This window comes from Sarcophilus harrisii, chromosome 2 (assembly GCF_902635505.1).
Source record: "Sarcophilus harrisii chromosome 2, mSarHar1.11, whole genome shotgun sequence".
NCBI lineage: Eukaryota > Metazoa > Chordata > Mammalia > Dasyuromorphia > Dasyuridae > Sarcophilus > Sarcophilus harrisii.
This window is the reverse complement of record NC_045427.1, coordinates 597,073,311-597,124,894: the sequence shown is the minus strand read 5'-3', so window position 1 is coordinate 597,124,894 and position 51,584 is coordinate 597,073,311. Positions and strand designations below refer to the sequence as shown.

Here is a 51,584-nt window from a genome sequence, read left to right as displayed (position 1 = left end):
TCCTTTTGCAAGAAACTTGCTCTAAAATGGTGTTGGTGTTTATTACTTGAGGGACACTGGTTTCAGTACAGCATAAGTTGTTTAGTTATCATTAAAGCAGATAACATATGAGCCTGTGGACAAATTGTTCTCTCTAAGGCTAAGTCTATTTCTAGGAGAAATATTTTAGAAGCTGTCAGACTTCCTGAGGGCTCTACTAATTAATTTTCTACAATATTACCAAGTCTGCTACTTTGACACAAATAAATTTCAGAACACAGATGGCAAATCTTTAAACTTCAATGATTTGTGTATTGGCCAAGAGGTGGTAGGGCAATTTTTTCAATTGTTTCCTTTAATTATTTTTTAAAAAGTTGTCATTTACTTTGGTGGTTTATCATTTTGACCAATGCAACCTGACATTTATATGCTGATAAATGTTGAACCACCAGCTCTTTTAAAAATGTATAAATGACACACTTACTACTCTAATATACATTGTTAATATTTTCTCCATCACTTTCTTAAATCTAGACAAAAAAGGTCTCAGTGCCCAAGTGCTATCCTTAGGTTGTTCCTACACTGAACCAACATGTTCACAGCTGTCAAAGATCCCATCTTTCTTATCTTTTTTATTACCCCATCTTTCTTCGGTCCATCTGAAGTCACCTAAGTTATGTCTCATTTCTTTAGGACTCTGCTAGGTTATTAAGTAAATGGTTAATAGCTTGATGTATTACCAAATCTGTTAAATCTATAAACTAATAGCATATATCTCACAGGACTGTTGTGAGAATCAAATGAGGAAACATAAAGCAATTTGCAAATCTAAGAGCACTCTGTAAAGAACAGATCATCATTATCATTAATTATTTATGCTAGAATTCTAGATGGCATCTACTCCTTTCAACCATAAATTTAAATCTTTGTTTCCCCCAGGTTCTAATAAGTGAACCCATTTTCTTATTTTCCTAAGACTTCATGCTGCTTCTTGTAGTGTCTTTGCCAAGCATTATCTCTCTCTTGCCTCTGTGTCTTTTATATCTATATTTAAGATCTATCTTTCTCTTGTTAACATTTATGTTCTATATCTATTTGTCTAGCATCTATCTATGATTTATGATCTGACTGTCTGTCTCTTACATCTATGTTCTAGATCTAACATCTATCTATGTTCTGTCAGTTTGTCTGTTTCTTACATCTATGTTCTAGATCTAACATCTATCTATGATCTACCTATTGCTAACATCTATGTTCTATATTTTTCTGTGTAATATCTGTCTATGATCTATCTATGATCCATCTGTCTGCCTCATATCAATGTTCTAAATCTAACATCTATTATCTATCTGTCTGTCTGTCTCTTACATATATGTTCTAGATCTAAAATCTATCTATGATCCACCTATTGCTAACATCTATGTTCTATATCTGTATTACATCTATCTACGATCTATCTTTCTGTCTGTCTATTTCTAGTATCTGTATTCTAGATCTATCTATCCATCCATCCTTCTTTTGAGCTACCTTGTTCAGGCATCTAACTATGTTATTCTAAGGTCCTGTAATCCTTTTTGCCGATGGTATTCATTCTTTCTAGGAAGGCTTTAATCCAGGAAGACCTTTCTTGAGACATATCAAATGTCTCGTGGATTGCTACAGCACTCTGTATAAGAAAGGTTCTCGATTCATATTATTTATAGAGAAAGTGTAATTTGGAACCTAATCAACAAGCAGCCATCACATCTGATTCCCCTCCTTGGTATCTGAGAGTCTTATCAGTTTTCTCTCAACAGTGGAAAGGAAAATCCTCTTTCTTCCCATCGTGGATTTTTGAAGGTGTTTGCCAAATGCTAGATTTTTCTGAAAGAGAAAGTTGATATCTTCACAAGACAGAGCAGGTAAATATTTTGCACTAAGAAGATATTTGCAATAATTATGGTAAATGCATTCTTTTCATTTTGTAACAAAGCCACCAGCTGACTCAGTTAATCAGGATGGCTATGGATGGTCAGAACTGGAGGTAAAATCATGTTTGCCTGGCCCAATACCAATAAACTGTTCAGTCAGTTAGTGACAGGCCACAAAGATATGCTGAAGCAGATGGATGTGCCCTCTTCTTCTTCCTTTCTCTTCCATTGATTTAAGAAAAGAAGCCCTGGAAGCAGTCAGAGGATAGAGTGTCTACTGTTGCTGGAAACTCTGGAGCAACCACAAACTGCTTAATTTTCAGGCTGCCTTTAATGTCTCTCCTCACCCAGGTCATTAGCATCAGGAGTAGCTTCTGCCTATGACCCTGTTTTCTAGTGGGATAGTGACCCCCAAGTGCTCCAGTGTTGGTTAGAACTCTCTGGCTATAGAACAGCCATGGATCCAGGTTTGTGATACCCCAAGAGAAGATTCTTTTTGCTTTGAAGGATGGGAAGAAACTTTACTAGAGAGAGAATGAGAAGAAATACTTTTACTTTGTGTCTCTAAAGTTGACCCCTTCCTTACTCCATCCATCCATGATGCTTTGGAGGATTATGTGGCATTGGATGCCATGGGCACTGATGCTGTGGATAAGGGGATCATTCCCCTTTTTGTACCCATGTAACCCATAGCTAGTTAATTCCGTATGCTTCGTTAGTTAGGGTGGTGAGAAGAACACCAACCTAGATATCAGGAGACTCGATTTTGGCCCTGACTTTACTGCTGTCTTGTCATGCAACTTTAGACAAGTTGCTTAATTATATTGTGTCTCAAATCTCTCCTTTTAACAAATCAGGGTGATACCTACCATACATAGTGCAGGTAGAAGTTCACTATGTGTAGAGATCATTTCATTCTTTGTGCTTGAATTCTTAGCACCTAAGATTTAGATACAAGGTATATACTATGCATTAGGTACTGTGCTAAGTACTTTTTACAAATGTTATTTGATCCTCACAACAATCCTATGAGGTAGGTGCTATTATTATCCCCATTTTACAGATGAGAAAACTGAGTGACTTTCTCAGAGTCATGCAATATGGAAGCTAGAAATTTAATTTTCTAGACTGAAGATCCACTATTCTCTTCACTGAACCACCAGAAGCCTCTCTTACTGATCACTTAATAAATTGTTGTTGATTGGTTGATTGATAGGTCCCTTTGCATTCTCATCCCCACAGCCAGTACCCAATTGCTTTTGCTTAAAAATTACAGGGAGATTAAGAATTTGTCCTTCAGATATGCTATGTAAAGTAGAATCAAACTGGGCTATTTTTCAGAGGGGACACCAACAAACAGATGCCAGACCAATGGTCTGGTTTATGGCCTTTTTTTGTGCCCCACCCCATCTGGGCTCCAAGCTTCAGTCACTATGCACTATACTGATCCACTATAGACTTCTCTGAAACATACTTTGACTATCTACATCAAATCCCCTAATGAAACTACCCTGCCCACATTTCACACAGGAAACCTCCTTCTACATTCCCAGGCTAAAGTAACCTCAAAGGGCTCACAAAGTTGGAGGCAGCTGACATCCGGCATAGCCTTTGAACAAAGCTATTTCCCCCTTTGCCCTGGCATCCCCAGACTCAAACACTCCAGTTGAATCTCCATGCGTTTATTAAACAGATCTTCCTTCAGTGCAGTTCTACCCATGTTACCATAAACTTCAATGACTCCTTATCACTTCCAGCAACCAAAATAAAATCCCATGTTGCATTTTTCAGTCTTACATAATTTGGCCCCTTCTTATCTTTCCAGTCTTCTTATATCTCCCTCCTCAATGTAGTGAGATTCCTCTCCTTGCTGATCCACAAATTGGACTCTCCATTTCCTGGCTTCTGGTTATTTTCACTGGCTGTCTTCCATGCCTGAAACTCTTGCCCTCCTCAAATTGGCGTCCTACTTCCTTTGGCATCCTTTGATTCTCAACGACAGCTCCACCTTCTGCAAGAAGCCTTTCCCAGTCTTTAATCTTTCTTTGTGCTTTCCCTCTGAAATTACTTCCAAATTATCCTGTTTATATCTTGTTTATACAGAATTTTTTGTACCTCTGCCACTGAATTGTGAGCTCCTCAAGAACATGGACTGGGTTTTTTTTAACCTTTATTTGTATCCCTAATACTTAACACTAACCTAGAACATAGTAGGTGCTTAATAATTGCTCATTGCTCTTCTAATCTCAGTTCCATTCAATTTCATTCTGTTCTGGTTTCTTTTGATTTCATTGCATGAAGGACATTTTATTGGATGTAGGACACAAAACCAAAGTTAAAGATGTCTCTTAACTCAAGAAACTTTATTTTGGGGGGGAGGGATAGGCAAAATATATACAAATAAATAAATGCCAAATCATTTCAGATCAGAAGGGCTTCTATTCAGAAGAGGAGATCCAACCTTGAAGGAAGCTAGGGATTTTAAGAGACAGAGGGGAAGGTGGGTGTACATTTCAGCCGGGAGGACAGTCTGGACAAAGGTTCAGAGGGAGAAGTGGCTTATTATTGCATTGGGGTCAGGCTCTCCTCTTTCCAGACTGAACTATTCAAACTCAGCTTCTTGATCAGGTGGGGATTGTCCTGGTGAAATCATTTGCTGAAGCAAGCACAGGTGATGATGAGCTGAAAGCCAGATATACAAAACCTCCCATTGTTTGAATTCTATAAGTTAATAATATTATATGGCCCATGAAAGATGTTATATTTATAAGTATAAATATTTTTGGCAGAAAAAAGTTCTCTAGTCCTGCTCTAGATAGATAGGTATTGCCTCATCCTTGGGGGAAGAAAGGCAGAACTTAGGATCTGACTTAGAGAAATATGATGAGAAGTATATGACCTGGTTTTATTGGAAGTAGCAAGAGTGACTTCAACCAAAATTCTTGATTTTTCCTGATCTCCTATCCCAGAATCCCTACTGCTACTCAAGGTAGAAATGGGTGCAGTGTGATAAGAAATGTGGACTTAACATAATACCTGTGTATTGATTGATTCCTTCCCATAATCTTATCCGTAGCTCTTTCTGATGCTAACTGATGTGAACGCCCAATTTGTTAGGTGGTCAATAAATATTTATTTAAAGTACCTATATGCTCCAGGAACCGTATGTGCAGGTACACATAAAGGCAAAAATCAGTTCCCACAATCTAAGGGGTAAATTATCTAGTATGTACTTTATTTATAGGTGTTAAAGGACTGCTGAAACTCACTTGTAAAATTAATAGAAGAAAGTAACAAAGACCAATTTTATAGCACTATAAAGTTTGGGAAATACTTTGGAAATACAATCCGATTTGATCCCTCACAACTGTCCTGTTATTACCTCTATCTATCAGATGGGGACTGAAAGTGATGTATGCCAGCTGTGTGATTCTGGATAAATGTCTTAATTTTCAGTGTTAGAGGCAATATCAATCTGTATTGGGAGAGGGAGTTTCCTCTTCCAGGATTTTCTTATACTAATGAAATCACCAATCTAGTCTTTATCCCTATGTGTACTAAATCCCTAACCCTTTCCCTATAATTATGCCTATCTCTGTCTCTATCTAAAACCCTATTTCAAGTAATCAGGAAACTGAGGCAGAGAAAGATTACCCAGGATTACACAGCTAGTAAGGATTCAATTCTTATCTTCCTGACTCCAATTCCAATATGGTTCCATTAGGTCACAATGATTCTCAATAATTACATTAGTAATTCTCATTTATATAGTATTTAATTATTGACCAAGAGGTTTCTTTACCATAGTCCTATGAAGTAGGTAACTCAAATGCTTCCCCTCAGGAAATATAAGGGAAGGAACTGTTTTATTCTTGTCCTTTTTATCTCCAGGGCTTATCATACAGTATGCTTAATAAACATCTGTTGAATTTAAATGTAATATAATTAACCCCATTTTACAGGTAAGAAAATTCAGGTTTCAGAGAAATTAAGTAATCTAGCTTGTAAGAAGATGCAGAGAACTTGGATGACAGAATGGATTCTTGGTGAAGTATAGGTTAGACAAGACAACTCCTTCTCACTTGGTGATTTGTGATTCTCTTGAAGCCATTCTTCCTTCCATTTTACTAGACTCCCCTGAAGAAATATAGCAATGGCGTTCTATAAATCTGTTTATAGATGTGTTTCCCATCGTCATTGCCATTGTGGGATTTCCCCTTTTTCCTTCTTCCACTTTCCTGTGACCTTCAATAAACTTCCTGACCTCACTTTAGAGAAAGGGTTATTAATTTGGTGTTCATGAACTCTAACCTCTCCCCACTTTTATAACTATTTCTATATAATTGCATATAATTGATAACTATATTTATTATAGTTATTAATAACTATTTCTATATAATTGATTTCCTTTACAGTCTTGTGTGTTTTATACATTTTTAATGATAATAATTTCTAGCGTATGTGCAGCACTTTAAATTTTAAAAGTGCTTTTAAAATATCATCTCATTTGATCCTCATATTATTTCATTTGATCTTTGGGAAGTAAGTACTATTATTATCTCCATTTTATAGATGAGAAAACTGAGGTATATGGAGATTATGATTTTCTTGGGCTCACTGGTATATGTTTCAAGACAAATTTGAACTTAGTTCTTTCTGATTCCAGGTCGAGTACTCTATCCCCTGTGCCATTTAAAAATTTTATTCAGATTAGCAGTCCATAAATTTCCCAGATTGTTAAAGGAATCCATGATAAAAATCTCTAAAACATGAGTGGACTACCAAATTTTAGACCCTTTCCCCCACCTTCCACCCCATTTTCAGATTTTTTAGCACATATCCATACTCCTAGATTCCCATTTCTCCTAGTATTAATTGAAAAGAAGGTGTGTTGATACAGATATTCATGGGAGGAAGGTAATGGTAAAAGTATTTATTAAAGGCCTAATACATGCTAGATACTGTGCCAACAGACTTAAAAATTTCTCATTTAACCTTCAAAACAATTCTGTGAATTAAGTGATAATTTCTTCATTTTTACAGACAAGGAAACTGAGGCAGACAGAGATGAAGTGATTTGTCCTGGGTTACAGAACTACTAAGTAATTGAGGCCGAATTTTTAGCTGAGATCTTTCTAACTTGAGATCCAGTGTTCTATCCATTGTGCTACCAAGCTGCCAGTATTCATTGGCTGAAATCTGTATAAATGACCCAGAATAGTACTTGGCCAGAACTAACCAGTTATTCCACAGCTAGTATTTGTGGTTGTAGCATTTGTAGCTCAAATGTATTTTTTTAAATGGAAAAGAATGTGCATGAAGGCTGAAATATTCCTATCATCAAATTCTTGTCCATTTGGCAGGACCCAAAGGCTGTGTAAGCAAACATTGGCTAGTTAGACAATTCTGGCTAAAATGATTGGGTCAGTTCTGTTAAAAAAAACAATAACTCATCATTCACAGCTAATAAAAATAAACAAATAATCTCTTTCCCATAAACTCTTCCCATAAAATCCTAAATTTAGGCTTATATTTTGACCACACAGAAAAATAATAATTTCATAGCATACATTTTCCTTAGCATCTAAACCAATTGTACACAATATAAACAGAAATCTCTAATACATTTGATCTTCATCCCTTTCCAATTCAGTCCGTGTACATATTAAGTTCAAAATCTTCTGTTTGGCATTTAACATCCTTATAATACTCTGGCTCCAGCTTCTCTTTGTAGGCTGATTACACATTATTCCTTTCTTATGCATGCTGAATGCCAGCCAAGCTAGCTTACATATGGTTCGTTACACATATATGACATTCCATTTCCCGCATCCAAGCCTTTCTCACAGGCTGCATCTCGTTCCTGGAGTGCTCTTCCTCCTCACCTACATCCATGAAATTCCTTTCAAGATTCAGTTCAAGTGACACCTTTTTAAAGAGACTTTTCCCAGTGATCTCTCCATTGCAAACTGCTTTGTACATATTTAAGTGGGATAAAGGGACTGGCACACATCTCTTTCCTTTCTTCCCTATGGGTCATTTCTACTCTGGCTCCATTAATATGATTCAGACCAGTTTAAGACCAAGGAGAGCCTAGCCTGTAATAAAGAGGCATTATTCCTCCCCCCTCCATTTTTTTCTTCACCCTTCTCATGTCATTAAACTTGATTGGAATCCTGGACCATATGCTTGTATCTTAAGTTCTAGTTCTTTTCTAGAATCTCCCCATAGATAGAATGGAAAAGTATTCAATGTAATAAGAATCAGACATGGGACAGATACTTATTTCCTATATTTATAGAATGCTAAAAGTCGAAAATGGATCATCACAATTATTGATAGAACAACTTAAAAGAGGCTGACGCTTAACCTCATCAAAATACAATGTAGTTTGTGAGACTGCCTAGTAAATATTCTTCACCCATTTTACCTCAGCTCTGCACTGTCCAAACAAGTCTGTGTGTTCTGGGAACAAATGAGTCAAGTTTGGGTCCATTCTCCTAGTATAGTTCTCTCTGTCTCTCTCTCTGTCTCTGTCTCTCTGTCTCTCTCTCTGTCTGTCTCTCTGTCTCTGTCTCTGTCTCTCTGTCTTTGTCTCTGTCTCTCTCTGTCTCTCTCTCTCTCTCTCTTTGTCTCTCTCTGTTTCTTTCTCTCTGTGTGTCTATCTATAACTAGGATAGTTTCTGGGAAGACCTTCCTGAGCCATGTGGCAACTCCATCTAAGTCTGCTAGATTTCTTGAATTTTCAAGATCATCTCCAAGCTTGGACACATCCATCTTGGAATAGATACTTGTTTATAAAGGCAACATGAAATAATGTGAAAGGGCACTGAATTTAGAGCGAAGATTTGGGTTCAAATGTAGTGAGAGATTTACTAGTTGTGTAAAAACCCAAGGCAGGTCACTCAATCTTTCTGTCTCAGTTTTTTCATTTGTAAAATGGAATTGGACTTGATGTCCAAAAATCAAGGGAAAAAAAGGATCCAGCCTCAGGTCTAGCTATGGAGAACATGGTTTTTATTCCAGAGTTCATAATATGTGTTCGGAGTATGATGACAAGATGCTCCACCCTATACCTTAAAGGTAGCATAGAGAAATTGTTCTGACTTAATATGCGACATGAAAGTAAGAGAGCTCTCAGTATCTGGACAATTCATTTTAAAATTAACATGAGGGGTAGCTAGATAGCATAAAGAATAGAGCACAGGCCCTTGAGTTCAAATTGTACCTCAGACAGTTAACACTTATTAGCTGTGTAATCCTGGACAAGTCCCTTAATCCCAATTGGCTTGCCAAAAAAAGATCCCATGATAATTCTTCTGACTTCCTAGAGAGTCAGGGTCATGTTAATTGTTCAAGTGTTTGCCTTGGACTGAGAAAGAACAGGATGCAAATTCTATCTCTGATATTTAATAATTCCACCTGCTCAACAGTCCACAAAGGGAAAGCCTCATCATCTTAAAATAACTTTCCTCTTCTTACTCAGGATCATGAGTTTGATGAGAAGCAAGAGACTCAGACTTAAATGTTCCCTGTTCAAACACTGTGTAACATGGGTTTCCCATATTTATTTATCTGTGAATAAGTTGTATCCCTCCAGTATACAGTATAAGTTGTCAAAGGACAAAAATACCATCTTTTTGTACCTTGTATTTCAAGCACCTTGTCTGTATAAAATCTAGAACATAGTATGGATTTAATAAAAGCTTTCTGACTGATTAATTACTAAGCCCCATTGCCTTTGTTTCTTCATAACCATACACACACACACACACACACACACACACACACACAATTGGAGCAATGTGTTACATTATTCTTCTGGTCTTTGGATCATGATATGTTTATACTTCCATGTTTCCATAAATTCTTCCTATTTGTCATTTTTATGAATCATAAACATTCTATTGCATAGATATCCCGTTATTTATTCAGCAAATCTAATTGAACCTGTCAATTGGTACCAATTTTTCCCATTTCTAATAAACTGGCTCTGAATCCTTTGGTCAAAGTAGATCTTTAGTCCTGTTTGCCCATATCTAATAATAAAGTCCAAGCATTGTTGTTCTGATTCCTTAATTATCAGAGGAATAAAAATCAAAGCAAACAAGATTTTTTTTGACAGGGGAGAGAAGGGTTGAAGTTGAACCTCTTGGTATAGAAACTCCAACAATACATCTGAGTAATTCATACTGTAGTTTAATTTTTGAGATCTCTCTAGGACCACCAAGAGCTTATGTACAATTTCAGGAGGAGGATTTGAACTCGTCTTCCTGTTTTAAAGCCAGCCCTCTAATCACTATTACTGGATGCCTTTTTACTTAATACTTTAAGCCAATAATCAATTACAACATGCATTGTTGGTAGGGTTGTGAGAAAGAGGCACATTCTTGGTGGAGCTTTAAAATGATGAAAACTTTGAAGAACATCCTAGTAAAAGGCAATGAATCACCACACTGCTCATATAAATGCTGATCCAACAATTGCAATTGAATGGGGATTTTTTTTTGTTTGTGTGTTTTTAATTAAGTGAATTCAAAAGAAACTTGATGTGATACTGCAAATCCTATTTTTAAAGTCAGAATCTGGATTATAATCTTAGCTTTGTTATTAACTTTATGTGTGACAGAGGCAAATTCTTTGGGTCTCAGTTTCCTCATCTGAAAAATGAAAGAATTGGATTAGGTGATTTTTAAAGTCTCTTCGAGAGCTCAAAATCATATAATCTTATGGTTAGTTTTGTTATGGTCCAGTCAATTGCAAAAGCCAAGGGCATGTGAATGTTTTACATTTTCATTTGACTTACTGTGAATATAGTGTTTTTATTGTTATTGCTTTGCTTTTTAATTCTTATAATATCATTATATTCATAGAACAAAAAGGGGCCATATGCACATATCCAATCCATTCTCTGGTCTTATAGTATCTGAGCTTACATAAGTGTAGGGCAAGATTATTCCTCGGGTCAGTTTAAAAAGTGGTCACTGTGTATTTGGCATATTTTGGATAAAAATGATTTTCATCAAGGCTGAGGGTAGAGATCAGCTGCTTCTGTTAAAAGGCATGACATGCTCCTCAATGATCTCCAAAACAATCAAATCAGTTTTTGTATTTCTGCCCAAAGCTCTGGCAAAGCTTCTCTTCCAGAATTCCTGATTAGATGGTTGATTCTTATGTCTTCTCACTCCCAAAGAAGTAGCGGGGTATAATGTTCTAGCTTTGGAGTCAGTCAAAAACATTTATTAAGCCTTATTATGTATCAAGCACTGTATTCAGTACTTTATATACAAAGAAAAGTAAAGGACAATTCTTGCTTTCAAGAAGAATTAGATTCAAATCTATGAATATATAGAAAGATTTCCTACAGAGAAAGTGAAGTTCATTGTGAGGAAATCATACATCATTTGTGTATTCTTAGATATAGATATAATGGAGATAATATAATAATAGGTATAATAAAATAATAATAGGTATAATGGAGAGAGAGCACTCTTTCTAAAATTAGAAGACTTGGGTTTAAATCCCATTTCTGATGCTACCTGTGTGACTTTGGGAAAATCACAACCCCCATGGGTTTCAATTTTCTTATCTGTAAAAATAGGGAGTTGGGCTATGTGAGATAACTACTGATATTTTTTCTAGCTCTAGATCTAAATTTGTAAAACCTAAAGGACATTGTTCTCTCTAAACTTAAAATGAAGGTCAAATGTATTTCTTTTTCTTAGATGAACCTTCAATAGCTCCCCATTATCTATCTGAAGAAATTGCAAGTGTTTTAGGCTGACATTTAATTCCTGCCACAATCTGAGCACAATCTGTCTTTTCAGCTTGGGGTCATATTTTTCCCTTTTATGAATTCCTTGCTTCCCCCTCTCCTTTTATTATATTCTCAACACTTAGGATAGAGCTTGGCACACAACAGAAACCCAATAAATGGTTGTTAAGTTGGTTTGACATCTAGCAAAATTGGATAATCTTTCTTCTCCTGATCTTGTCCTGCCCCCTTCCATTTCCCTATTTGGGCTTCTACAATCCCCTTTATTTCTGCAATGGATTTCCCCCTACTCCAGTGTTTAGACAATTGAAATGCCCCCTTTTTTATTCAAGGACCATCTCAGGTAAAATTTCATTCCTAATTGAAAATTCCCCCTTCCTTATCCAATCTCTCAACACTTTGTTTGAATCTATCTTACACGTGTTAATTTTTGTATTATAGAAATTTCAGTATATATCTCATTGCTGTTACTAGCTTGTAAGCTCCTTGAAATCGGGGTCTTGAATTCAATTTGGTCTTATTCATATTAGTTATTTCTAGCATAAAATCTATGTTGTTCTTGTTGTTGAGTTTCTTAGTTGTGTCCAACTCTTTTTGACCTCATTTGGCATTTTCTTGGCAGTTATTGGAGTGGTTGTCATTTCCTTTGCCAGGTCATTTTGTAGATGAGGAAATGGAGGCAATAAGAGTTAAATGACTTGCCCAGAGTTACACAACTATTAAGTGTCTGAAGCCAGATTTGAATTCATGAAAATGAGTTTTTCTGGTTACAGGTCCAGTTCTTTATTCACTGTGTCTCCCAGCTGCTACAGCATAAAACCTAGTGACTTGTTTATAATTGATTGTTAATAGGTATTTAAAAAAATAGTGAATGAAAGAATAATTGATTATATTATAGGGTTGCACATGCAAACTTGATTTATTCTATATACCTTGCCATAGGGGGAGAGGGAGGTAATCAATAGACATGAAACAGGATTTAGGGATGAATTGGAATTGGAATAAAATTGAAATACATTGTAGTATTGCATATTTGAAGTAATCTTGGGAAAAACTCTGTCCTATACAATGCAACTAGGGATTGTAGGAAAGCATATTGATGGTGGTGATATTTTCCCTTATCTAGAATGCTAAATATGAAATAACATCGCATCAATAGTAATTGTATAATAACAATAATGTAGTTATAATTGTAAAGTGACTACTTTTTGACATTAAAAGTCAATCAATCAACAAACATTTATCAAGCATCTATTTGGTGCACTGAAATCAAAATATAAAGAATGTAGGTTTAAACAACCTACATTTAATGAAATTTGATTTCCTCTATTTTGTTTCCAAATATCCCTTAATACCTTTTATTCTTATGATATTCCATCCCCTGCTGAGTCTCTCATCTAGTTGTGATTTCTGCCAATATAGTTCCCAAATGCTTGGAAGCCAAATAACTTTTAGAAATGCTGTGTCATCATTATATCATTTTCCATCCTTCAATAAAGAATGATCATGACTACTTTCCATCTAGGGGAGGGAGTGGGGGGAAGGAGGGGAAAAGTTGGAACAGAAGATTTTCCAAGGGTCAATGTTGAAAAACTACTCATGCATATGTCTTGTAAATAAAAAGCTATAATAATAATAATAAAAAGAATGACCATGTTGCTTTCTTTGTGCTGTGGAAGTAGCCATGGGTTTCTGGGAAATTATGGTATCATAAATTTTGGGCTGGGAGAGACCTTAGAGGCTCTGGTAGGAGGTACAGAAACTAATCTAAGCCCAGGTATTGGCATATCACAAATGATTTACTAGGTGTGAGCAAGGGCTATTAAAAACTCCATTTACTTGGGTTATAAGAACATAGTTGTCAAATACAGAGCAAGGATGCACATTCATAGTCTTGGTTTTAGTCATATTGATCTCCTTGTCCCCTTTTCCCTGTTGCTCAGAATAGTAGCTAGACAATATTTTATGCACACTCCTCATGAGCAAATAGTGTGGGGTTCAGAGAAAGGATTGGCAGGATCCAGTGGCCCAATATTTTGAAAGGAAAATCAGACCAAGAGGGAGAGGAAACTCTTGGTAACAATATTCTTGGCAGTTCGTAGGAGAAGGTGGAGTTGCCAACTTGTATATTGGTAAAGTTGACCTCCATTTTAGACAAAATGCCACAACACAGCATTAAGGGAATAGTTAGTGACATTTGGAAAGAGAAATAATGATCTCTAAAAGCCAGCATGCAATTATCAAGAGCAGACCAGGTCAGACTAATCACATATTTTCAGATGCAGTAGTCTGTATGTGCCATGAGGCACTTCTGTAAATGCCTTAAACTAAAGGCTCAACTTGTAATCCTGTTTCTAGCTTTTGGTGCCAGATTTTAGGGGAGGTGATAAAATTGGAATATCTCAAGAAGAGCAACCAGGAAAATGAGATTCTAAAGACTGTCAAATAAAAACTTTTTGAAGGAAAGGGCTTTATTTATTTATTTTTAGGTTAGATTTAAATCTAGGGGAACTTTTGGGGTCATCTGGTTCTGTCCTCAATTTACACCTGAGGTAACTGGGACCTATAAAGATTAAATGACTTATCCAGAACCATACAGAAAAAATAAATCCTAGATGTGAACCCAGGTCCTCTGGCTCCAACTCTATTAGTCTTGTTATCAAACTACATAACCTTAAAAAAATTAGCAAAGAAAACTGGAAAAGAGAAGTTGAGGAAAATCATTATCACAGATACTCTAGGGACAGAGGGATTAAACTGAATTTTGAAAAGTTCTTTTAAGTATAATTAGAATCATAGACTGAAAAAGAGGGGTTCATCTCTTAGAATACCTAGCTACATCCCTTCTGTACATTGATAAATGTTTGGATGATCTTAACCTACGGGAACTTTTACATTGCTTCCCAACAGGCCAGAAGATCTATTTTGTCTTCTGCAATTGGTGGGTGAACATTTCCTTGGCTTTGCTAAGGGCTTGGTCAGCTGGAACCTCCATGTGAGGGACCACTCCTACTCCCTCCCAGGAGGATTTGTCCCCAGAGACAACTGATCGGGTGGTAGGGATGGTGATGTAGAGGTCGGTGTCATCCACGTGGTAGGTCTGAGGGGGTTGGCAACCACCACTGGTTACCTCCCCAATGACCAAAGCCCTCCCGAGCCGCTGCATGATGTACACAAACTCCTCCGCGGCACCCGCCGTCATGCTGCTGGTGAGGATGACCACAGTCTTTTTGGAACCATATCGTTCACCTGCAAGAGATACAGTAGACAGAAAGTAAGGTTTGGGAAGGCTGAGATAGTTTCATTTCATCTTTGTATTGCTGGCAGCAAATATTACATAAGAGGTGCTTAATAAATGCTTCTTGATTGCTTAAAAGTCTCACAAGTGAACATCCACCTGGGAAGGATAGAGGTCTCAGGGGGCTTTCATTTTTGAATCTGTTGCTGAGATATTTTATGATGATAGAAGGAGCAGGAGAGATCAGAGTTCTAATCCTGACTTTATGACTAATTCATATCACTAACTCACTAAAACATAGATTTAGAGCTAGTAAGAATTGTAGAAGCCCTTGAGCTCATTTTGTAGATGAGTAAACTGAGACACAAAGAAATTAAATGACTTGGCCATTTGAATCACCCTGCTAGGAAGTGTCCAAAGAAGGATTTGAATCTGGGCAGTTCTCGATCCATCATTGTGAAGTCTACAACTGCTTACATTTGGGTTCCTCATCTGGAAACTCATACTAACAGGGTCTAAAATCTTGTTGTCTTTTATGATCACAAAGCCCTTTATATTCACTCTTTCATTCAGACTTCATAACAACTCTTTGAGGTGGGCTATTACTATTTCCATTTTATAGCTGAGAAAACTATGGCTCAGAGAAATAAAGAAACTTGCCCAAGTCTATATACTATGCTCATGGAGCCGGAACTGTCAGTCAGCCTCCTGAGCCTAGTTTGGTAATTCTATTATACCATTGCTAAATCATTAGATTTAGGACTGGGAGGGGTCTTTGAAGCCATCTGGTCCAATGCCGATATTGTACAGTGGAGACAACCAAAGGCAGAGAAGATGAAAGGATTCACTCAGGATATTGTAATTAATATAACATAATATAATATAATATATATGATATAATACGATATAATATAATTAGTATATTGTAAATGGCAGAACCAGGATTTGAACCCAGGTTCTCTCACACTAATTCCTTTATTCTCCTTCCCCCTTTGATTTTCTTATGTAATATTCTTGTTGTAGAGATCAAATAAAATAACTGATGTAAACATTATGTACAGTTCTCCATTTTAATGGAACTCTTACAGGGTGTGGTATCTCTTCCACTTATATACCCTTTTAAGATTAGTGGGAGAACTTAGTTCAACATCTATCTAATTGAATTCTCCATATTTGTTGTTATTCAGTAATGAAGTAATGGAAGTCTCCTGCAGGGTGAATTTTGATTTCCTCAGAACAGAGAATTGTATGACCCTAAAAAGCTGTGAGTTGGTGTTTTGAAAAAAGGTATAGATGCTATACTTATCAAATTTGCAGATGAAACAAGAGGCAGGTAGGTGGGTAGATCAGTAGATAGAGTGCAAGATCTGGAGTCAGGAAGACCCAGCTACAAATCCAGCTTCATAAGGAATTTGGGCAAGTTATATTTTAACCTCTATCTTAGTTTCCTCAACTGTAAAATGGGGATAATAATGGCACCTACCTTTCAGGGTTGTTGCGAGGATCAAATTAAATAACATTTGATTATGTAAATGTCATTTTTTATTATTTCTATACAATGCTGGGAGGTATAGCCAATCTACTATATAGTTGCATCGGGTTTCAAAGAATATTGATAGGCCAAAGTACTGGGGATAAATTTAATAAGGTAAAATTTAATAGGGACAAATGTAGATCTATACTTGGGTACCAAAAAATCCATTTCACCAATTTGAAATAAGGGAAGTGTAATTAATAGATATAATTAATAGATGTTCTGAAAAAGATCTGGGAGTTTCAGTAGACTGCTAGCTGAATTTGAACCAGTTATATGATGAGCTATCCAAAAATAAAAAACAAACAAAAAAACCCATGAAATCTTGGGCTGATTAAGGGAAGAATTATTTTTGAGAATATGGAAAAGGTTAAATGGTGTAGTTGGGTCTGAAGTCAGGGAGAACAGAGTTCAAATATGATCTCAAATATTAACTGACTATATGATCTTCGACAAATCAATCAATCCTGTTTATCTGTAAAATGAACTGGAGAGAGAAACAGAAAACCACTCCAGTATCTTTGTCAAGAAAACCCTAAATGAGATTATCAAGAGTTGGACAGAATTGAAAAACAAGTAAACCTGAAGTTCCGTTGAACTCTGATGTCATCCTACAGAGTATTGTGTTCAGATCTAAGTGCCCCAGTTTAAGAGGAGTGTGGATAAAATAGAGAGGTCCCAGAGGAGAGCAATCAGGATAGTGATGAGTCTTGTACCCATTCACATGAGGACTGGTCTTGAGAACTAGAAATGCTTAATTTAGAGAAGACAATCTAAGATGAGGTGAGTAACTAAAGAATGGCTTGAAGTATGTTAAAGATTGTTTGGTTGAAGGGATTATACCCAGTCTGTTGGATCTCCAGAAGTAGGGCAGAATGAGGAGCAATAAGTAGAAGACAAAAAGAGATAATTTTAGGTCTGATATCAGGAAGATCTTCCTCACAATGGCACTTATTGTTAATGAAGACATTTGTCTAAGAGTGGAAGGGGTCAATACAGAAGTGATAGCTTCTCCTCCCTGAAAACATCCCCTTTTTTCATTATTTCATAGAGGAGATTCCTAGTCCTTTGGACTGGGAGATCTCTGAGTTCTCACTCAACTCTCAAGCTCTCTGATTCTGGGCCAGCTCTTATATCTCCCCCAAAACCTGCCAGGACTCAAGAGATAGTCTTGGAAGCGAGGTTAGAGGTCATCTTGTCCAACCCCTCATTTACAGATGGAGAATCTGAGACCTGGAAAGTTTAAGAAAATTGCTTGAAGTCACATGGGTGGGAAGTGCCCCATCTAGGATTTGAACTTAGATCTTCTCACTTTGGAGACAGAACTTTTATATATATATATATATATATATATATATATATATATATATATATATATATGTATAATTCGAAGTAGCTTTAACTTTTTGGATTGTTGGATTTGCCTGGGTTAGGAGAAAAAGGGGGTATTTTCCCTCATGCTGATTTCCTGAGATTTGCCCATAGTGCAACATCATTATAAGGCTATCAGTGTTATAAATTCCCAAATCTCAGGCACATCTGTGTTCAAACAGAAGGACAAAGGAAAAATAAGATCTAACAGCAATAGGATTTTTTAGTTATCTCTATTAAGCGTATCTAAATCATGGCTCCTCTCCACTGAACTGTAGAATCATAAGCACATTTTCTGCACGTTCTAACATACTAACACATGTCCTCATAGATAAAATACTGAACCGAGGGTTCAAAGGCTTTCTTTCTAGCCTTGTGGTTTCTTACTACTTGGATTTCCTTATATGGTTTGTTAGCCTCTTCAAATCACAGAATATCAAGATTGGAAGGGACCTAGGAGGTTATTTTGTTCAAACATTTTGTCTAAATGTTAATTCTATTACGTCCCTGAAAAGCAGTCATGGAATTTTGCTTTCTTTTATTTTTAAATCTTTTTTTCTGAATTTCTTACCTTACCTTCCACCCAATGAAGTCCCTTGTAAAAAATATTTAAAAAGAGAAAAAATGGTTTATAAGACCCAGGCATCAACAGTATTTGATAGTTAAGAAAAGTAGGGACCTGTATTTTCTCAATTCTTCTCCAAGGACAAATTTGGTAATTAGAATTATGCAACATTCTGTTTTATTTCTCTGGTTTCTTTCCTGTTTACAATGTTGCAATTATTGCATCTAATCTTTTCCTGATTGTGTTTATTTTGTTCTTTATTAGTTCATTTAAGTCTTCTTTTCATAGTCATCATTTTTTTTCAACATAGTAATATTTCATCGCATACCTATGCCACAAGTTCTTTACCTATTCCCCAATTGATGAGCACTTACTTAGCTTTGGATTTCCTATCCTGGAGATATATCATCTTGACAGGTAACTAAACAAAGTACAAACCATCTAGTTCAATTGTTCTAGTCAATCTCAGTCTAAACCATGCTTCTCATGGCTATCCATTCATTTACCTAAGAAATTTTCATCTATCTTGTCACTATCTATTTTACTATCCCAATTTTCTCCCCTTGGGCACAGAAATTAAATTAATAGGACTTTTATTTTTGAAAAGGATGTACTAATTCTCTTCTTTATATATCAGCTTATTATCCTAACTTAGCAAACCCAAACTCTTCTCCCTGTTCCCTATTCCCATAAATAAATCAATAGATAAACAAACAAATAAATAATTTTATGTATTTCTTCTCCTATTATATATTAATATTAATTCTATTATATCTTCCTCCTTGTCCCCCACCTCCTCTTCCTCTTTCTTCTTCTTCTTCTTCTTTTCTTCTTCTTCTTCTAATTCTTCTTCTTCTTCTTCTTCTTCTTCTTCTTCTTCTTCTTCTTCTTCTTCTTCTTCTTCTTCTTCTTCTTCTTCTTCTCCTTCTCTTCCTCTTCGTTCTCCTCCTTCTCCTCTTCTTTCTCTTCCTCCTCCTTTTCTCTCTCTTCCTGTCTCTCCCTCTTCCCCCAACTCTCTTTCTTTCTCTTTTCCTTTCTCTCTGTCTGTCCATCTGTCTCTGTCTCTCTCCTCCCCTTTTTTCCTCCTCCTCTTTTATCTTACAATGTAGTGTCTTTGAGGGCAAGAATGCACTTAACTATTGCATTTGTCCCCTCAATGCTTAGCATTGTGCCCACATTATATTAAGCATTTAATACATATAGCTTCATCTGTTCATTATTTTTTAGTGCTTTGTGGTCATAAAAGTTCAGCTAATAATGTTTTTATTGTCCTGAACTTTCCTTGCTGCCTGCAGTTGATTATAAGCTTCATACAGGAGCTTTATTTCGGTCTTGGACATCCTTGAAGATATATGCCTAGGTGTGAGATATCCAAATCAAGAATATGGACATTTTAGACCAATAGTTCTCAAAGTATGCTCCGGAGAATTCTGGGGGTCTCTGAAACCCTTTCAAAAGGTCTATAAATTCCAAGTTATTTTTTATTTCTAATATGGAAAATGTTTATAAATATAATCCACATAAATAAAAACTCTGGACAAAGCCTCAATAATTTTTTAATAGTATAAAGATATTAAGAAGCAAAGTTTGAGAACCACTGTTTTAGACATTTAAAAATACAATTCCATATTGATTTCTAGAATATTTGAATTAATTCATGACATCCCAGTATTAGAATGCCTGTTTTTCTGCAGTCCTCCAATATTTCTATTTTTTTTTACAAAACCATTCACTGTGATTCTCTTAATGCAACCTAAAATTGCATGAAGGTTTTTGGTTGTTGACTTACATTGAACTTAAAGTACCCTAAAACCATCATTTGTCTCCTCAATCTTGCCATTTTAAATTGCTTTAATAGAACTCAGGTACAACTTAACATTCATCCCTATGAAATTTCATTTCATTTGCTTTGATCCAATGTGTTTTAACTTGTCAAGATTTTTTTTGACTGAGTCAACCATTTAATTAGCTATTCCTTCCACTTTTGCAATATCTGAAAAATATGCTAAGCTTATCGTTTGAACAAAATGTTAAATAGCACAGTGCTTGGGTCTCATCACTAAGGTATTTTACTACAGATTTCCTTTTGACTAAAGGATCTTTCAAAGCATCTCCTAGATTAGGGGATCAGTGATCATACAACCAGTTCTAAATCTACTTAATTATATTATTATTTAGGTAATGTTTTTGAATAATTTCCACAAGAATAAAAGGAGAGAAACTTTATCAAATGTTTCAGTAAAATCTAGGCAAACTGAATCTAGCACTGTCTTCTAGTAACCTTGTCAAAAAAAGAGAGAAATGAGATTAGTCAGTATGACCTATTTTTGTTGAAACCATGCTGGCTCTTTGCTTATTGATTTTTTCCTTAGAGATTTACTAGCCATGTCATTAGTAATATATACTGGAACTCAGCTCGCAATTGAAGCCCATTAAGTTCACTGGATTATAGACTGCTGACTTCATTTTCTTTCTGTTGTTAGAATTTGGGACGCCATTTGTATATCTCTTATATTTCTCATAATTTCTCAGAAGTCACTGATAGTGACTCAGCAATCATATATCTGCCAGCTCTTCTAGGATGTGGAATTCATCAAAGGTTAACTTGGTAGTCTCATGCTATAACCCTACTTAGCTGAGTATTCATTAACTCTGTCATTTTTTTCTCTATTCCTGTGAATTCAAGAACATTCTCCTTAATAGAGGAATTAAAAAAGAAATATGAATTGGGCGACCCCAGCTTTAGCTGTTTTTCATTATTATATCACTATTCACCCAAGTTTCAAATCTGGTTTTCTTTTTGGTCCTCTTATTTTCCTCAATTAAAAAAATAAACAAACCCAAAATAACCACCCCCAGAAGTCATTTTATTATCCCTAGCTTTTATTGTCCCCTACGATTACTCTAATTTTTCCTGTTTTTTTTATATTCTCCATTATCTGCTTTCGTTTCCATAATTTTTGGAAATCTAACTTGTTTGACAAGTTCTTTGTGTGTCTTATCTCTTTAGATCAATTCTTTTCATCCTCCGAGAAATCCTTTTAAGACCACCTAGTCCAACATCAATTAATCCAGTTATGTATTTGCTCTAAAATGACTGGTCTTAATCTGGAATCTATGAACTTGGATTTCCAAGCTTTTAAAATTAATTGTTTTTCAATGTTTTTTGTTTCCTTTATCATCTTATGGATTTTATATTTCATATCTTTAAAAATCATTCTGAAAAGGGGTCTCTAGGTTTCACCAGACTACAAAGACATAAAAAGGTTATAGATTCCTAATTCATGCTGAAGACAATTGAAAAAGAAAACATGTTGTAACGAAAACATTATAGCTAAAATCAGCTAAAAGTTTATCCTCCAGATATCCCTCTCACCTATGACCTGAGGCTGTGTCCAGATTTCACTGATGGAATCATTTGGTCTGTTGTAGATCCGGTCTAGAAGAACTCCTTGACCTTCATCAAAGAAGTAGGAACACATAGCGGAGATGGAGGAGGTGGGGCCTCCTATGTTGAACCTGTTGGATATTAACTAGAATTAGGAATTCTAAAATCAAACTAAAGCTACTTGATCATAGAAATCATTCCATTTTCCTATCATGCATCCTATTTGTAGGCATAGATAAATTTTCCTCCAGATTGCTTTATAGGTCATGATTTTTTCAAGAAATCATAAAATCCCAAAATTAGGAAGAAATTCAGTGATCTACTGTGTCACATGTCACATTGTCTTAGTTTTCTCAAGGAAATTGAAAAGGAGGAAAAGGAGAAAGGTTGGAATAGATAATATCTAAAAATCTTTCTAATTTAGAAATTCTAAGATGTTTAATTTAGCAATGGATAGCAGGTATAGTTGCTCTTTTGAGATTGTTTTGAACTTTTTCCTGGGTCTCAGTTTCCTCATTTGTAAACTGAGGTGGTTAGAATAAATGGCCTTTGAGGTAGCTTCTACATCCATTTAATTCTTTTTTTTTTTTTTTTTTTTTTTTGGCAATAAGGGTTAAATGACTTGCCTAGGGTCACATAACTAGTAAGAGTTTGGGACTGGATTTGAATATAGATGCCTCTGACTCCAGAGCTGATCCTCTATTCACTGTGCAACTTCTTTGTTCCATATTATTTAAGTTTGGCCTGCATTATTAACACTTGATTGAGCTAATCAATCAAGGTGTGCAATAAGCCAGCCTCTGATTTGTGATTACAGATTTTGGAGTATATACCCTGAGAATATAATAATTGCCTTTCCCAAGTAGTGCTGAGTCTAGCACATCCCTCCTTCTAACAGCCCTGAATTCTTGGCTTTTTCTGAGGTCCTTTAATTATTATTAACAATAATCTCTGTTGGAAATTTGCTGATGCCCAAATGGCCATAGGGATAATCCCTCACCTCTAAATTATGATGTTTGAATTTATAAATGAATGAATGGTTGGGCTTCAGTGGAAGGAACAATTCATTCCAAGTTAGAGTCCTTGAATTTATTACTTATATATATATATATAATTTATATTTATTATTATCATATATATATATATATATAATATTATATCTTGATCCAACTATTCTGAATAGCAATTTGGAACTATGCCCAAAGGGCTTTCAGAATGTGCATACTCTTTGATTCAGCAGTGTTTCTACTGGGCTTATATCCCAAAGGGATCTTAAAAGTGGGAAAGGGACCCGAAAGGGCAAAAATGTTTGTGGCAGCATTTTTTGTAGTGGCAAGAAACTGGAAACTGAGTGGATGCCCATCATCTGGGGAATGGCTGAATAAGTTATGAATAAGTAGATGAATGTTATGGAATATTATTGTTCTATAAGAAATGATCAGCAGGATGATTTCAGAGAGGCCTGGAGAGACTTTGATGCTAAGTGAAATTAAAAGAACCGGGAGATCATTATACACAGCATCAAGAAAATTATATGATGATCAATTCTGTTGGATGTAGCTCTTTTTAACAATAAGGTGATTCAGGGCAGTTCCAATAAATTTGTGATGGAGAGAGCCATTTGCATCCCAGAGAGAGGACTGTGGGAATTGAGTGTGGTTCACAACATAGCATTTTCCCTTTTTTTGTTGTTGTTTTCTTGCATTTTGTTTTCTTTCTCATTTTTTCCCTTTTTGATTTGATTTTTCTTGTGTAGCATGGTAATTGTGTGTGTGTGTGTGTGTGTGTGTGTGTGTGTATAAAGAGAGAGAGAGAGAGAGAGAGAGAGAGAGAAAGAGGATTTAACACTTATTTTACCATGTTTTACATATATTGGGTTACTTGCCATCTAAGGAAGGGGATGGAGGGAAAGGCTTTACAAGGGTCAATATTGAAAAATTATCCATTCATATGTTTTAAAAATAAAAAGTGTTAATAAAAAAAGAAAAAAATGGATTATATATATTTTAAAAAAGAAATGTAGTTTCTCTGGGCCTTGGTTTATTCATCCCTTTATAAATTGTATACATCATAGTTTAGAGAAAAGGATTATCCTTCTGACCATTTGGGCACCAGTAAATTTCAAACAGATTACTTTTTAACAGTAATCAAAGGACCCCAGAAAAAATCAACTGTAAATCAAAGGGAAGAGAATAGGATAGTGACCTAGTGGAAACTTTTTCAGTTACTCCTTATCTTCCTCCCTCCCATTTCCTTCCCTATCTTCCTCTATCATATATTGGTCAGAGTGGTAGCAGCATCTTCAGTTATAGAATAATAAAAAAGTTTTATTCTGTTTCTATGGACTCCCAACGAAGAAAAAGCCTGTTTTGTATTTTTGTGGAGTCTAGTGCCACCTAGTGATTACGAAGGGTGGTGGTGGATCCAAATCCCAAGGTTATACCCTCTTTTTGGTAGGTAGAGTGGAAAGGGACTCTAGGCTTCCTCCATCTCCCTCCCATCTGCTATTTAAAAGGCCAGCTTGTTCCTACAGAAGAGAAATAATTTTCCTCACCTTATGACTCACATGTCTCTTTGCTCTCCTAAAAGTAGTGGAGAGCATGGGTGAAGGAATGGTATAGCTTGTTCAGAAAAAAACTCAGAGCTCCAGAAGGAGATGTCATTCTCTGTGTTTTCATACCTATCTCTGTACAGAAAGAGAAATATTCTCCCATAGGTATCCATAACTAGAATGTACTTTATGCAATAGATTTGAGACCTGGGTTTAGCTTTGATTCTGTCACTAACTAGCTGTGGGACTTTGAATGTCACTCCAATTTTTGAGTCTTTTTTCCTATTTTGTAGATGAGTTGGACTATATGAACCTTAAGGACTCTTCTCTACCTTCAGAATTCTTCTATGTTCCTGAAGAGGCACTGGGTACAGGATTGGACCTATCATTTCATTAATATAAGGATCTCCCAGCTGAGGAAATTTCCTTTATTGAAGCAAGTTGGTGTCCTTTCTGCAATTTATATATGGTTCTAGAATACTATCTAGATAGAATAGGTCTATGCTTGCCTCAATACTCCCCAATTTGAGCCCCGACCAGATTAAAATGTTATTGGAAAATATTTAATAAAATGAATAGTAAAACAAGTAAAACATTGATAATGTTAATATGTAGTTTTCTAAGTAAATATGCTACCTTTACATATGATTTAATGGTCCTTTTTTCCCACTGGTCTAGAACACTGAGAGGTGAAGTGATCTGCTCAGGATTAAAGAGCCATATATGTCATAGATGAGTTTTGAATTTAGCTTTTGATGATTCCTTGGAATCTCTGTATTCTCAAAGCCATACTACCTCTTGTTCCTGAAAACCTATGTTTGGATTATTTTTCCTCAAATCAAGGACGAGAGACCTAATATATATAACACAGTGTAATAAATAGTTTATTTTGTTCCTCATTTGATCCTCACAAAAGTCCTGTGAGGGAAGTGTTATTATCCCTATTTTACAGATGAGGAGACTAAGATAAATTGACTACAGATGGATGCCTCTATGCACTTTGGCACTACCTAGTGGTCAAATAAAGCATATCTTATAGATATAAAGGATCTTTCTCCCTTAAGAGAATTAAGAGGTTAAAGCAAGAGAAAAATCTGTAAAATAAACAATCAATCCTGAATTTACATTCTTGTGAAGACTGATTTTTCACATATTAGATTCCCTTAGGGAAAGAAATATATATGTATATATCTATACATCTATATCTATATTCATTCTAAAAACACTTTTGGTGCTATTGAACAGAGATGGTGAAATATTTGGGTCTCTTTTGGAACCATAATTAGCAACATCTGGGCAAACATTGCCTAAGGCAATAGGTAACATAGGAAAGCACCCTCAAATCAGCTTTACTATTCATGATGTGAAAATGATACAAGAAGTAATTAAGATAAATTGAGTTGAGTTGGAAGAAGAATTAGTTACTATAATGGCTTTAGGGGATAGAATTTCAGAGTTAGAGAGGATCTCAGAGGGGCCCTGCAGTCCATCCCAAAAGATCTGGGGTCCCGTACTCTTGATTTCATCAGAGAATATTTGATGATCATCTCTCTAATACAGTGAGGCAGGCAAGTAGCATGGGGATTTCTGCCTTCACTGGGGAAGAGACATGGATGTTTGTTCAGGGAAGGTGGGAGAGAAGCTGGTCTTTGCAGAAAGAAAAGCTGAGGATGGAGGGTGTTAAAATAGAAAGTGTACAATCTGGCGTTGGAGGATCTGGATTCAAATGCAGGCTATGGTGCTTACTGCCTGTGTAATTCTGGAGAAATAATCATAACCACCGTGGACTGTGATGTCTCTATCTGTGAAATTAAAAATTTTGACTAGATGTTCTCTGAGGCCTATTTCAGTTGAAGACCTAAATGCATAATTACTTTATAAAATGCACACAACAAATTCAAGGTAAGAAAACAACAATAAGAAAGAAAGAGGAAAACTGGAATTAGGGAGAGGATAGAGTAAAATTGGATTATCATTTCTTTATGGGATGGAAGGAGGAAGAAAAGGGGATTATTTAAAATTTGCTGTCCCACCACCTCAAATTCAAATCCTACTTTCCCTTCTCTTGGTTCTAGACAATAACACTAAGCTAACACTAAGCCAAAATTTTGAACCATAACCAGTTATACTGTCCATTGAGTTTCCTTGGCTAAAATACTAATGTGGTTTGCTATTTCCTTTTCCAGTAGATTGAGGCAAAAATTAAGGGACTCACCTAGAGTCACACAATTAGTGTCAGGTCTTCCTGACTCCAGGCCCAGTGCTCCTGTCCACCTGCCACTTAGTTGCCTCCCTCACTAGTTCCATCTCTGGTTTTATTCAGTTCTGCTGGCATCCTGTAGTCTGACTTTCCAGTCAGGGCCTCCTCCCATGCTTACCTCATGTCAATAATCATTCCATCCGTGTGCATGACCTTCTTCCAGACGTGTTCCACCAACAGATCTGAGACTTGGATGAGCAGCTCACAGTCTCCAAACATGTCAAACCTCAGGTAGCCAATGTTGCCCTCAAATACATTGGTATGGAAGGAAAACTTGATCAGGTCTTCAAAGGCTTCAGGAGAGGGAAGCTGAATTAAAAAAAGATAGGGAAAGTCATAGAATTCATTAATTCAACAAATACATTTGTCAACATTTATCTTTAGTAGGTGATCAGAGATGACATAGTGAAGAGACCAGTCTAGGAGTTAGGAAGTCATTTCTCTGTCACAGGCGGTGTGACCCTGGGTCACAACTTACCTTTTCAGTGTCCCAGACAACTCTCTATATCTGTGAAGGGAATTTCCACACTGGGAGTTCCTTGCATGACTGAAATCATAGGCTCATCTCCTACCCCCATGTTCCCTCAGAAAATATCAGAGTTCTACTCTAAGGGATAGGAGGGATGGTAATGGAAAGGTAATTAAGATGTAGTCTAGGTCCCCAAGGAGCTTACAATCTAGAAGGAGTTGGGTAAATTTTATGAATTTCTAATTAAGGAAAATAATATTTCCCAATCAAGGTCCAAAGATCACCTTGATATGATGGGAAACCTTGAGTGTCGCTAACAAGTCAAGAGCTCAGAATAGGAGGTTCATATTCACTGTGGCAGAATTCACTAGTATAGAAAGCAGAGACCTTGGTCTCAAAGATTTGAATTAAAAATCATCTCTAATTCATACAGGATGTATGATCCTGGTCAAATCTCTTAATCTCTCAATGCTATAAGATAACTTTCTAAGGTTCTAATATGCTGAGAAAATGCTGACCTGCATCCAATACAGCTGAGTTTTTTCACTTGGGAGTTCTCTATCCCTTTGTTTCTGGGATATACTTCATTTGAGCATATTCAAATAATTTTATTAACTCTGAAAAAAAGAGTCTGAAACATGTTTATTGTACATGTTTCAATATCTAGATGAGAAATATAAAGAGTACCCAAATTGGATACCATACACAGACTCCTGTGCTCCCCAAACAAGAAAAGCAAAGTTTTTTCAGTAAGTTCTTTTAAGCTAAGAATAACACACTTTATTCTATTGTCAATGTTACAGCCTCAGATCCTATCAGCTATTTATGTCCCCTTCTAAAGAGTTAACTAATTTCCTATCAGTGGTAAGGATGAGGATGGCATTTATTTGTAGAATAAACAAACAAACAAAAAGATTACTGTTAAGCTCTGTTCATCTCTTTCCATGTTACCAAATCTCTTACCTTATTTTTAGCTCTCCCTCTTCATCCTCCAACCAGTTCTCAAATAACATTGATAAAATTATATTTATTTGCTTCTGCCATCCATGACTTAATGAGTTCATTAGATCCAGGGAATCAAACACAGATAAATTAGTAATAACCCTGGCCTTGCAGCTCATTTTCAGCATGAATTGAAGGGGCTCACTGGACTGTGCAATGTTTCATTTTCTTCATCTATGGTTTAGGGGATCACAAGCCTAATTGTAGATCTGGCTTCCGGTTCTCACTTTGCCATTTATAATTTCCTCATCTGTGAAATGGGTATCATTTCTTCCTTGTCTCAAATTGTAATGAACAGCAAATGAAATGCTTTATATTTATATCAATAATAATTTATTAATAATTAATAATTTATATCAATAATAATTTATATCAATAAAAGTACCATAAAACTTTTAAGCAAAAGAAAGGTATTATTGTTATTATTAATAATGCCAATTATGATAATGAAAAGCAGCATGATATCATGAAAAGAGAACAAGACCAGGAAGATCCAGCTCTGACACATATTGATTGTATGGCAGAGAAGCTGTCAATCTACATAGGGAAACTGAGTTTCCTCTTATGGGAGTTCTCTATATCATTGAAAACACAGGTTCAATTCCTTTCCCTACCTTTCTTGCTAATTCCTATCCTTGTCTCTACCTATACCCTTATTCCCATCCTCTATCTTACCCCTATTCTTATTCCTCTGGTATCTCTCTCCCCATCTCCAACCTTATTCCCAATCTTACCCTTATCCTCTCCATACCTCTACCCTTATTCCCAACCCTATCCCCATTTCCAACCCTATTCCCACCTCTAATCCTATGCCCACCGTCTCTCCCATCCCCATCCATTTCCATCCCTATTCCTGTCCCCATTGCTTAATAATGATATCCTTTTAAGTGAGTGGGGAATTTGTAGACCCAGATTATTAGTCTGGACACCCTACAACTGGGATCTTTTCCTTAACACTCTACCAGGCTAGCACTTTAAGAACTATCTAAGTGTAGAGTGTTCCAACCTTTATTACTTTTCTTTCATGGACCACCTTGGACTGAACAATATAATATAGTAGGAATATAAGTGACCTTGACCTCAGAACACCTGGGTTCTGGTTCCATCTCTGTGAACACTGGGTGCAGTCATTTATTTCTTTAGGGGCTCCATTTCCACATCTGACAAAGGGGAAGGTTGGGTTAAAGGATCTCTAAGGCTCCTCTCACTCACCTCTAGTGTGTTCTGACTCTAAGAAGACTTTTGGGAAACTACCAAATGACAGTGAAATCCTTTCCACTTCTGAGAGCTCCCTTCTGAACTCCAGGTCCATTCCCCTGCTTCTTCTCCTAATTCTCCAGCTAACCTTTTAAGGTACTGTGTGGGACTCAAGATTCTATCTTCAACCCTTCTTCTCTCTCTCTCTCTCAAGGATCTTTAACTTGACAGACTCATTTATTCCAATCGCTGCAATTGTTACTCTTCACTCCAACATCTTTATCTCCACTTCTGCCAGCACCTCCAATTGAATATAGGACATTTTTGTCTGGTTATTCGATTGGCATCTCAAATTCAATCAGTCCTAAGTGCAACTTATTATCTTTCCCCCAAACTTGAATTTATTCTTCCCACCACTGCTACCACCAATCACAATGTCTCCTATACATCTATAATTTGGGTTTTCTTTCACTTTTCTCTCTCCATCATTTCTTTCAGCCAATCAGTTACTAAGTCTTGTCATTTGGAGTTCTGAAGTTAACCCTTCCTTGAGAGAATCTTCAGCAAACCATTTGGGACTGGTTCAGAGGAAGCTTCAGATCTAGGTGTTGTCTCTTATACATATTAGCTATGTGACCATAGACTTAAACCTTTAGTACCTCCAAATGACTTTCTGAGGCTATAAATTGCAGACAAATTTGCATATGAGGAGGGTGTTTTCCTATCGGGACTTCTATACAAACATGAAACCACAGGCTTGGGTTCCTCCTCACCCCAATAAATAATATTTTCCCCAAACAAATACAATTTTAAAAAATTGCAAGATATTTATGTGGACAGAAATAATTCTGGGAATAACGTTTGAACTTCTCTCAGTATCTGGCGTCGAGCTCAAATGTAATAAGCATTTAACTAGCATTAACAAAATTATTGTTAATAATTAGTAACAATAGCAAATTAACAAATATTTGTTGCCTTGAATTTGCTTTTCATTGCCCTTCTTACCTCAGCTGCTGCATCCTCATCCCTTAGTGGCAGGGAGCATGTTGGAACATAACTGAGTTCCTTTATTTGGGGGTTTAGGCCATAGACTTGATGGCTTGCACAAATGGCATGAGAGCCCTTCCTCCCCTCTTTCCTCCCTCCCGCCCTCTCCCTTTTCTTTACTTTGTTTGGCCATTGCACATGACCATCAGAGGCTATTGAGTTTGTCATTTCCAATCCAGTGGCCAGTGACAGGAATTCCACTTGATCTTTCAAGTGTGTGGATTGATTAATGAGGCCTGGGTTCCAGGAATATACCCATTATCTCCATGGCTTCAGTCTGACTCTATTTATGTGTGGTTCAGAAATCCTGAATTCATGTGAAAAAGCCCCCTCCTGGCTACACAGAAGTGATTTCAAAAGATGCTCGACATTTTTTAAGACTCGTGGTATGGGTGAGCAATAAAGGTCACTGAGAGAGGATAATTCCTCATCTTTTAAAGCCCTGTGGAATTTAACAACTGTATGCAAGCATGCATGCATGCGGGTGTGTGTGTATATACACCAAAGTGTTTTTATTGAGGTTGGTTTTAAACAGAGCATCAATATTTTCTCAACAAGTGCTTAAAAAGGCTTGAGTGTGGCCAGACCTGCCCTATTCTGGACAGTCTCTTCTGTTTTTTGTGACCTCTAAGGATGACCTAAAGTCTATGAGCTCTAGGAAGCAAATTTCTGATTGATGAATTTTTGTCTTTGAATCCTTAGCATTTTTTTTTAAAGTTGCAAGAATGGGAAACACAGATTTAGACACTTCTTTTTGTTAAAAAAAAAGACAACTTCAAACTCTTCCCTCTTCTTCCACTGAAAAGGTATTTGGGTTCATCCATTTTATAGGTTCAGTGGAGTTGTGAGAGAAGGTTCAGGGTGGTGGAAAGCTCACTGGTGTAGAAGTGAAGAGAGAGCCAAGTTTGAATTCTATCTCTAGCATTTACTAGCAAAGGCAAGTAACCTATCTCCCTTGGGTCTCAGTTTCCTCATTTTCAAAATGAAATAGTAATGTCTTAGAAATTTGATACAATAGGATCACTAGGTTCTTCAGACCTTTCTAGTATAATAATATCCTCAGGTTATTTTCTATATCAAATGATATATGATATGTCCATTGCTTTGCAAGCCTTTAATTAACTGTTTTTATATTGTATTCTACCATGCTCCATGTAGAATGTAAGTCCCTTGAGAGCAGGGACTTAGTTTTTGTCTTTGTATTGCCAGAGCCTTGTGCACTATACTTTATTCCCCTCTAACTAGCTGTGCAACTCTGGGCGAGTAATTTAACTCTGTTTGCCTCCATTCCTCATCTGTAAAATAGCCAACCACTCCAATATCTTTGCCAAGAAAATCCCATTTGAGGTCATGAAGAGTCAGAAATGACTCAAACAACTCAACAACATATTCTACGATACAGAAAATATCAGTTGACTTTTTTCTTGAACAAGACACTAAGTTTTCCAACTTCATGTCTTTGAGCTGGCTATCTGCTTTACTTTTCCACATGGGCCGACTGGCTGTTCTTCCCCAATGATCCTCCATCTGCCATCCCTGCCTTTGTCACCACCTGTCTTCCATAACTAAAATCCTCCTCCTTCTCACCTTTTATCTATTAGTTTCCTTGTCTTCCTCCAAGATTTATTTCAAATCCTTCCTTTTGCAGAGGTTTGTCTTATGGACTCTCCCCAGTTTGTCTTTACTAATAACTCAGTTACCTTCCATCTCATTTTATATCAGGTCAAGAAAGATGTGGCAGGGTGCAAGTAGACCTATATGGCTCTCTGAGATTATAAATTACAAATAAAGTCCTTATTTAAATATATAGAGGATATTTTCATGCTGGAAGTTTCATACAAAAAGTGAAATCACAGACCTGGAATCCCTACTCCCAATAACATATATTTTTTCCCAATAAATATATTTTTATATATTTTTCCTAATTAGAAGGTGATGTCTTTGAGGTAAAAATTATTTTTGCCTCCTTTGTGTACCTAGGACTTAGCATAGTGTTTGACATGCAATAATTGTTGTTGGTTTGACTTGACATAGTGGCATTTAGTATGTATTTTTTGGATTGGATTTACTCTTTTATAATTATAACTTCCTCTAACTGTTCATTTTATTCATTCTCCTGGGGCAGATAAATGTCAGAGTGGATAGAATGTCAAGCCTGAAGTTAGAAAAACTCATCTTCCTGAGATCAAATTTGGCCTCAGATAACTTACTAACTGTGTGACTTGGGCAAGTCAATTAACCCTGTTTGCCTCAGTTTCCTCATCTGTAAAATGAGCTGGAGAAGGAAACAACAAATTGCTCCAGTATCTTTGCCTAAAAAAAACTCCAAATGAGTTCAAAAAGAGCTGAATAAACTGAAAAAAAAATGACTGAACAATTCATTCTCATTAATTGTAAGAGAGGAACTCAGTAAGATAAAGTTCATTAATATTTCTCCCAACTAATTTCAGCTAACTTTATTGAAACTAATTCAACTATTTCTCTTTCTTCTTCTACTGAACATTCTTCCAGAGCTATCAACACTGAGTTTTATTAACTGGGTTCCTTTACTTCTCCTGCCCACTCTGGTGAGCCCCTCTGACAATACCAATGGACCTCTCATGATGTTCCCCTTTAAAGGTTTATATTCCAAGCAGACCCTATTTGTCTTCTGGTTGTAGTTCAGCCTTGTCTGGTAAGTTTGTCAATATGCATTCCTCTGACAATCTGTAAGATGAGCCTTTGTGCTGATTCACTTTTCTGTGTAAGAGAGTGTTTCTTATCTTCATAAAATTGTGTAGTAGGAAGACTTCCAAGACCATCTTCCCAAATTATCTGAAGCATGAATTTCCTTAACAACCTACCCCTCTCAATACTATCCCCACCAACCAGGTGCTTGAACACCTTCAGTGAGAGGGACTTATTACTTCATGAGGCAGTTTATTTTATTTTCAAGTGGCTCTATGCTGTTCCCTCATTTGGACTTGTTTATTTCCTTTTAATTATCCATTAGTCCTGGTCCTTTCTCAATGAGTCTTGTGATTAGGTGATTTTCTACTTAAACTCTAAATACCCTTAAGAGAGGGCTTCTTAGGCAGTACTGGGGCTATTGTGGAGTCTCACCTGCATGGGAACGATCCCAGGGATGCGGTCCTTGGCGTCCTCTGGGATATGGGCTGTCTTCAGGTGTCTATCTCCAGAAAGAGTCTGCAGATCTGCCCCCAACATGTCAGCCAGTTCCCCTTCTGAGGTAACTTTCCCATACTGGATCTGGAGACTTGCCAGCTTTGCTGCCACTCTGGATCCCACCTCTGGGGAAGCATAATTATCAGCAACAAGCTTGCCAGCTGTCTGTAGAATGGTGGGCACCTTGGCACGAAGGGCAACAATGCCCTGGGCAGTGATGAGGGCCTCATTTGCCAACACGCTGACATCAGGCTCAACCCCGGCCATATCCCAGGCTTTCCCAGTGACTGGGCTGAGGGCTACCTGAGTGGGCATGGAAACATAAAGGGGGCTGTCACCCACCTGGTAAATGCCCACCGAAAGGGCCCCTCCTGCCGTGGGCTCACCAATGACTGTGGCCCTCTGCAGGTCCTTCATGATGTGAGCAAAGGCTTCAGCCGCAGAGCCACTGGTATGGCTGATCAGGATGTACAAGTCCTTCTGGGAACCATAACGCTCTCCAGTCACCTGAGGCAGAGTCCAAACCTCTGTGAACTGGGAGGTTGCCCGATCAAAGACGGTGTACAGGTGCTTTCGGGGCTCAGCTTCGAAGAAGTAGGAGCAGAGGAGGGGCACGGTGGTGGAGTAGCTCCCAGGGTTGTACCTCAGGTCCACCACCAATGCTTCTGTATTCACCAGCTTCTCCCACACCAGCTCTACTAGCTGGGGGCCAATGGCTCGCACCGTCTCTACCTCCGCCATCATGTCAAAACGGAGGTAGCCCAACTGCCCCGGCAGGACGTCTGTCTTGAAGAGAGCCTCGATGAGGTAAGTCAGCTCCTCAGGGGAAGGGACCCCTTTGTGAGGTGGGGACGATTCTTCCGGGACTGGTTCCCCGGGACTGTGGAACACGTGTAGCCGATGGTCCCCGGACACCTCCTGCAAGTCGCTGGTAAGTTGGGATGCTAATGATTCGAAGTCTACAGCTGTGCGGTAGGTCCCGTGGGCTAGTGTGGCTCTTAAGAAGGCACTGGCCTGCCCGACTACTTCGGGGAGAGCGTAATGGGCCTCCACGAGGTGTCCAGTGCCTTCTACCAAGGCGCCCAGCCTCTGGTGAAATTCTAGGACCTCCTTGGCTTTGTCCAGAGCTTCTTCGGCCAAGACAATGGCGTCGGGCACAACTCCTCCTCCGAGCCAGCACTCGCCGTGGTTGTCGATGAAAGTGAGAGTGGGCACGGTGAGAACCAGGCTCCCATTGGGGGGCTGCAGCAGAGGGAAGGTGCGGGTGTGCATCAGGCTGCCGGCCGTGATTTCCCCGACCAGGGTGGCCCGGCCCAGGGACTGCATGAGGAAAGCAAACTCCTCCGCCGCCGTGGCCGTGTGGTAGCTCGTGAGCAGGTAGACTCCCCGCTCGGCTCCGTAGGGCTTGCCAAGCAGCTCTGCCCGGCTCCGGTACTCCTGCGTCTGGTTGGTCTGGCGGTCGTAGGTGGCAAAGAGGCGAACGGGGCCCGCGGCTGGGTCCTGGAAATAGGACAGGAGCAAGGGCACCGCCGAGGAAGGCCCCCCGGGGTTATAGCGAAGATCCATGATGAGGTGGTCGGTGTCCTGAAGGGGCTCCCAGACCTGTCGCAGCACATAGGGAGCCAGTGTGCCGAGGACCGAGTTATCGGCAAACTCATCAAAGCGCAGGTAGCCCACGTTGCCCGGGAGAACCGACACCTGGAAAACCGAGTCTATCAGCGCCTGCCGTTCGGCGTCACTTTCAGGCAGGGACACGGAGGCGGGAGTGGCAGATTCCTCTCCGGGTTCAGCCTCGACTGTGGCTTCCTCGGGCCTCAGAACCCGCACCAGGAGCCGGGGATCCTCGGACACCGCCTGGAGCATCGCGTTGAGTTTGGCGGCCAAATCCTCCTCCGTGAGCACGGAGGAATAGTCGATGGCGGTTAGGTGATGGAGCAGGGCCGGTACCCTATCCACCAGGGTGTAGTATTTCTGCAAGATTTCCATGAGCCTCTGAATGGCTCCTGGTCTTGCCCTGCGGAGGGTGAGAATGGCCAGCGCTTTCTCCAGAGCCTGTTCTGCTGGAATCCCCACACAGGGAACCACCCCGCTGCCCTCCCAAGTCTGGCTACCCCCACCCAGGGGGCTCAGAGAACGTGCCACAGGGACGGTGATGAAAAAGTCTGACTGTCCAATGCGCAGCTTCCGGAGATCGAGGGACCCTCCCTGGGTCTGCTCTCCCACCACAATGGCCCGACGCATCTTCTTGAGGATGTAGGCGATATCCTCAGCTACCCCTACAGTATGATGGCTGGTGAGAACCACGATGTCCTTCTCCCCACTGTACCTCTCCCCCAGCACCTGGGGCAGGGTCCAGATCTCAGTAGTGGTGTTTGATGGCCGGTCGTAAATCGTGTCTACGTGGAGCAGGATATCCCCCTGGTGGAGGTAAGAAATGACAAAGGGGATTCCTGAAACTTCACCTCCTCTGCTGTGCTGGAGATCCAACACGAGAGAGGAGGTCTCCATGACCTTCTTCCAGATGTCATTCACCAGGAACTCCCCAACTTCCTCTATCATGTCTCGGCCAGGGATGTAGTCCACTCTTAGGTAACCAACGTTATCCTCCAGTACCTGGTATTTGATTATTTTCTGGAATAAGGCAAGTAGCTCTTCCTGAGTGGCGTTGGCGAATTTGGGGTCGTGCTGAGGAGCCTCGGAGGTGCTGGGCTCATAAGAGATCACTAGCCGTGGGTCATTGAGAGAACCCTGCACACCTGCCGTCAGGACGTTGGCCAGCATTTGGGGATCAGAGATATCCAAGATCTCTCCACTCTTAATTGCTTGCTCAATTGCTTCTTGCATCCCCATTAAGTTTTCTGGGAAGCAGTAGTTATCCAATAAGATCTTGGCCATATCCAGAACCAGAGTAGGTTGGAAGATTTCTTCTCCATGGGCCAGACTAAATAGTAGGGCTGAGAACAGCAGGAGACACTGGCTAGTCATTGGGAGTCAGAAGAAGAAACACACTTTGGAAAGAATCTCTCTTCTCTTTTAGTCCACAAAGCAATCTCTTCTGTGCTGTGTGTGTCCCTCTTTGTCAATGACTATAGACAGAAAGCCTTATGCTAAATATGGGAGCAGGGAATAAAGGGAGGGCTTTTTATCTCCATTAAACCTTTAATCTCATTAAATTGAAGTGCATCAGCCAAAGGGTGATAATGGTAGCCAGTCCTGTTGTTTACAACTCCATTAATGAATGTGGGTAAAGAATGTGGTTTACTGGGACAGTGTCATTGTACCCCCCATCTTTGTGCAGCTCCTGAATATGCACTACTTCTCTCCCCTTTGGATCTTACTGACGTAATAATTGGTCCCAGTGTTGTTTAACACCAAGGAATTCAACTGTAAAGCTATTTGCTGGGAACTCACTTACCCTCTGGCAACTTCATAGCAATCACACACTCATCTCATGAGCATAAACTGGAGCCAAATTCGTGCTGCCCTGATTGCCTGGATAATTGCTAGTAATGATTTGTATTTTTGCAGCCCATTGCCTGGAAGGGCAATTTTCCAATGCTTTAGCATTTGGCTATTTGCAGTCTCTAGACAACAGACATTGATGAGAAAGCCATCACAAAAAGCTACCACTCACGACAGGCTGAGGAGCACTGCAGGACGGCTGCATTCACTCTCAGCCCAGTGCTGCAAAAACTGAAGGCACTTTAATCTTCATAATTCTTAGCTCATTAGGATTTGCTTTTAATGACCCCTAGTGACATATGGTGATGTCTCCCCACTGTTTTCAACCAATGGAAATGCAGCTCCAACTACAATAGAGCTGAGGTTTGCTTTTGAAGGGCAGATGTATTCAGGAGACCTTGGACCTGCATATTTGGAAGGGGCTAATTATGTATTTATTACAGAAGCCTAAAATATAACTAGCATCTCAGAGTTGGGAGACATCTCAGAGGCCATCCAATTCGATCCCTACTAGATCCTGAAAGTAAGTGGTCATCTAGTCTCTACCTAGAGAGTTCCAATGATGGGGCATTACTATTTACCAAGGCTTTTGGAGAAATCTAATTGAGAGCAGGTTTTCCTTAAAGAGGGTTAAAATCTTAGTCTCTGTGATTACCATCCAGACATTTCAGTTCTGTCTTTTGGAGTCACACAAAAATATGAACACTCTTCTATATGATAATATTTTAGATATTTAAAGATTATTGTTTCCATCCCCAAATTTCTGCTCCAGGGTAAACATCTGATTTTCCACTAAACCACATAGGACATTTTCAAAAATAGTGCCCTTACTTTCTTAGCTTTCCTCCTGCTTTATGATACATTTTATGAGTACTGATATGTGATTGGATATAGGTTATGTTAATTTTTTCTGAAGGTTGACAAAACTATGCCTGTATTGAAACAGCTTCCTGGTTAATATTCAATACACATTTGTTTTCTGTTCTGTTCGGTCATTTTCCAGTCATGTCTGAATACATGATTCCATTTGGAGTTTTCTGGACAAAGATACTGAAGTGGTTTGCCATTTCTTTCTTCATCTCATTTCACAAATGAGGAAACTGAGACAAATAGGTTAAGTGTTTTTGCCCAGCTATCAAATATCTGAGGTCAGATTTAAACTCAGGAAGATGAGTCTTCTTGACCAGAGGTCTTGTGTTCTATCCAATGCACCACTAATATTAAGGACTTTATAGTTTGAGAGGAGAAATAAGAGAGATGCAGAAATAACTGTAATCCAAAATGAAAGCTACCTGAATGGGAGAGGGTGGAACAAGGTAAATGTTAAAAGAAAAGAGAGTGTTCTTCCACCTAGAACAAAACCAAGAGACACCAGATAAAATACTGGGGGCTAGTTTTGTTAGTCAAATGGGATCTTTGGGCTTTCAAGGTCTTCTGGTAACAATTTTCCTTGTTTATGAATCTAGCAGGAGTAGACAAGGGTCAGAAACTTTTTTGTAGAAATTCCACTTAGTCTTAAAGATGACAATTAGGTAGGTACCAGACTACGGATAGGGTTGGAATTCTAAAACCTAGGTGAGCCCTGAAATTCCTGGTGGAGGGCATATTGGCAAAAATAGGTTTATATAGTATTCCACAACTAACAAATATTTAGTGGAAGCATTGTATCATTCACAACAGACCCCAGAAAACTGCCAGATACATCCAAAATACAAATTGGGTGTGAAACTAGGATAAGTCTAGCTTTGCTAACTTGTTAAAAACAAGTTAGAGTGCTGAACTTGGAAGCAAGAAGGCCAGGATTCAAATTCTGCTTCTGACACTGCCTAACTATATGTCTATAGGCAATTGATTTAATGTCTCTTAGCATCAGTTTCCACATCTAAAAAATGGAGTAGGTAATACCTGCCTCACAGAATTGCTAGAAGGCTTAAAAGAAAAAAAATTTTTTTGTAAATTTAAAAATGCTATATGTTAATTATTGTAATAAATACATGGAATCAATTGCTTCAAGCATCACAGGTTAAAATATTTACACAAATGCTTCAAGTAACTAATGATAAGAGAAATAAAATAAAAAACAATTCTGGAGATTTTACCTCACATTCTATATATTTGCAAGGATGAAAAGAAGTTGGAAATAGTCAATGGTGGCAGAACTGTGGACTGAACTGAACTCACACACACATACTAATGAGTTGTTAATGGAGCTGTGAATCAGTACAAGCATTCTAGAAATCAATTTTGGATTATGCAAATAAAGAAACTAAAATGTCCATATTCTTTGATTTAGAGATTCTTATACTAGTATATTCTCCAAAGAAGCAACTGATAAAAAGAAAATCTCTATACAGACTGAAATATTTATAGCAGCATCTTTGTGGTAGCAAAGAACTAGAAACAAAGTAGATAACCAATCATGTAAGAAATGGTTAAACAAATTCTGGTAGATAAATGTAATAGAATACTGCTGTGCTGTAATAAATGATGAATATGATGAATACTGAGAAACATAGAAAATTAAATGAACTGATGTGAACTGACATAAGTAGAGCTGAGAAAACATACACAATAGCTATTAAGTTGTAAATAAAATGAACAGGAAAACAATAAAAATTATTGTAGCAAAATTACAAAGAACAAGAGTGACTCCATCAAAAAGCTATGAAAAGACACAGTTATTTAACTCTTTTGCAGATATATGTATATGTGTAGATGTCTAGATGTGAAACACTGCACACATCAGATTTTTTCCAGTATGTTGATTGGTTTTGCTGATTTTATTTCTTTTTTCCTTAAAAAAATAAGACCTTTCCTACAGAAAGACCATTTTCTAGAAATGAGTAGGAAGAGAGATTTGGGGGAAATTCAGTAGATATAAAATCAAAATCTATCAACAGACTTTACATTTTAAAAAGAAAATTTTTTTCAGGAAGGAATATCAGAGATTGTTGAATATATACTTACATTTTACAGTTGTAGAAACTGAGATCCAGAGAAATGTAATCACTTGGCCAAACATTTTATTGTTCAGATGTATCCGATTTTTCATGAGCCCATTTTCTTGGCAAAGATATTGCCATTTTTTGCCATTTCCTTCTCCAGCTCATTTTATAGATGAGAAACTGAGGCAGACAGGATTAAGTGACTTGCTCTGGGACACACAACTAGTGAGTATCTGAAGTCAGATTTGAACTCAGGAAGATGAGTTTTCCTGACTCCAGGCTTAGAACTCTATCCACTATAGTGCCAACTAACCTTTACCAGACACAAAGAAGTAGTAACGGGCAGAACTCAGGTTTCAATCTAGATTTTCTGACTCCAAATCTAGCACTCTGTCCCCTGTGCTGTCATGCAACAGGAATTTTCTGAAACTGAGCTGATTAAATATCATGTTAGGATTTAGAGTTGTTAGTGACCCTAGAGGTCACTGTGGACAAATCCCTCATTATACAGGTGAACCCAAGACTCAGAGAGCTTAATAAGTTAGGGGAGATCAGACAATTTCATGTTCCTTTGTTTCTACTCTACTCAAATAGGAAAGCACATTGATCCTAAGTGTTATGATCTAACTAAATTGGTTAATTTTAGTATATCCCCAGAAAGAAATTGAATCCATCATTAGGTTCACTTCAGGACAACACCACTGAGGCATGGGTAAATGAGCTGCCACAAAGTATGGAGGAAGTTTGAGTCCTAGTCCACGCCAAAAGTACAGAAGATGCCAATCTGGTTGCCTGACAGATTTCTGCCTGCATTTCCTGGTTGTTGGAGTCTGAATATGCCAGGTTAAGAACTCAGCACATCTTTCAAAAAATTAATTTTAAACAATTATTTTTAAAAATTGAGTTCTAAATTCTCTCCCTACCTCCATCTCCTCCCCCATGTATTGAAAGGGCAAGCAATATGATACCCATTATATTTGCAAAGTCATGCAAAGCATATTTTCCTATTAGTCATACTGCAACAAAAAAAGCAAGAGAAAGAGAATGGAAAATAATATGCTCCAACCTCAGTTAAGTCCTTGGAATTCTCTTGTATCATTTTATTGATCAGAGGAGTTAAATCTTTCACTATTTATCATTTTCGCAATGCTGTTGTTGTTACTGTGCATAAAAATTCTCCAAATATTCCATTTGCTTCATTTGTATCAATTCACATGTCTTCCTAGATTTTTAACACCCACTTTTTCATTTTTATAATAAAATAATATTCGATCCAATCATATATCACAACTTGTTTAGCCATTCTCTAGTTGATGGGCATCTTCTCAGTTTGTATTTCTTTTCTGTCACAAAAATAGCTGCGATAAATATTTTCGAACATTTAAGTCCTTTTCCTATTTCTTTCTGTCTCTTTGGGACATAGACGTAATAATGATATTAATGAGTCAAAGAATATATCCAGTTTTATAGCCCTCTGGGTATAGAACGCAACAAACTAAGGGTTACCAGCTGTGTTTTCACAACATTCAAATAATGGTAAAGTGAAGATGTTAAAATCCTCTGAATATTTTATCTATATCATTCTTTCAAAATCCGTTGACCAAATTTTCTCTGTTTCTCCAGATTGATTTTTTTTGCTTACTCATTGTTAGAGCAAGAAGTTTTCAAAAAGATGCCTGGTATTTTTACCTAACCTTTGGGTAATATGGATTACCTTCTCAATTTCCCTCCATCCTGCGCTTTCCTGGCTCTCCAGCAGTGAAATGATTCTTCTCCTTTTAGCAGGAACAAGGTGATTAACATTGAGAACAGTATATAAATAATATATGTCTAACCACTATGTTAGGAGATATGGAGAGTTCAGAGAAATTAATGAACCAGTTTCTCTCTTTGTTGAACTTATAATATTGTGGGCTTGATTCTACAACGCAGAAGTCAGAGATCAGGCTGTTTTAAAAGTAGTTGCTCAGATTTACACTTACTTTAGAAACAGTGTGTCCTTAATCCTTCATTCTCATCTGCAGGGCAAAAGAGGAGAGAACAAAGAATAACACTGCCATATAAGGCTGGTGAAAATGGGTGGAAAACAGATGCCAACAGGGAATAGCATAAGTGGATACCCTTTCTACCTCCCACCCCCTACTGTCTCCAGCTCTACAAGCAGGCTGAGAACTAGGACATATAGAAAGCTTCATTCCTGGATCCAAATCTACAAAATCAGAACTCAAACTTATAGAGCGTTTTAGAGAAAGTTGATGTAGCATTAAATGGAGGCTGCACTGTAATCCTGGAAGCAAGGCAATCAGGTAGTCAGGACCACAGAAAGGAGTGTTTTTCCTGAATTGTTTAATATAGAGTGATGAATAAGGATCTGGGATTCAGGAGACCTAACTCCGTGCCACAGCAAGCTAGAAGCTAGGAAGGGAGTTCAGTCCCAGAGTAAGGGAAATCTTAGCTTCCATGCATTCTAAGATTTGGGACAGTACTTTTCATCAATTCTTTTTGATTGATAACTGGAGGATCTTCTACCCTCTGGATCTCTAGATAATATTTTGTTTCACTCTATGAAATGGGTTTGGGAAAATTAGTGTTGATGATGTTCACTGCCTATCCCTAGTGATTATAGGGAAAAAGCTCTTCAAAAACCCCAGAGAAGGAAACCTCTCATAAATTTCAAAAGTAGTAACTTAAAAAAGATGGTAATAGTTTTATGGGAGTTGGTGGTATGGAAAGGAATCAGATAAAAAAGAAGTGTATGTGTATGTGTACAAAACAAAGACAAAATTGCTTGCTGTGTCAGGGAGGGGAGAGAGGGGATGAGGGAGGGATAGAATTTGGAACTCAAAACTTTAAAAATATCCAAATGTAAGAATTGGGGATAAATAAAATATATAAAAAGCCAAATTTTTCCAATTACATGTAAGCACTTTAATATAGATTATACATGTTCTGAGTTGTTCCCTCTCCCCACCCCCACCCCCCCATTCAGGAATGCTTGAAAGTCCTCAATTTCATTGAATATCATTTTCCTCTTCAAAGGAGTATAATCAGTTTTGCTGAAAAAGGGATTCTTGGTTGTAATCCTAGCTTCTTTGATCTCTGGAAAATCATTCCAAAGCCTCTCATCCTTTAAGGTGGAAGCTGCTAAATCTTCTGCTATCTTTACTATGGCTCCATAATATTTGAATTGTTTCTTTCTGGCTGCTTGCAATATTTTCTCCTTGACCTGGGAGTTCTGGAATTTGGCTATAATATTCCTGACAGTTTTCATTTTGTGATTTCTTTTGGGAAATGAATGATAGAATACTTCATTTTTTATTTTACCCTCAGATTCTAGGTTATCAGGGCAGTTTTCCTTGATTATTTCTTGAAAAATTTATGTCTAAGCTGGTTTTTTGATTGTGACTTTTAAGTAGTTCAATAATTCTTAAGTTATCTTTCCTTAATCTATTTTTCAGGTCAGTTATTTTTCAATAAAATATTTCATATTTTATTCTACTTTTTCACTCTTTTGATTTGATTTGTTTGTTTCTTGATGAATTGTGAATTCAACTTCCATTTGCCCAATTATAATTTGTTTTTGTTTTGTTCTGCTGAGGCAGTTAGGATCAAATGAGTTGCCCAGGATCACACAGTTAGGAAGTGTTAAGTGTCTGAGACTAGATTTGAATTCAGGTCCTCCTGACTTCAGGGCTGATGCTCTATCCACCGCACCACCTAGTTGCCCTCTCAATTCTAATTTTTAAAGATTTATTTACTTCAATATCTAGTTAATTGCTATTTTGTTTCTTTAAATATTGTAGCATCCTATGATTCATTTTGTCTTTTAGGAAAGATGATAGTATTTTTTAAAATGCCATACTGTTTTAGTGAACAGTTTTCTGCAAGTTCCTCAAAATATTCCGGCTTGCTCATCCTACCTATCCAATATATCTTATGTGCCTGCCCAATATATCTGTTGATTTAGTGCAATAGAATTTCTGTCTAAAGTTTGGACAATAGACATTTTATTGTTTTTATATTCAAACAACTAGTATTTTTTTAAAAATCAATCTGGCATTCCCACTCACCCAAACATTTTTAAAGTTTAATAAATAATCCCTCAACATACATCCATGTAGTCCAACAAAAACAAATGCTCATATTATCCATAATTAAAAATCCAAATCTTTTGGAATTGTAAATTTATCATCTTTCTGTTGAAGACATGAGTAGTTTATTTCATACTCATTGTTTTGTTCTCATGATTTTTCCTTGCTCTGATCAGAGTTCATAACTTTTTCAAAGTTATTTTTAATAATGTTATTATCAATGTATCAATTGTTCTCCTAGTTTTGATTACATTGTCCTGCATCAGCTCATGAACATCTGTTTCCCTGAAATTGTTCATTCCATCATTTTTTTATTGCACAATAATATCCCATTCTATTCATGTGCCATAATTTATTTCTCCATAGAAAAATCTCCCCTTAGTTTTTAATTTTTTTGGTTGCCATGAAAGAGCTATTATGATAATTTTTGTACCTATAAATACTCTCCCTCTTTATTTGATTTCTTTGGAGTGTAGACCCAGTAGTATTATGTAGCTGGGTCAAAAGATATTCATAGTGTGGTAACTTTCTGGACATAGTTCCAAAATGCTACTCAAAAATGTTGGACCAATTCTCATCAATACACTCACGTACTTGTTTTTACTACAGCCCCTCCAGCATTTGTATTTTCCTCTTCATCATCTTTGCCAGTGAAACATATGTGAGATACAACCTCAAAGTTGCTTTAATGTGCATATCTCTAGTTATTAGTGATGTAGAACATTTTTTCATGTGGTTGTTGATAGTTTGAATTTCTTCCCTTGAAAACTGCCTGTTTATATCCCTTGATCATTTATATATTGGAAAAATAGTTCCTAATTCTATAAATTAAAAACAATTTCTCATAGATGTTTGAAATAGACCTTTGTTAGAGAAAATAATGATTCTCCCTCCAGTTTCCTGCTTTATAATTTTTACATTAGATTTGTTTGTGCAAAAAGTTTAAATTTTATACTGTGAAAATTGTTCATTTTTGTCTCATGTGATCTTTTCCATCACTTGTATAATAACAAACTCTTCTCCAACCTCTAGATCTAAAGTTTTTGTCTTCATTAGTCATTTAATTTGTTTATAATGTGATCATTTACACCCAAATAATATTTGGAGGTTCTCTTTTTATATATAGTGTGAAATATTGGTCTAAACTAAATTTTTGATTAACTGCTGTCTAGTTTTTCCAGTAGTTTTTGTCAAATAGTGGGTTCTTTCCTCCAAAAAATTAAAATTTCTGGCTTATCAAACACTGTGCTTCTGTGTTTGCTTTTGAATTTTGTGTACCTAAACTGTTCTACTGACTCCAGGTCTGGTACTCTATCAAACTACCTTGTATTATCTATCTATCAAACTACATTATATTACAATAGCAACGACTTAATCACAGTTGAAAAGGACCTATAAATCAAAGAACTTAGCTTAATAACTGAAATTTTATCCAGAAGCATCAAGCTCTTTTGTATGTCTCAAGCTATTCTAAGGATGATCCTTTTCTTCATGAATTTCTCAAAACCATCCTGATATTTAATTAACCATCTTTTGTCTTCTAATAGATTGCTTAGCTTTGTTTGGCAAGATGATTCTGAAATGAAGATCTCTGTTCCTTTATATTCAACACATCTCATTCTAACTTCAATTATTTCGCATTTTTGTGGAAAATTCTTGGAAAATTAATATTTACTTTTTCATATATGATGTCTTTCTTCTTAGCTGCTGATAAAATAATCTTCTTATACATCTTGAAGCTTGACAATGATACTTCTGGATGAATTGAATTTTTGACTTTTGGCATCCCGTGAATTCTATTTATTTGTAACATTTATTTTTCAATATTTCTGCAAAATTTTCTTGAAATGAAATGTTTATATTCTTTTAGTATTTAAAGTTTTTTTTTAGGAAATACCGAATTTCTTCACTTTTTTTCCCCTTGGTTTCATCCTCCAGATTTGTCACATTTGTCTTTATTTCCAAAACTTTTCCATTTGAGTATTTCTTTCTCCATCCATTATTCATCTTACTTTATAAAAATCTTCTAAAAATGAATGTTCTTTTTAAAATATTTTTATAATTTTTTATTGACAGAACCCATGCCAGGGTAATTTTTTACAGCATTATCCCTTGCACTCACTTCTGTTCCAATTTTTCCCCTCCCTTCCTCCACCGTCTCCCCCAGATGGCAAGCAGTCCTCTACATGTTAAATAGGTTACAGTATATCCTAGATACAATATATGTGTGCAGAACCGAACAGTTCTCTTGTTGTACAGGGAGAATTAGATTCAGAAGGTAGAAATAACCCAGGAAGAAAAACAAAAATGCAAACAGTTTACATTCATTTCCCAGTGTTCTTTCTTTGGGTGTAGCTGCTTCTGACCATCATTGATCAATTGAAACTAAGTTAGATCTTCTCTTTGTTCAAGAAATCCACTTCCATCAGAATACATCCTCATACAGTATCGTTGTTGAGGTATATAATGATCTCTTAGCTCTGCTCATTTCACTTAGCATCAGTTCATGTAAGTCTCTCCAATGTGCTCTGTATTCATTCTGTTGGTCATTTCTTACAGAACAATAATATCCCATAACATTCATATACCACAGTTTACTCAACCATTCTCCAATTGATGGGCATCCATTAAATGAATGGTTTTTTATTAAGTATATTGGTTTGTGGACATTTTAAATGTTAATTTTCTCCATTCTTCAATCAATTCTTTTTTTCCCATGATTTTTTGATATACCTTCCTTTAATTCTTTCAGTGTATTTATCATCCAGTTTGTTGTGTCTTGAGGAAAGTCTGGGTATAAATATAATTGTTTCAGATCCTTTTATAGGTATTTTTTTTTCAGAACATTTTTCTAGCATTTACTTCTCAATTTACATTTGAATTTTCTTTGATTTTCTCATTTCTTTGAGTGCATTTTCAATTTTTTCCCCTCAGGCTTGTTAATAATTTTTTTTCTAATGTTTCTATTGGCATTTTAAAGAGATTATTCAATAAGTAGGTTCTCTAGCTACCTTTCATTTCACTATTTTTTCAGAACTTGAATTTTATTCCCTTATATATGTCCCATTATTTACAGAATTACAGAATTTGAATTTTGTAAAGGGCCACAGAGACCATATACTTTAATACAGACATGAAGAAAATCCCTACTGTAACAAACCAGACAAGCTGTCATCCAATCTCTAAGAAGCAGGAAGCACCCCCTTCCCCCATTCTTACCCCCGAGGCTGCCCAGTCTACTTTTGGACAACTTTAATTGCTAGGGAGGTTTTCCTGACATTAAGCCTAAATTGGCTTCTTTGCAACTTCCTCTCATTGATTTTAGTTTTGCCCTCTTGAGACAAATAGAATACATTTAATCATTTTTCTCATACTTGAAGACAGTTTTCATGTCCCCTTCCCTATCCTCTGAGTTTTCTCTTTTCTTCTCCAAAGTAAATGTGCCCACTTCTTTCAAATGATTCTCTTATGTCATGGACTCAAAGTCCTTCGCTATCCTACTTATCCTTTTCTAGACACTCTCCAGTTTACCAATATCCTTTCTAGGCCATGACTTTTAGAACTAAAGACGATACTTCAGCCAAGTTCTGAAAAAGGAAGGATACAGTGTTATTATCCCCTTTCTGTTTGGGGGAACTATGTGTCTGAGTGAAGTCCATGATTTTATTAATTTCTTTGAACATCATATTTCACTATTGCTACATAATTGAGTTTTCTGTTCAATAAAACTTCCACATTTTCCCCTACAACACCTGCTATCTCACCATGCTTCTATCATTTTGTTCTCTTGAATTCATCTTATTATCTTCTTGTTGACAACTCTTCATCTTTTGCACAAGAACAGGATAAGATTTTGTCAAAAACTTTGACAAAATCAATGTAAACAAGGCCTGGTATACATCTTGCAATCAGCAGAACCCGAGTTCAAATTTGACTGTAGATACTAGTTTTGTGATTCTGGGCGAGTCACTCAACCCAGATTGCCTCAAAAAAATCTGTGTAAATTTTTAATTATAGTATTCCTTTTATCTCATAGTTTAATCTGCCAAAAATGAAAATAATGTTAGTCTGAAATGACTCATTCTCTTTGAAGACATGATGGCTCTTAGTGAACAGTACTTTTCATCTTTATAATGACCTGTTCTAGATAAAAAAAAATCAGGCTCTCTAAACTATATTTTATTCTTCTTCTCTATCTATCTATCTACCTATCCATCCATCCATCTATCTATTCATCTATCTATCCATCTGCCCCCTCCCTTTTTACCCCTCTATCTATCCACACTCACATATGCACATGTGTATTTTTTAGATTACTTTCCCTTCTTCAATCTTATGACTGCTCCCATTTTTGGTGATTTTCAAAATATTACTATCAGTGGTTCAGCAAACACATCTGTCAGTTATTTCAGGTCCTGAAGATGTGGTTCATCTAAACAAGGAGAATTGATTTCATTAAAAGAAATTGAGTCCTTTCTCATCATTTCCTTATTTATCTTTGTCATCAAGTAGTTACTCATTTTAAGTCATTTCCAGTTCAAAGAAAACAGAAACATGATAGCAAGAGAAGCTCTACCTTCTCTCTTTTCTTCATTATTATTGTCTCCTCCCAAGGTATTAACCCCTTAGTTGTACTCTGCCTTCTCCAAAGTTTGCTAAAAACAAACAAACAAACTGAACTAGACAAACAAAAAGGAAATTCTTTGCATTGTCCTTAGTTTTCCTCACTTGTCTTTATAACAATTAGAGTCATCCTAAAGTGGAAATGACTTGCCTCTGGAGATGGTTGAGTTCTGCTTCACTGGAGAGTTTTAACACAGACTAGATGATCACTGTTGGGTATGTTATGTTGGGTGTGGGTTGGATTAGGGAATGGCTAAGATTTCAACTCTGAAAATCTGTGATTCTGTGTTTTTCAGACTTGGATAGAGTTGGCTCTGTAGCTTCCTGTTCCAGTTGCTCTGTCCTCACACTATCCAGCACTTGGGTCACCCATATTTAGAACAATTGCCATCTTCTGCTGAATGAGGTTTGGAGCAAAAGAAAATTCTACCTTCTCAATATTTAGAAATTGATGAATCTAAGTTGAAAAATTTATCTTCTTTTAAAAAATTTTCAAATCATACCTTAATTCTGCTTTTCCTCTGCCATCTTTCTTCACCTGACAATGGAAAGAAAACAGAGTAGCAGAGTTATTATGTTGGGAATTAATTCTGTAATTAATAACTGAAATTAGGAAAAACTCACAATTAGGATGACAATCATTGCTTTTGCAGTACTTATTTTCCCCTCTAGGAGGAGCTATGACTTTGTTAATAAAAAGATTTATTTGGAAGGTAATTCCTTTTGTGCAAAGCTCTCCTTAAGCTTTTTATTAGTAAGAGACAAATGTTGAAAATAGCAATACAATAACCTTCTGTCAGATGGCTGGATTCAGTCTTGTTTTTACAATAATGAAAGACTCCTGTAGTTATAGACTCCAAGGGCCAAAGTCGGAAAGGTTACCAGTGCATTGCTTTCTTATTCATCGTTATAACCCTCCCTTAAACATTTACAAACATAAGCTTTTAAAACACACTAAATAAAATTTCAAAAATAGTTTCTGTGATTATTTCTGTGAAGAAATGGAGGGAGGGGATGGCGTTTGGAAATCCAATATGTAGATACATTATTGGTCAGTCTTTTCAGTTATGCTTGACTTTTTATGACACCATTGGGGTTTCTTGACAGAGATACTGGAGAACCTTGCCATTTCCTTCTCCAGCTCATTTTACAGATAAGAAAACTGAGGCAAGCTTGATTCAAGTGACTTGTCCAAGGTCACACAGCTGGCACAGATCTTTGTTCAGATTTTAACTCAAGGTTCCCTTCCTTCAGTCTCTATCCACTGCACCACCCAGCTATCCTGCATGTAAATATATAGTGGTATTTTAAAGTTTCTTTCTCCCCTTCTGTCTAAGTAGGATGAAAGCCCTGTGAGGAGTTATGAAGGGTAGATAATCATCTCTATTCCTGCCGGCTGCCTAGAGAAGTCTGTTTACAAAGAGGCTTTAGCAGAAAATTGTCCCTGTAGTTTGTGTGACATGTCTATTTCATGATTTCAAAAGAAAAAATCATAAATAAGTGTTTGAGGCTTAAGAATGCCACTATATTGATAGGAGAAGGTTAGACAACCATGGTCAGCATTTAGATTTCAGAAACTGTCTCTGCCTTTTGAAAATATTTCAAGAGGCTATTGCACTGGAAAATGAATGGGAAGGTCAATTATTTTGCACAGGAGACCAAAGGAATGGTTCATCTCTTACCCTCAATTTTCTGCCTGCATTCCTCCCCCCATCTAATCCTTTAGAGATTAAGGAATTGGAGAATTGGGTTTGTTCAAGGAGTAGCCTGATCCCGAGGCATTTTGCATTTCCAGAAGGAGGTTTCTAATGGTTTTTTAGTAGAGTTCCAGCATCTTGAGTTGAAATTCTCTGTCAGGAGGTGGATCTTTCACTCTTTGTAGAAAACCAGTTTTCAACAAAGCTTGGCCAACCCTGACCCATGTCACAGATACAACTAAAGAGAAAGGAAATAATCAGCACAGTATTAGCTGAGGAATTCAGCAAAGCTGAGCCTGGAGCACTAGATCACCACTCAACCATTTCCTCTAGGTGTTGTATGAGTACCTTTGGACAGCTTGCAAACAAGGCTGAGGATTAATCAGACATATACGAGGGGAAACACCCAAGATAAGCTTTTCTGGTTGTCCTTCCTTAAGGGGAATCATAATACATCCGTGTGTGTGTGTGTGTGTGTGTGTGTGTGTGTGTGTGTGTATGTATTTAGGAAGACACAGAGATAGACAGAGACAAAAAGATAGAGGTAGAAAAACACACAGAGAATGACTTGGAGAGAGAGAGAGAGAGAAAGAGAGAGAGAGAGAGAGAGAGAGAGGCAGAAAGTCAGAGAGATAGAAAGTTACAGAGAAGGAAACAAAGAGAAAGACAGAGACAGAAACAGAGAGGTTAAGAAAGAGACAGAGACAGAAAATCAGAGAGACAGAGCCAAAGAGAAAGACAGATAGAAACCGAGAGAGATGTTAAGAAAGAGACAGAGATAGAGACACAAAGACTGATTTACATAGACACAGTAAATCACAGGGAGTCAAGAAAGATCAAGATGGAGACAGAGAGGCTCTAATAGGCACTTTGGGATTCCAGTTTAGAGACTAGGAGGCTTAGTGTGGAAGCATAGAGACTGCCATGACTTCTAGCAGTTGCAGGACCCCTCTTTTCAACAACTAGGATGTTGCATTTGAAGAAGTGATGGAGAAAGTATAGGAGTCATCAATGAGTGATGATTTTCCAATGGGAAATGGAGCATAAGACTTTATTGTCCTTTCTTCTGCCCATTTTTATTGCTTGAGATGACATTTACTTGAGAATTTTTGTATTTTTAAAATTTACTTATGATTCCTTACATACTCAGTACATTAACAGTGATTTGCTTTAGATAAAAATTTTGATCACAGCTGTTTTTTTATTTGTGGATCTTATTTTTTGTGAATAGTAGATTAGAAAAGCAGAGAACAGTGACTGCCCTTAGTGTTGAGACTAGAGTGAATTTTTGGTAAGTATGAATAACAACTAGGAA

General features: G+C 37.2%; 1 protein-coding gene across 1 annotated transcript; it reads right to left on the bottom strand.

The window, feature by feature from the left end:
• Positions 1 to 13,266: 13,266 nt before the first annotated feature.
• On the bottom strand, positions 13,267 to 36,547 carry RBP3 (retinol binding protein 3). The gene is made up of 4 exons (XM_012539601.2): positions 33,389 to 36,547; positions 26,690 to 26,880; positions 21,749 to 21,891; positions 13,267 to 14,913 (listed from the first exon to the last, which is right to left on the bottom strand). The coding sequence occupies exons 1-4, from the start codon at positions 36,434 to 36,436 to the stop codon at positions 14,585 to 14,587; spliced, it is 3,711 nt and encodes a 1,236-aa protein (XP_012395055.2). The 5' UTR covers positions 36,437 to 36,547; the 3' UTR covers positions 13,267 to 14,584.
• Positions 36,548 to 51,584: the final 15,037 nt, after the last annotated feature.

What these genes read in the sequence shown, in the direction of transcription:
- RBP3 (XM_012539601.2), bottom strand. Translation starts at nt 36,436, where the DNA reads ATGACTAGCCAGTGTCTCCTGCTGTTCTCAGCCCTACTATTTAGTCTG. An exon ending in GGAATGATTATTGACATGAG is followed by an intron (nt 21,892 to 26,689) that starts GTAAGCATGGGA and finishes AATATCCAACAG; the next exon opens with GTTCAACATAGGAGGCCCCA. An exon ending in GACACAGCCTCAGGTCATAG is followed by an intron (nt 14,914 to 21,748) that starts GTGAGAGGGATA and finishes TATCTCTTGCAG; the next exon opens with GTGAACGATATGGTTCCAAA.